The 63,333-nt window shown below is 47.9% G+C and overlaps 2 protein-coding genes and 1 non-coding gene across 11 annotated transcripts; 2 read left to right on the top strand and 1 right to left on the bottom strand.

Annotated features, from left to right (window-relative positions):
* Positions 1–13,801: 13,801 nt before the first annotated feature.
* LOC111558802 lies at positions 13,802–13,908 on the top strand. The gene has a single exon (XR_002739941.1). It is a non-coding gene; the product is annotated as a U6 spliceosomal RNA (small nuclear RNA).
* A 9,493-nt stretch (positions 13,909–23,401) lies between these two features.
* Positions 23,402–37,122, bottom strand: ZNF75D (zinc finger protein 75D). 2 transcript variants are annotated; one of them, XM_023249004.2, is made up of 6 exons: positions 36,989–37,122; positions 34,743–35,263; positions 33,316–33,508; positions 32,491–32,582; positions 32,029–32,155; positions 23,402–25,423 (listed from the first exon to the last, which is right to left on the bottom strand). In XM_023249004.2, the coding sequence occupies exons 2-6, from the start codon at positions 35,187–35,189 to the stop codon at positions 24,714–24,716; spliced, it is 1,569 nt and encodes a 522-aa protein (XP_023104772.2). In that variant the 5' UTR covers positions 35,190–35,263; positions 36,989–37,122; the 3' UTR covers positions 23,402–24,713. The 2 variants fall into 2 exon arrangements, with proteins under 2 accessions (XP_023104772.2, XP_023104774.2); XM_023249006.2 differs by lacking the exon at positions 36,989–37,122 and adding an exon at positions 36,752–36,876.
* Positions 37,123–49,070: 11,948 nt separating this feature from the next.
* ETDB (embryonic testis differentiation homolog B) lies at positions 49,071–60,099 on the top strand. Of its 8 annotated transcripts, none has more exons than XM_045050938.1 (6): positions 49,071–49,212; positions 51,070–51,157; positions 54,382–54,573; positions 59,196–59,227; positions 59,593–59,638; positions 59,717–60,099. In XM_045050938.1, exon 6 carries the CDS (start codon positions 59,760–59,762, stop codon positions 59,940–59,942), a length of 183 nt encoding a protein of 60 aa, XP_044906873.1. In that variant the 5' UTR covers positions 49,071–49,212; positions 51,070–51,157; positions 54,382–54,573; positions 59,196–59,227; positions 59,593–59,638; positions 59,717–59,759; the 3' UTR covers positions 59,943–60,099. The 8 variants fall into 8 exon arrangements, with proteins under 8 accessions (XP_044906873.1, XP_044906876.1, XP_044906877.1 ...); XM_045050939.1 differs by lacking the exon at positions 49,071–49,212 and adding an exon at positions 49,264–49,494; XM_045050936.1 differs by lacking the exon at positions 49,071–49,212 and adding an exon at positions 53,221–53,475 and having other exon boundaries at positions 49,264–51,157.
* Positions 60,100–63,333: the final 3,234 nt, after the last annotated feature.

The raw sequence follows: 63,333 nt of genomic DNA, 5'->3' as shown, positions 1-63,333 counted from the left end.
CCTGAGACACGTAAGCCGCTTACCACTCTTGGAGAAATGCTGTTCTGGGTTCTGATCGCATGAGATACATATTTGCTTTATACTGTGGTAAGTGATTAAGTCATCTTCAAGGACCTAAAGTGAGTATATTTATAGTGCACCAAGTTTGAATGAGGCTGTTGTGCCATAAAAGCCATTGAGGAACCCACAACAATGAGTTTTTATTTATTTATTTATTTATTTATTTATTTATTTATTTACGTTTATTTATTTTTGAGACAGAGAGAGACAGAGCATGAATGGGGGAGTAGCAGAGAGAGAGGGAGACACAGAATCGGAAGCAGGCTCCAGGCTCTGAGCCATCAGCCCAGAGCCCGACGCGGGGCTCGAGCTCCCGGACCGCGAGATCGTGACCTCAGCTGAAGTCGGACGCTCAACCCACTGAGCCACCCAGGCGCCCCAACAATGGGTTTTTAATCCCATCTGATGTACCGTGCGTTGTTCTCGGCTCCTCCCAGAGAGGCGTCCCTCCTCCCACGCTTCATCACAGTGGTCCCCCTCCATCCAGCAGTGGGTGTTTCTGACCCACCCCCAGACCTGGAGAGCGCTTCAGCTCTCAAAGTACAAACCTCAGAAAGGAAATAAAACCCCTGCCTTACCGGGGTCCAGGAACGGCTGGCACTCCTCAGCGGCACCATAGCTCAGCTCCTGCAGCCCTGCCTGCGGGATCCAAGGCTCTGCCACTGGGCCCTCCGGGGCAGGTCCCATTACTTGGAGTGGGGGTGACTCCAGGTGGATGTTTGGTGGTACGTGTGCCGTTCCCACCGGTGCCAGTTCTTCCAAGAGCATTTCCTGCCTATCGATCTGGGGCAAATGGCAGAACCCATCACTCTAAAGTCTAGACCAGCAATGCCCGGCAGCGACAGTGTGACCCGTGTACGTCATTTTGCTTTTGCAGTACCCGCATAAACAAAGAAGAAAGCGATGAAGTCAATCTTAATAACATGCCTCGGTTAACCCAGTACCGCTAAAATACCCTAAGTTCAGAATGTAATCAACGCCAACCATTACTAGGGAGATATCTCACCTACTTTATTTCTCACGCTCAGTCTTCTGAATGTGGCCAGCATTTGCCACTCAGAGCGCATCTCAGTTTGCACTGGCCACATCGCTAGCGCTCAAGGGCCACCCGCACTTGGCTGGTGGCGGCCGTACCGGGCAGCGCACGATTAGGCCACAGGCACGTAAAATCTGCTATCGTAAGCCAAACCCAGAGGACAGAGAGAGGAAGGGAAACCATAAATTCCTTACGCCCTGGGGCGGGCGCAGGAAATTTTGCAAGGCTCCGGCTCAGTGAGGCTCGCTGCACAGCCCCGTCAACACACAACACCGGGCACCTAAGGCCCAACTCGAAGCCCTTTCTCCCTCCTGCCACAGGTTCTGCCCTGTGCCCTTCTGAGCAGGGGACGGTAGCGCCACCACCACAGGGTGACGTGGCATGAAGGCAGGTGGCCGGCGGCGTTCAGTGGGCAGAGACGGGAGTATATACCGTTCACGGTGCGGCACTGCTCCGGGTCCCCGCCCACTCTGTAGTTCCCCCTCAGACTTCCATCCAGGTACAAAGAACCTGTCAAGGACTTCACACTGTGGCTCATGCACACACCAAATAGTCTTGCATATGGTAGCGTGGCCTGAATTTTCTAGGAAAGCCCTACCTGGGAAATCAGACAACCACTGTATTCCTTGTTCAGATTGACTGACACTCGTTGCCACTGGGGAAAATCACACGACCAGCGGTGCCACCCAGTGTTTGAGCTGTCCCAGTCTGAACTGGTGGCTGTCGCCTTCCCGGTGACTTTACGCACAGATGCGGGCACCTGACAACTTCAAGTCTTCTGTGCAGTCAAGCCCGAAAAGGGAGTGTGTTCAAATGCTGATTCGGTTATGGCAAACCATGTCCCCTTTCCTTGATATCCTTTCTAGACTCCACCTGACCCGGGCTGGCAACATTTTCTTGTAAAGAGCCACATAGGAAACATTTTAGGCTCTGTGGGCCACATTCAGTCTGTCCCTTACTGTCCTTTCTTCAAAAAACAATAACCCTTTCACAGCTTAAAACTCCTATCAGTTCACTGGGTATACAAACACAAGCTGTGACCAGATCTGGCCGGCACACCCTAAAGCACAACATTGATGCTATTGGAGGATCAATGTGGGTGGGTTGTGTTATCTATGAATTTGTGTGCCCATTTCTTTGTGTACACGCATCAGCGGGCACCAGCCACAGCTGAGGACAGGACAAAACAAGAGGAACAGCAGCGGTTACCAGAGGCTGTACTTACCTGCCTTAACTTACTTACTTTGCACCAAAGCCCTAATGTAGCAGACGGAGCTTTCCGGTGGTTTTGAGAGGCTGACAAAAGCCATGCACTCACTTCCTGGAAAAATACCCATGCAAATCCAGTTCTGCATCCAATTTCCCAAAGGTTCATAAAACGTCCAAGACCCTTCTAGGACTGTGCTGTGCAATAAGGTAGCCACTCGAGCCAGGTGGACATTTAAGCCTAAAGTCATTAAAATACAAAATTCTGGTCCTAGCCACATTTCAAACGCTCCGCAGCCGCCAGAAAGATCTCTTGAACAGCTTGGCTCTGGAATTCCGCCAAGGCTAAGAGCACCTGCCTTAAGGAGAACCCACCACATGTGTGCTGGCCTGTAACCCCACTCCCTGTCTGATACAGGCTGTCTTGTGTCTCTGAATATACACAGGCCACAAAAGAAATGGGGAACGATACTTACCACACTGGTGAACACCCTGAAAGTTCATGTAGCCCTGAGGAACCCCCGGTCACCTTCAACGGCAGGCATCTTAGCTAGAGCCACGCCTCCAAAGGCGGCAAATCTGCACCCCTCATCCTTCTCCACTCAACGTGTGTGTACTTCAGTCCACATCGGCGTGCCCCTCATCCTGCTGTGGCATGCCTCATGGCTTTCTCGTGAGAAAAATACACTGCCACAGGGCAGGCCATCAGCCATCTGTTCTGCATTAATAACCAGGGACACCGATCACGTTCGTGGCTCTCTGTCCGAGTGCTGTTCTCGGCCTCCTGCATATATGAGGTCATGTGGCCCTCACCCAAAGCTAGGAGGTGGGGACTAGCGTTATCCCCTAAATGTAGACGAGGGGACTGAAGTTGGAGGCTCAGGAGGACTGAATAACCTGTCCCATGTCACCCAGTGAATGCCAGAGGGAAATGGTGACGAGGCTAGAGTGGATAGACCCTTGCAACGCTCACGTCTAAAACCATCCAAATGTTCTTAGTGCGAAGTCTGAGGTCGCAGGGGTGGTCACATGCACATCTGCACAGGTCTCCAGACCTGTGGGTACCTGCCCCCATGCTCTCCCTGTATTCACCCACACAATTCATGTATCCTTCCTCCTCCCATCCCTGGGCAAGTCTCTTAAAGGACACCCAGTGTCTCTCCTTGTAACAGCAGCTTCACAAAATTTCCTGTGTCGGATGCAACTGCACGGAAGCGAACGACAGCATGCGGGGCACAGAGGAAGCACTCAGGAAAGGTTATTGTCCCGAGCACTGATTCCTAGAAAGCTTCCCCATCTCCCGCCTAGGCACCTAACCGTCGCTGGAGGGCATCCAGGAACTCGGCCGGCTGGGGCTGTGGACCCGCCCTTACCGTGCTCAGCCTCGCAGCCCGCAGCCCTCCCCAGACGCGCCGAACCCTCCACCACGTCCACCAGGGCCCTGACCGTCCCGCTGTCCCCCCATCCGCCCTTCCGCAAAGAAACGTCACTGCACCCCGGGACTCATGGCTTCTCCCCAAAGCCGCCTGAGCGAGCCTGCTCTCACCCGGCCCACGGATAGAGAGGTGTTTGCAGAGCGGGCACTCGGAGAAAGGCGAGGGGGCACACGTCGTGGGAACGTCTATTTTTATTTTTCTTTAATTTTTTTTATTTATTCAATTTCAAGTGATCTTTTTTTTTAATATATGAAATTTATTGTCAAATTGGTTTCCATACAACACCCAGTGCTCATCCCAAAAGATGCCCTCTTCAATACCCATCACCTACCCTCCCCTCCCTCCCATCTCCCATCAAACCTCAGTTTGTTCTCAGTTTTTAAGAGTCTCTTATGCTTTGGCTCTCTCCCCCTCTAACCTCTTTTTTTTTTCCTTCCCCTCCTCCATGGGTTTCTGTTAAGTTTCTCAGGATCCACATAAGAGTGAAAACATATGGTATCTGTCTTTCTCTGTATGGCTTATTTCACTTAGCATCACACTCTCCAGTTCCATCGTCGTGGGAACGTCTAAAGGCCAGTAACCAATCGGCTGCCGGGGTAGCGGGCATGGCCCCAGCGCGCTCCTGCCCACGATGTCCCGCCTCCCAGAGGAGCTATCCCAGCCCCAAACAACCCTGAAGGCCTGGCCAGGGCATAGCGATTGGTGGGCGGCAGGGACCCCCACGAATTGGGGTTGGCAGCCCGTCTCTAGTCCCTGGGCCTCTGGAAGAATGAGGCACCTCACTAGTCGCTCCTATTCGTGCTGAAGCCCAGGTCAGGGCTGGAGGTGATTCAGGTCCCCTGGCCTCAGGGTCAAGGGATCTCAGCTTTCTGGAAAGTGTCTCTGGGAGGCACAGGGACCCGCTTTATGTCCCACCTTTCTTTCCAGCTCCAGAGACTCAGGAGAATCTGCCTCCACTTATGTTCCTGTGTCCAGGGACACACAAGGACCCACTACTCGATGGTCTTTACGTTCCCGCACCCTGGGACTCACAGGGACCTGCCACCCCTTCCATTTCTGTGTCCAGGGACACACAGGACCATGCCACGTGATGGTGTTTCCATTCCCGGGTCCAGGGATGCACAGAGATCAGCCTCCAATTCCATCCCTGGGTCCATGGGTGCACTGGGACCCGCCACGCAATGGTCTTTCCATTCACACGACCAGGTACCCACAGGGACCTTCCATTCCTGTGTCCAGAAATGCACAGCGACCAGCCACGCGACTGTCGTTCCATTCCTGCACACAAGGACACACAAGGACCAGCCTCCCCTTCCATTCCTTTGTTTAGGGACCCACAGGGACCCGCCGTGCAAGTTCTTTTATTGTCTCACCCAGGGACACACAGGACTCTGCCTCCCCATCTGTGCCTGTGTCCAGGGAAGGGTATTGCCTTCACCCCCCAAGAGAACCACGGAGACGCGAATCCGTTCCATTCCTGTGTCGAGCAACGCAGAAGGACGCGTCACCAAAGGCTGATCGGTCACACGCACTGGGCCCCACAGCAACCTGCCTCCACTTCCATTCTCGTGGCCAGGAGGACACAGGTACCCGTTTGCCACATCCTTTCCATTTCCTCACTTCTTGGAAGCCAGGGACCTGCTGAAATTTCCAGTCCTGCTTCCCTGGATGGGACGTCCCTGGAGGGCCCACAGATGCCTTTCTCTTCCCGCCCTCAGGGACTCCCAGGGACCTGCATCTCCTACTCTTCCTGTGCCCAGCGATGCACAGGCGACACCTGCCATAAGATGGTGTATTCATTTCCCTGTCAAGGAACCAGCGGGACCTGCCGCCCCGTCCATCCCTGTTTCCATGGCGCACAGGAACACACGAAGCCCAAGTTTTGTCACTTGGTGAGCGCGAGCATGGTTGGGGACCAGCCTTCCCTTCCGTTTCTTTGTCTAGAGGTGCACAGGGACCTGCCACGACATGGCCATTCCATTCCTGCACCCAGGGAAGCACAGGGACCTGCCACCCTTCCCTTTCTATTTTCGAGGTGCACAGGGATGGGGTACACAAAAATCCATCCAAGTGCGGCACGCAGGGATGCACACCCACGGACTGTCCTCCGCTTCCTTTCTGGTATCCAGGGGGACACAGGGGCCAGGCACTTGATGATCATTCCATTCCCGCGCCCGGGTCCCCACTGGGGATCTGCCTCCCCTTCCATTCCTGTGTCCAGGGACACACAGGAACTCACCACAGGGCAGTCTTTTCATTTCGCACCCAGGGGCGCAAGGATCCTGCCTCCTGTCGCATTCCTGGGTCGAGGGACACAAGGGGCTTCGCCACGCATTGGCCCTTCCATCCCTGCGCCCAAGGACGCACAGGGACCCTGTGCTGCCTCTCCCATTCTTATGTCCCTGGATGCAAAAGACCGGCCACGCGACGCTCTTTCTATTCCTCTGCTTTCGGACTCACACTGACTTGCCTCCCCGTCCACTCCCGCGTCCAGGAGGCCGATGGACACGCCCCCGTGGCGCTCTTTTCCTTCCCAAGCGGGACGCACAAGGCCGCGCCCACCAGAAACAGCCTCCCTTTGAACGTCTTAGGGCAGGCACCGGAAAGGACCACCCCTGGCCCGGTTTCTCCGTTTCCGCGCCCAGGGACGCGCAGGAATCTACCGCCACTTGCATTTCTGTTTCCGAGGCCCAAGCGATCCAAGCCTCAAAAGTTTTTATTGTTGTTGTTGTCTACCCCAGCCCAGCGATGGAACAGGATCAGGCTCTCCTTCCATTCCTGTGTCCAGGGATGAATCCAGGGAGGCCAGGCGAAGGTCATCCCATTCCCGTGCCCAGAGACGTACAAGGACCTGTCTCCACGTGGATTCCTGTGTGCCAAGAACGCACAGGGACCCGCCCCGCGGCGGTCTCTCCCTTCCCGCACCACGGGATCCACAGGAACCTGCCTCAACTTCCATCCACGTGGCCAGGGAGGCACAAGGCCCTGCTGCCACTTCCCTTACTGGTTCCCTGGATGCAGCGGGAGCCGCCAAGCATCGCCTTTCTCTTCCCGCGCTCAGGGTCTGGGGACCTGCATCACCTACTCTTCCGGTTTCCAGTGACGAACAGGTGTGTTCCTTCCCGAACACTCCGGGAACAGCCTTCCTTTGAATGCCTTTGTTCAGGGTCTTGCAGGGACCCGCTCTGGCCTGGTCTCTCCATTCCCTCGCCCAGAGACGTGCAGGAATCTACGTGCACTTGTATTCGTGTTTCAGAGGCACAGGGGGACACAAGCTGCAAAGGTTTTTTTCGTGTTTTTTTTTTTTTCTTCCCCAGCCTGGCGATGGAAGGGAAGCAGGCTTTCCTTCCATTCCTGTGTACGGATGAATCAGGGCCGCTAGGCGATGGGCATCCCATTCCCGTGCCCAGGGATGTATCGGCACCTGCCTCCACGTGGACTGCTCCTATGCTAGGCCTGCCAGTCTGTTTTTTTCCTTTCTTGCATCAGACGTGCATGTAGAGACGGTGACCTTCTCCCATAGGGACTCTTGATGTCTGACTCCCAGGTAGCTATCCCTGCCTCTAATTTGGATGCGGGGAAGGAGAGTGGGGCAAAAATATAACCAGCCTCCTACTCGCTACTTGGAGAACACAAATAGAGTTGGAAAGCAAGAGGAAAAATGTGGAAACTGGGCTCTGAGGTGATGAGAAGAGGGAGACCGAGCTATGTGAGAAAAAAAGAAAAATATTCACAGCTTCATTGCAAATTGTTGAGAGCTCACTTGAAAAACATGGAGGTGGGTGTTTATTCACCGAGCAAACATCTAACGAGCACCTTTTGTGAGCCAGGCATTGGCTGTCGAGCAATGAATAAAACGTGATCCTTGCCATCAATAGTCTGAGAGGTCCCACCAACTGAATAATTGATGGAATTCGGTCTCTTAAGTACATCAGTAGTACTACCAAGTATTAACCATCCATCTTGAATTACGTAGAAACAAGTAGAAAGTTTCATAAAATTAAATCAAAGTAGTAACAGCCTCTACAAAGAATTCTGGAAGCAAAGAAGGTAAGATTTTTTTGTGTGGGTTTAATGTGGAGGGGCTGACAAGAGCTGGGTGTTCAGCTCTTTAAAGCATTTTCAGCTTTCTACCTGAGCCAGGTTCTGGGCTAAGTATTGAGGATGAAAACGCTGGATAGAACACATTTACTCATAATAAAAGAGCACACAAGAGAATGGAAGCAGACATGTCAACTAGCAAACATATCTTATAAAATGTGTTCAAAATCTGACCACAGAATGTTACTGGAGCACAAAGGACATACTTAAAGCAAACTTGGAAGAAGGAAAGGGTTTCCCAAAAGACATGATGGCCCTTCAAGTGAGCTTCAGACGGTGCTGAAAAGGAGTTTATTAGGTTTTATAAAAGGGAGTGAACAATGAGGGGAGACATTTAGAAAGAAAGAATAGTTCTTGGACAAGGCAGAGATTTTCAACAATTGTCTTAGGGAGTGTCATGTGTCCAGAAGATATAAATACTTGTGGGTATGTGGAAAAAGATGAAGTCAGAGAAGAAGGCAGAGGCCAGGTCAGGAAATATCTTGTGCCCTAAACTAAGGCCATTGAACTTCATGCTGAAAGCACTGGAGATCTCTTGAAGAATTTTCAACAAACCATGTTCTGACTATGGAGAGCTGCTGCTGGAGGCAAAGGGTGGGAAATAGAGTCCTGGCAACACTATATGAACCTTTGCATCCAGGAAAGCCTGAAAACATTTCTACTCTTCTGACTTCTCCGTTACATAAGCCAATACATAATAATAATAATAATAATAATTCTTTTCATTTTTTGCTTAAGTTAGTTGGAGTCCAACTTCTTGGACTGAAAACCCAGAGTCCTGATTAATACCAGGTCTATCACAGTAATCCAGACCAGAAATAGAATTAAAATAATGCCACAGTGGATGAAGAGGGAAAAGAGACATAAGAAAAAAAGTAAGGAAGCACCATCTATAGGATCTGGTGGTTGATTACACAGTGGGTGTGGAGAGGTAAGAGTCTTTGATCATGTCATACTTCCTGGCTTGGAACACTGTGTGGCTAGTGGTGATGTCCAATGAGAAAGTGAACGTAGGTGGGAAAACAGGTTTCAGAGGAAAAATAGTAAGTTCACTCTTGGATATGTTTATGGAGATGAGGGTCGGACTTGGGCTCCAGATTTAGGAGTGGTAGATAGTGGTAGATAGAGCTATCATTGTGAATATGTTAAGCCAGAGAGAATAAAGAGAGCAAAAAAGATCACTTTTCAGTGAAAAGAGAATGTCAAGGACACAGCCTAAGTGGATGACTGTTATATGATGGCACGCAGAGGAAAAGGAACCACAAAGGAGACTGAGGATAAGACACTGGAGAGGTTGTGTGACAACCAGGTCATGTGCCTCAAGAACTTTGACAGCGATTGAAGGAGTAAGAGTTTCAAGAGTGAAATTCTGTTCAACAGACTCTGTACTAAAAAAGACAAACAAGTGACTTATTTTCACTTCTGACTTCTAAAGTGCTTATAGAAAAAAAAAATTTTTTTTTAAATAAAATAAAGGGGCGCCTGGGTGGCGCAGTCGGTTAAGCGTCCGACTTCAGCCAGGTCACGATCTCGCGGTCCGTGAGTTCGAGCCCCGCGTCGGGCTCTGGGCTGATGGCTCGGAGCCTGGAGCCTGTTTCCGATTCTGTGTCTCCCTCTCTCTCTGCCCCTCCCCCGTTCATGCTCTGTCTCTCTCTGTCCCAAAAATAAATAAACGTTGAAAAAAAAAAATTTAAAGTGCTTATAAATGATGTCCTTAACAATTAGCAAAATTTGAATGAACTGTATGTAAATGATAACCTTTTCTTATACTCCACTGAAAATTAAGGTTGCCGGGCAAACTGCCACCCTAACATCTAGGGACAGGCCAGGACAGACAATCACAGCCAGGGACAGTTTGCCTGGAGCCCAAGCCACTGGAGCCATAAACTGGTACGAACACTCAGCAGGTAACTTTGACACATTGCTGAGTCTGAGTAGGACTAGCAGGACAGTGAGGGATACTTGGGGGCTGCAGTCTTAGGAGGGTCATCACACTTTCAGGAGTTTTACCTCCAGAACCCGCCCCCCCCCCCACAAGTTTACACAGGAAGACATAAGGAAAACTCAGGTTTCTGATAGACTAGGCTGGCGGTAGCACTGACCATTTTGAAAGACAGGCAGTACTTTCTCCATGACAGAGTTCCCCTATTCAGCAGGGGAAAATTACCAGAGTTTTGCCATACCTGAGACCAGGGAAATTACTCAATTCTACCCCGTCTAGACTTTCAGTCTTAACTAGAAGGAGGGAAAAAAATTCTGAGACACACCAGTGAAGGTCACAGTCCAGGGACAGGGCCTACTAAAAGATAGATATTTAACATAATATTATAGAACAATTGGATTCCCCCTGCATCATACCACCACAGTAACAGGGTCTAGAATGATAGCAGGGGACTATTATACTGTTATACTGCAGTGCAAAGAGCTGTAAGGCCCAGATTCTTATTTAAGAAGGAATTTTTAGGGGCACCTGGGTGGCTCCGTCGGTTAAGCGTCCGACTTCAGCTCAGGTCATGATCTCACGGCTCGTGGGTTCGAGCCCTGTGTTGGGCTCTGTGCCGACAGCTCGGAGCCCGGATCCTGCTTCGGATTCTGTGTCTCCCTCTCTCTCTGGCCCTCCCCCACTCACGCTCTGTCTCTCAAAGATGAATATACATTAAAAACTAAAAAAAAAAAAAAGAAGGAATTTTTAGGGACGACCAAAGACCACAGGAGAGTTACAAATAAGGATGCTGGAGGAAATTGAAACCTTGGCACTTACGGCTAGACAACTAGAACAAGCACTAAACAAAGCCCAACTCCAAGGCAGATTGATAACACCTTACACCAAAGGCCTACTTCCTTAGCTCCTATTATCCAGTATATCATTCCAGCTTTCAATAAAAATGACAATGTATGAGACAAGGCAACAATATGCAGTCCGAGGAGACAAAGCAAACATCAGAACAACATTCAGACATGGTAGAGATTTTAGAATCATCAAACAGGGAATTTAAAATAACTGTGATTAATATGTTAAGGGCTGGGGCGCCTGGGTGGCTCAGTTGGTTGAGCGTCCGACATCGGCTCAGGTCATGATCTCATGGCTCGTGGGTTCGAGCCCCGCGTCCGGCTCTGTGCTGACAGCTCAGAGCCCGGAGGCTGCTTCGGATTCTGTGTCTTCCTCTCTCTCTGCCCCTCCCCCTCTCTGTCTCTCTCTCTTCCTCCAAAAAAATATGTTAAGGGCTATAACGTGAAAAACATAGGCGATGGGCAAGAACAGACAGGTAGAATACGGAAGAGTGACATCAGCAAAAATAGTAGAGTAGGGAATTTGAAGGGTCTGTCCCTTCACAGAAACACCAGAAAATGGGCAACTACTATCCGAATTAACTTTGTCAGACTCTAGGAAATAAAGTTTTCTAGCAACCAAGTGAATGCGGAAAAAAAAAAAACAACAACACAGAAAACTGAGGATAGGAGAACTCTGTGGCCTTTTGACTGAGCCTCAGCCCACTCCCCTCCCCTCTGTGACAATAGTCCTGAAGACAATAAGCTGGCTTTCCTGGTGTGGGTACCCTGTTCTGAGGGAGCAGAGGAGATCTTGTTCCCAAGGAATTGTATTTGTCTACTTTAACCTGTCGGGGGTTTCCCTGAGGACCGATGCAAGGTGCTTGCTTTTTTTTTTTTTTTTTTTTTTAACCTAACTCCAAACTCTCTCGTGGTGACAGAGTAGCTGAATAAGGACAAAGAGAATAAGAACCTTGAAAGCAGCAAAAAAGCGAGGGCGCCTGGGTGGCTCAGTCAGTCAAGCATCCAACTCTTTTTTTTTTATTTTTTTTTACATTTACTTATTTTTGAGATACAGAGAGACAGAGTGCCAGCGGGGGAGGGGCAGGGAGAGAGGGAGACACAGAATCCGAAGCAGGCTCCAGGCTCTGAGCTGTCAGCACAGAGCCCTATGCGGGCTCGAACCCACGAGCCGTGAGATCATGTCCTGAGCTGAAGTTGGTCACCCAACCAACTGAGCCACCCAGGCACCCCTAAGCATCCGACTCTTGATCTTGGCTCAGGTCATGACCACACGGTTCATGGCATCGAGACCTGTGTCGGGCTCTGTGCTGGGATTCTCTCTCTCCTTCTCTTTTTGCCCCTCCCCCACTCATTTTAGGCCCAAAGACAAAAACAGGTTTAAAGTGAAAGGATGGAAAAGATATCCCATGCAAATTGTAATCAAGAGACCTGAGGTGGCTATGCTAGTATTAGGCAAAATAGATTTTAATCAAAACATGTTACGTATTGATAAAAGAGTCACATTATCAAGAATTAATACAACAATTATAGACATATTCACACCTTACAAGAGAGTCCCAAAATATATGAAGCAATGTTTGATAAACTAAAAGGAAGAAATGGGCTTACAATTGTCAAAAACTTCACTTCTCACTTTCAGTACTGGATAGAACACCTAGACAGATCAATAAGGAAACAGAAAACTTGAACAACACTATAAATCAACTTGACCTAGCAGACATATATTCCACCCCCAAACAGTAGAACATACATTTTCATGTGCACATGGACTATTCTCTGGATAGATTATATGTTAGGCCGCAAGTCTGTAGCCCACTTTTTGAGTTATTAGCTTTTTGCTGTGGAGTTGTAGGAGTTCCTCATATATTTTGAACATCAACCCCTTATCAGATATATGCTTCACAAACATTTTCTCTCATTCCATAGGTTGCCTTTTAACTCTGTTGATTCCTTTGCTGTGCGGAAGCTTTTTAGTTTGATACCGTCCCACTTCTCTATTTTGGCTTTTGTGGTCTGTGCTTTTAGTGTAATAGTACGAACGCATGGCCAAGACCAATGTCATGAAGCTTTCCCTCCTATGTTTTCTTCTAGGAGTTTTATTTTAAGTCTTCCATCTGTCTTGAGTCCATTTTGAGTTGACTGTTGTTGTACAAGATGTGGGGTCGGATTTAATTCTTTTGCATGTGGATACCCAGTTTTGCCAGTTCCATTTGTTGAAGAGATTATTACTGCCCCACAGCAAATTCGTGGCACCCTTGTCAAAAATCAATTGACCATATATACATGGACTTATTTCCAGACTCTCTATTCTGTTCCACTGGTCTATATGTCTGCTTTTATGCCAGTACCATACTGCTCTGACCAGCTTTGTAATATATTTTGAAATAAGGAAGAATTATGCCTCCAGGTCTGTCCTTCTTTCCTCAAGATTGACTTGGCTATTCATTGTCTTTTGTGGGCCTATATGAATTTTAGAATTGGTTTTTTTCTATTTCTGTTTTTAAAAAGTCAGTGGGACTTTGATAGGATTGCGCTGAACCTATGGATTGCTTTGGGAAATATGGACATTTAAACAATGTTAAGTCTTCTGATCCATGAACATGGGGTGTCTTGCCATTCGTTTGGGTTTTTAATTTCTTTCATCAGCGTTTTGTAGAAAATGGGCTAAGAACTTGAACAGACATTTCTCCAAAGAAGACATACAAATAGAACAACAGATATATGGGGAAAAAAATGCTCAAAATTATTAATCATCAAGGAAACGTAAATCAAAACCACAATGAGGTATCACCTCACACCTGTCAGAATGGCTATTATTTTTTAAAAAAAGACAACAAGGGTTGGCAAAGATGTGGAGAAATTGGAACCCTTGTATACTGTTGGTGGGAATGCAAAATAGTACAGTCGTTATGGAAAATAGTATGGAGGTCTCTCAAAAAATTAAAAATAGAACTATCAGATGATCCAGTAATCCCACTTCTGAGTATTTATCCACAGTTGCTGAAATCAGGGTCTCAAGGAGCTATTTGCACTCCCATGTTCATTGAAGTACAATTCACAACAAACAGCCAAGATATGGAAACAACCTAAATGTTCCTTGATAGACGAATAAAGAAAATGTGGTATATATACATGCAATGGAATATTATCCAGCATTAAGAAAAGAAGGGCGCTCACTTCGGCAGCACATATACTAAAACTGGACCTATACAGAGAAGATGAGCATGGTCCCTGCACAAGGATGACACACAATTTGCGAACTCTTCCCAAGAGTTTCTCAAGAAATGCCACGAAAAAAAAAAAAATCTGCAAAATGGGACAACATGGATGAACCTTGAGGACATTATGCTAAATCAAGTAAGGTAGTCACAAAAAGTCAAATGCCACACTATTCCACTTACATGAGGTACCTAAAATAGTCAAATTCATAGAATCAGAGTGGAAGGGTGGCTGCCTGGGGCTGGGGGGAGGGGGAAACAGGGAGTTGCTAAGCGATGGGCATCAAGTTTCAGTTAAGCAAGATGAGTAAGTTCTAGAGATCCACTGTACAACGCTGTACTTATAGTCAACAATAATGTAACATCCACTTCACAATTTTTAAGAGGGTAGGTCTCATATTCAGCATTTTGCTAAAATAAAATTTAATTTAATTTTTTTAATGTTTTTATTTATTTTTGAGACAGAGAAAGACAGAGCATGAGCAGGGGAGGGGCAGAGAGAGAGGGAGACACAGAATCTGAAGCAGGCTCCAGGCTCCGAGCTGTCAGCACAGAGCCCGACGCGGGGCTCGAACTCACACACCGCGAGGTCATGACCTGAGCCGAAGTCGGACGCTCAACCGACTGAGCCACCCAGGCGCCCCAATAAAATTTAACTTAATTTTTAAATTAAGCCCCAGTAAATTTTAAATGATTGATATGACAAAATATTTTCTCTGACCACAACAAAATGAAGCTGTAAGTCAGTAACAGAAGGAAAACTGGAAAATTAACAAATACATGGAAATTAAATAACACCCTCTTAAAAACACTGATTCAGAGAAAAATATTACAGTGAATCAACAAAACAAAAAGGTAACTCTTTGAAAAGACCAACAAAGTTGACAAACACTTACCTAGAGTAACAAAGAAAAAAAAGGAGGAAAGATTCCAATCAGAAATGAAAGTGGCAACCTTACATAAATATAAAGGATTATAAGAAAATACTATGAATAACTGCACACCAACAAATTAGGCAACTGAGATGAAATGGACAACACTGTACCGGAAGTTCTGGCCAGAGCGATGAGACAAATGAACAAACCAAAAAGTCCTCATATTGGAATGGGAAAAGTAAAACTATATTCACAGGTTCCATGATCTTAATGTAGAAAACCCTAAAGAATTCACACACAAACTACTAGAGCTAATAAACAAATTCATCAAAGTTGCAGGATAAAATATCAACATGCAACAATCAGTTGTATTCTTATATAGGAGTAATGAACAACGTGAAAAGGAAGTTAATAAAATATATTTACAGTAATAGCAAAAGGAATGAAATACATTGGACCAAATTAAGCCAAGGAGGCACAAAAGTTGAAACAAATACTACAAAACATTACTGAAAGAAATGTTAAAACACCTAGCGGGAGAACCTGGGTGGCTCAGTTGGTTAAGCGTCCAACTCTTTTTTTTTTTTTTTAAGTTTTATTTATTTTTGAGAGAGAGAGAGAGCGTGAGCAGGGGAGGGGCAGAGAGAGAGGGGGACAGAGGATCCAAAGTGGGTTCCACACTGACAGCAGCAAGCTCGATGTGGGGCTCAATGAACTCATGAACCGCGAGATCATGACCTGAGCTGAAGTCAGACGCTCTACTGACTGAGCCACCCAGGTGCCCCATTGTCTAACTCTTGATTTCAGCTCAGGTCACGATCAAGCCCTATGTTGGGTTCTGTGAAGACATCCTACGTTTATGGACTGAAAGACTTATTGCTAAAGTGGCAATACTACACAAAACAATCTATAAAATTCAGTACAATCTCTATCAAATGTCCAACAGCCTTTTATACAGAAACAGAAAAACCAACCCTAAAATTGATATAAAATTGCAAGACATCCCGAATAGCCAGAACAACCTTGAAAGAGAGGGAAAATGTTGGTAGATTTCTACTTTCTGATTTCAAAATTTATTAGAATCAAAACAGTGTGGTACTGGCATAAGGCTATATACAGACAAATGGAATAGAATTGTGAGTCTAGAAATAAGCCCATACGTCTACAGTCAACTGATTTTTGACAAAGGTGCAAGAGCATTCAGTGAGGAAAAATTGGCTCTTCAAAAAAATAATGCTGAGACAATTGGATATCCACATGAAAAAGTATGAAGTTGAACCCCTACCTTACATTATACACAAAAATTAATTCAAAATGGACTAAAGACCTAAGTGCTCAAAGAGCTAAATGATCAAGGAGTTAAACTTTAAAATTCTGAGGAAAACACAGGTCAAATCTTCATGACCTTGAGTATGGCAGTAGTTTTTAAAAGATGACACCAAAAGTATAAGCAACAAAAGGAAAAATAAATAACTTGGACTTCAGTAAAAGTAAAAACTTTTGTGCATCCAGAAAGAGACGCATTTCTCCAGAATGGGAGAAAATATTTGCAAACCATATAAATGATAAGGGCCAATTATCCAGAATATACAAAGAACTATTACTATTCAACTATAAAAAGACAAACCACCCAATTAACAAATGGGCAAAGGGCTCAAACAGACATTTCTTCAAAGAATATATACATATGGCCAACAAGCACATGAAAAGATACTCAACATTATTAGTCATTGGGGAAATGCAAGTAAAAGCCACAAAACCTCACACCCACTAGGATAGCTATAATTAAAAACAAATGGAAATTAACAAGTCTTGGTGAGGCTGTGGAGAAATTGGAACGCTCGTACATTCCGGTAGGAACGTAAAATGGGGCAATTGTGGAAAACCATTTGGAGGTTCCTCAAAAAGTCAAAAAATACAATTACCAAATGACCCAGGTGTATACTCTACCCCAAGGTGTATACCTGAAAAAAAATTGGTATTTTCAATTATTTTGAAAACAGCCATCCAAACAAATACTCGTTCGTGAATTTTCATAGAGCACTATTCACAAAGCCAAAAGATGAAAATAACCTAAATGTCCTTCAATGGAAGAATGAATAAACAAAATATGGTATATCTATTCAATGGAACATAATTCAGCCTAAAAAGGAATCAACCGATACATGCTACAACGTGGGTGGACCTCACAAACAAGTGTACAATTAAGTAGCATTTAGTACCTTCACTATGTTGTGCATTCATCACATCTGCTTTGAAAACATTCTCATTACCCCAAAGGAGACGCCCATCCTCCCCAGCCTCTGGCAACCACTAATCTGTTTTCTGTCTCTATGGATTTACCTATACTGAATATTTCACATAAATGGAACCATATAGTATATGAGCTTCAGTGCCTGGTCAGCATATTGTTTCTTGAGGTTTGTCCACGTCATAGCATATATCAATATTTCATTCCCTTTTCTGGCCAAAGAATTATCCACTGAATGGATATACCACCTCTTGGGTATGAAGTCAATTCCAGATGAATTTTATATCTAAATATATAAGGTAAAATAATATGACTTGTAAATGAAAACATAGGAAAATATCTGCATGACCTTGGCGTAGGTGATTTTTTCCTAACCAAGACTCCAACAGCACTAATGATAAAGGAAAATACTGATGAACTGGAAGACATTACAACTGGCAACTCTTCTTCAACGGACATCATTAAGTGAGTGAAACAGCAAGCCACAGAGTGGGAGAAGACATCTGCAGCACATGTATCCAACAAAGGATTCAAATTCAGAATCAAACACATCAGTAGCAAAAAAAGAACCCAATAGAAATACGGGCAAGAGACCTAACAGGCACTTTGCAAAAAAAAAAAAAAGTATATTCAAATATTCACTGACCATGTATTCTACACAGGAAAAGGTGCTCATCTTAATTGATCATCAAGGAAATGCATATTAAAACCATAATCCTACTACTCACCAGGATGGCTGAGATGAAGGAGCCAGCCAATTTCAAAAAAAGTTGAGAAGGGGCAAGTGGACCCCTCATACACTGCCAGTGGGAATGCAGATTGTACATTTTGAAAAACATTTTGGCAGTATCTAAAAAAGGTGAACGTATGTAAACCCTATGACCCAACCATCCCACTCCTAATGTGCTGGTAATGATCTTTTTCTTGATCTGGGTGGTGGTTACAAAGCCATGCACTTAGTGAGAATTCACTGAGCTATACACTTAATAGTTGAGCATTTTTCTGTTTGTGCATCATGCTTCAATAAATTTCTTTTAGAATACATACAAAAAGGTGGGAAATGTCCTATAACCATGAGGCTCTAAGTGTTAATGTGTTTCTTTTGATTATTATTAAACACTATTGATTAAACATAAATATATTATAAATTTGGGCGCTTATAAACAGAACATGCTTATTGAATATCCCACTCCTAATGGTACAAATGAATTTCTTGAAATTACTTCATATCATGAATGAATATTAGTTATCTCCCGAATGAGGTCTGGCTCATCACCAATTATATCTCTATTTCCCATTTTCCAGAGATGATATATCAATGAGCACAGGCAGAATTTTGTTACAGCAGGGTCGCTCAAAACTTTTAAATTTCCTTTAGAGTTATATGGCTTAAATCAAATACTGAACTATCACCAATTTTTTCCCAATGATCTATCAGCTGATCAATTAATTAATAAATCCTTCTTCTGGGACGCCTGGGTGGATCAGTCAGTTAAGCATCCAACTTCAGCTCAGGTCATGATCTTGCGGTTTGTGAGTTTGAGCCCCGTGTCGGGCTCTGTGCTGACAGCTCAGAGCTTGGACCTGCTTTGGATTGTGTGTCTGTCTCTCTTGCTCTGCCCCTCCCCTACTTGCATTCTCTCTCCCTTGCTCAAAAATAAATAAACATTACAAAAAATTTTAATTAAAAAAAATAAATCCTTCAATTCTAAAAGAAAAAAACCCAGGAAACTATTTGATATGCAGGATTCCCTACCTAGTCATTCGTCATTCAGTTCCCCAGGCAGGATGGTTTAAAGCCTCTTTGGCTCCTCGGATGCCTTAAACCCTGGGGCAACACACCATGGCAAGATCAGAGCAGGTAGGAGTGGAGGCTGGGTGGTGATGAAGGCGAGGTGGGGAGGGAGAACCTCCCTCAGAGTTTTTCTCAGGATCAGTTTTAGGAAGAACGTATGGAACCAAGGACTTGGAAATAGTTGCCTTTAAAGCTATTCATGTCCGATCTCCCTTGGACAGTCTTTACGCAGCCCTGCCAGGCATGAGCGAACCTTGGTCCCAAAGGACCCCTCAGAAGCGGCTCCTCAAGACTGCATGTCTAGGAGGCCTCTCTGGGTCTCGGGCACTCAGCCTGCCACTGATCTGCAGGCCTCAGTGAGGGTGCAGGGTCTCCCTTACTACGCTAACTGTCCAGTTCACCTCTGAAGTGCTGGGTGGTTTTTGCTCCCACCCATGTCCTGCATGAGGAAGGAGTTAGAGCACTCAGGGAAAGGCGAATCTCCCTAGGGAGAACCAGGCCGCCGTGCTTCCCTGGTAATCCTTTCGGGTTGCTCCATGACTTCTGCCAAGGAAGTCATGCGTGGACCCGCATGACAGATGGGCTGAGACAGCACCAGGGAGAAGGAAAACCAGTTAGCAGAGATGCCTCTGAGGTGTTTCCGTCAAATGCACTCCCAGAGGTCACCAGATCCCAGAGGTCCTTGCAGTGCAGCCAGCTTCATGGCGACCAATGTGGGCCCGTGTCCAGAGAGCCGGCAAGGAGGCCAGGCACGCTGGCCGTCCCAGAGGCTGAAATACACAGGGAAATCAGGGAGACGGGATGGAACCCTCAAAACTCAGGGAACACGGAGGGTCTTTTCGGCCACACTTAAGTTTTGGTAGTGATTTGCCAATTACATGAGAGTAAAGTGCATATTAAGTTCACATTTAACCCTAAACTGGTCAGCCCCATATGTTCAGGGAGTTTATATGGATATCCAGTCCTGGGCGAGCCTTTGCTAGTTACTGAGGTTCTAAGACCATCTCTGGCCCCGGGAGAAAGTACTCGAGAGGTATCCTAAGACAGCAGTTCTCAAAGGGGGAATGGTGGAAAATCAGCATCATGCGGTAACTTGTTAGAAATGCCCATTTTCTGGCCCACTCCAGGCCAACTGAGGTAGAAACTCTGGGGGTGGAGCCCAGCAATTGCTGTTCTAACAAAATCTGGGCTTTAAAGGCTGTTCTAAGAGGAAAGTCAGTATGGAGTGAGTTTGGAGAGCCAAAGAAGGAAGATGTGATTATGCCATCGAAGGAAGGATTAGGACAGGCCGGGAGGCAATACTGGGAGCTAAAAGCAAGGAATAATTGAAGGCGCATTGGCAGCTTGACCCAGCACCGGATCTGTGAGCTGGGGGACAGGGAAGAAAGTTGGCTGTCACAGAGCCAGATGAACGGCCTGGAAAACCAAGGAGGGAACAGGACACAAAGGATGTGGGAACTGGGGGCTACCGAAACCTTGATGGAAGAGTGACTTGGTGACCACGGTCGTGGAGGAAAATTAATGAATGCATAGCACAGAAATAAGGAGGTGGGTTGTTTTGAGGAGAGGCGGCCTCTCCAGGAACATGCCCCCCATGTCCAGCTTTTCCTGTGACTCTCCTACGAGTCCCAGACCCCTTTGGGCTTGAGACTGGGTAGAAGGGGGATGGTTCCCCGGTCCTAGTCCGTGTACAGGGACAAGACATACTTTTGGAGGCCTGGCACCCTCTGTTAACAGGGCAGCTCTTTCTTAAAGAGCTCAGAAGTGGAACTTCCCGGCTGAGGGGTTATCTTGAGAGAAAAGGGTTTGGAGCCCCCCAAGAACAAAACAGATCGTGGCTGAGAAGGGATTCCTCGCTCCACAGGAAACAGCTAAGAGGTTTAAGAATGACACTTCCCGAGGGGCGCCGGCGTGGCTCAGTTGGTTAAGCGTCCAACCTCGCCTCAGGTCATGATCTCACAGTTTGTGAGTTCAAGCCCCACATCAGGCTCTGTGCTGACAGCTCGGAGCCTGGAGCCTGCTTCAGACTCTGTGCCTCCCTCTTTCTCTACCCCTCCCCTGCTCACGCTCTGTGTCTGTCTCTCAATAATAAATAAACTTTAAAAAAAATTAAAGAGTGACACTTCCAGAGAAGCCATTGCCAGGAGTTGAATATATCATGTCTGGAGAGAGACCAAGAGTTCCAAGGCCTGGGTGTTGGGAGACTATTTCAATTCCTCCCTCTGCCACAAGGGCCCTGGGAAGGAAAACCCCCTAAGCTCCTATTGAATCTTCTGCAAAATAAGAAGCATGGTCTCCTCGGCTTCCAAGGGCCTCTTCAGCCCTGGTAACTGGAGAAAGTAGGGGATACGGCTTTAAGCGATTACAGCAGTAATTGCGGAGGGACCCCAACAGGCCCTTGGGTAGAGGCCATGTCACTGTTTGCTGCGGGGGGAGAAGGTAAAGGCCTGAGTCCTACATGAACTGGCCTGAACCCAGCCTCAGTCACAGCAAGTGGCAGTGCTGTGCCCTCTGAGCCCTTGACTTCCACCCTCACACCTTACCGATGCAGACCTGAGTGGAAAAGGCCTGCTGTCCTCTACGCTCCCAGCTCCTTGGTCACCCTCTCTGTCCAACCCATCTTCTCTCTGAGGTCACCTCACTTCCTGAGGACGGGAGCACAGACATTGGGGTAGGAGCCCACAACCCTCACACCCAGCTCGGGTCAGCCTTTGTCTCCTCAGTTCCATCTCTGCCTGTGGGATCTGAACTTGGAGCCTTCTGCCTCTTCGTTCTGTCCCTTGGATGAATTACCAGCCCGTTTCTCCAGTCTCCAAGCTTCCGTGTGCCGTCTTCTTGTTGTGTCCTCAGAAAGGCAGTGGAGTGTTCCCATCTCTCAGCTACATGCTGGGGATGTGGTGGGCAAGTATAAAGCAGAGGACATCTCCCCCCTTTATTCCACTCTGCCATTTCTCTCCCTAGTGCCCATGTCTCTCTCCTCCTTTTGCTGAGACAGTCAGGGCTAAAATGAGTAGTCAGGATGCATGGGGAATGGAACCCTAGGAAGCTATGTCAGAAGGTTGAAAGGGAAAAATAGGTACCGACGAGTCAGCCAGGAAGCCCAACTTCTAAACCCTGTCCCACAACCGCAGGGACAAGAACGTCCTTTCTTCCTGGAGACCTTGTATTCAAGGGGCAGCAGAGTCCGAATTCAGAACCAGGAATCAATTCTCTTCCTGTTTCTGCCCATTTGCACCTAAGGGCCTGCCTGCCACTTGCCTTCAATAACTGATCTCTAAAACAGAACCCATGTTCCCTGGTTTTGACCTCTCCTGGGGATGCCAGCATAGACGAGGACCTCCAAGATGAGCTTTCAAGCTAACAGGTTTTATAACAGATTTTGGCAACTTGATGAACATGGAGGCCTTATGCTGACTCATTTTCAGGAATTTTGAGGAATCTCTCAAATGGGCAGTAACTGCTTGCTCCATTGATACAGCACTTCCTTCAATTTTTGAGTCAATCTCTTTCTAAATGCTACATTAATAAAGGTCCTTTGAACAGTGATACAACAGTAGGTGTCCAGGATGGTACCAAACACATTCACACAGTGACTGCCCTCTGCAAAAAGTTGAATTTCCCCTTAATTCCAAGGGCACAATCTCAGATGGTTCTGGAAGGAATGGTGGGGGGCAGTCAATCTCCAAGCCTTCAGGAATATAATGGGATCCTTTCCTTCCAAGTCACCTTCTCCTCTGGCCTTAGTGCTTGCATTCTTTTCAGTGGCCATTCCAGTCACTTCCTTCCTTTCCCATCAGTTTGAGGATACACCTAATAGTGTAAATACTGTCCACAAATAGTCCACCCCTAGCCATCACCTCCCCTCCCCGCTCTGCAGGTATCTCAAATTGGGGGCATCTAGTCTATTTTGGTTCTGTTACTCATTAGCAATATATCTAGCTGAATGGGGACATTAGTTTATTGTTTCCCAATGACTAGAGAGAAGTATCTCTAGAAAGGAATGTCATACCGGGCTACCCTTCTGACCACCACTAGCAGGCTTATAAAACAGCTGGGAATGAAGGAAACACCATTAATTAAGAATGCTTAAAAGCTGGATAAGTAGACAAAATTGATTTTCTTTTTAAAATAACTACTTGGAAAGGGCACCTGGGTGGCTCAATCGGTTAAGCGTCCGACTTTGGCTCAGGTCACGATCTCATAGTTCGTGGGTTTGAGCCCCGCGTCGGGCTCTGTGCTGACAGCTCAGAGCCAGGAGCCTGGAACCTGGGGCCTGATTTGGATTCTGTGTCTCCCTCTCTCTCCGCCCCTCCCCCACTCCCGCTCGCGCTATCTCTCTCTCTCTCTCTCAAATAAACATTAAAAAATGTTTAAAAACATTTTAAAAAATGTTCAAAATTACCAGCTGAAAGACAAAGGAAGAATGTTCCAAATGTTTGTGGAACACCCGCTGTGGCCCATCAGTGTGAGGCATGTTCACATCTCATTTAATCCTCGCAGCAGCCCTGAGAGTACATAATTATTATCTCCACTTCGCAAACCCGATAGCAGGCTCAGAGGGGTCTCTTGATGGAAAAAATCTCTGGAGATACCTATTTCAAAAAAGTGACTGTTTGCCATCTCTGGGTGATTCGGTAACAATGGAGTTTTGTTTAATGTTTAATACGAAACAACATTCCATTTTATTAAAAGGTAAAATGTTATGAAATAATAAATATGTAGGAGCCTCGGCCAACATCTTAAACTAGGATCTGACAGAGCCATAATGCCCTGTCTTCCAACTTCCCTGCCCTTCCCTTGACATCACATGGTCTTCTCAGGAGATAAGCCCTGAGGCTGATGGGGAAGGAAGAGAAACCACCAACCTCAAGAACCAGGTTCCATCTGACCTGGCTCTCACTGGGGCCATCACTCTAAGCCACAGGCCTTCTTTTGCTCTGACACGTCTCCCTCCAGGTATCCAAGGTGCACGAAGGCTATGAAGGCCACAGGGCTCACCTTGCCATTCTCAGTAAATCACTTTATAAAATGTCCAGACTTTCCTGCAGAGCATCCAAAGTGTATGGGGTTGTGGCTGAGCTTCCATAAAAACGGGCTTCCCTCTAGGCCCTGGAGCAGTGTGGCACCAATCTGAAAGCTTCTAGTTCACACAGTGAAAAGTCCAAAAAAAAAAAAGCCATTTACCACGGCCCTGGGCTTTCCACCAAGAGACAAATTCAGGGATGAGGGCCCAGACTGCCTCCATCATCGTTTCATTCTATGTACCTCAATGCTGAGAGGAGTGGCGGGAGAGATATCAAGTGCTTGCAAGGTCCCTAGGTCTGTGCTGGCATTAAGGCCTTCCCCTGCGGCTTGGGATTCCTTGACGGAAAACACTGTGGCAGCGAGGGCTCAGTGGGGAGGCCGCTGGAATGGGGGCACTTTCCTGTTGCAGAATAAAGCTCCCTCAGCCCTGGGCTTGGTTGTTCCTGTCGACAGAATGCTAGCCACAGAAACCCTGTCCAGCTTAGTAATTTTCTCTGCGCTCCCTTCGGAGGACCCGAATACCCCTTTTCCACCTCTACCGAGAGAGGATGCGAGTAGGACCCAAGACTCTCACGTATTTGCTGAGCACCCGATACTTGCCGAATTTAGATCACAGAGGGTGGGGAAGCTGGGTAACCAGACAGATACACGGAGAGAGAGAGAGGAGTAGGTAACTATAGGTATTTGATAGCTATATTTCCACGCGTTTATTTAGCAAGTACTCATTGTGTATCAGTCTCGTGCCAGGCGCTGAAGATACGATGCTGAACGCGAGAGACAGCTTAGACTCCTTTCTGTGACGTATGGCGTGTACCCCTCCAAAATGTCCCGTTGGTGACAAATTCTTTATCGTGGGTGCCTCATAGTTTTACACTCTTTCATCGCCTCTGGGGTCAAGAGCCGTACGGTGATTTTCTTCAGACCGGAGACCCTGGACAGGATTCCCTTGTCCTGTGGAGCTTCTGGTGTCTCAGGAGGCTTGACCGCCTGCTGAAGCTTCTCCTGCATACGCTGCAGGTATACGGCTGCTCACCCGTGTGGGTTCTCTGGTGCTTAATAAGGTGAGAGTTCTGAATGAATCTCTTCCCACATTCGTAACATTTAAAGGGCTTCTCCCCTGTGTGAATTCTTAGGTGTGTGTGCAGGTTTGTATTGTGACTGAAGCTCTTGCCACACCACGAGCATCTGTAGGGTTTTATTCCTTGGTGTGCCATTAAGTGCTTATTAAGATCTGAACTCCACCTAAACCTCTTGTCACACTGTTGACATTTGTAGGGTTTCTCTTCAGTGTGAATTCTCTGGTGCTTAATAAGGTCAGAGCTAACCCTGAAGCTTTTCTCACATTCCTGGCACTTAAAGGGTTTCTCTCCTGCATGGCCTTTCCCGGGAAGATCCATTTGTTTTGGAAGCTCTTGTTTACAAGTTGAAAGTTTCTTTCTTTTCCTCCCTAGGAAAGCTCGGTGCCGTTGCCGCAGCCTACGTGTAGCCCCGTGATTTTCTTTGCCTGTTGTTTTCTGGGCCCCTTTCATTCTGGCCTTTCCTAACACTTTGCGTCCTGACGCTTGTATTTCTGATGCAGAAACAGATACAGGTCGGTCATGTCCAGTGTCATTCTTGAGCTTTAACCCTGTTGGAATAAACAGAAGAGTCAGCCGTCTGTGCCCCAGAACAAGAAAACTATAGGAATGGAGAGAAAAATCTATGATGACTGCTTTTTCAAAAACACGGGAACAAGTGACTCCTGGTCCGATACGGACACATGGCATAGACGCATTTCCTCCGGATCCTCCCGGCTAGGCACAATAACGAACCAGTTAAAGAACGCAAGCCACAACCAACAGAGAGTTCTAAAAGATGCTAAAAAGAAAGCAAAATGGTTTGGGCTCCCAGGACTAGCAGAGTAACACAGTAGAGCATCTTACGTCCCCACACCCACCAGAAGATGGCAACCCTGATCTAGTGTTTTCCCACCATCAACCTAGCAACAGAAGGCTGCCCGGATAGGCTTATCCCTGCACCGGTCTCAATGGGAAGCCTGCCAACATCAGAACCCCAGCTAGGAGACTCCAAAGTGGGCAGGCAGAACTAGCAAGAGGCACCTAGCCACAGTGGCCTGGCCCAGAAAGCCTCTTCATCCCTGAGGGTCTGAGATTCCCCTTTTCCCACAGAGAGGCACTCTATCCTCCGAAATACCTTCCTCCCCGTCAAGCAACACCAGCAGGCACACATGGGAGCCCTGGCAGGAACACGAAAACCAAGGAAACCACAATAACACCGTGAAGCCTCTGAAAATTAAACTGTCACTGGAAGCATAACCCACAAAAGCAGCAAAGAACCTATGTGCTAAACTAAAATAGGGGGACTGCTCATTAAATTAAAATATTGAAATGTGACCCAGACTCTCCTAACGTAATAGATAAAATGATCAGGATACAATCAAAAATCACCCGTTGGAGCAAGAACAAAAACAAAAAAAATCACAACTTCTCACAACAGTGACAAGAGGCAATCTGCCAAAAATGGAATCAGACCAGAAATCAAAAACAGAAAGAGGAAAATCGAAAAATATGTGGAAATGAAATAATACACGTCTGAAAGTTCTGTGGTTCAAAGAGAAAGTCTCCAAGAAAATGTAAAAAGACAGAGTCGAATGAAAATGAAATTATAATATATTAAAATACGTGGCACTCAGAGGAAAAGGCACAGCCCCAAGCACTTCCAACACTAAAGGAGAAAGGTCTCCAATCAATACTCTGGGTTTCCACCTCAACAGACTAGAGAAAAAAACTAAAGTAAACCCAAAGCAAGTTGAAAAGGAAATAATAAAGATCGGAGCAAAAGTCACCACCAAAGGGCTTGTTCTTCAAAGCAATTGGTAAAATTGAGAAACCTCTATCACAACTGACAAAAATAAAAGGAGAGAAAACCCAAATCACCAATGTCAGGAAGGAAATCGGGTCCATCACTACACATTCTGCAGCAACTAAAACGATGGTAAGCGAATACCATAAACAGCCTTATGTTCGTGTCTTTTAAAAGTTGGGGAAAAAAATGAAGCAGTTCCTCAAAACCACAAACTAGACCAACCAACACGAAATAGATCATCCGAACAGCACCATCACCATTACACAAAGTGAATTCATAGTTGAACTAGGTCTCCTCCAAATCCAGGCCCATATGGTGTTACTGGAGGGTTCTACTAAATATTTATAGAATTAACACCAATGTCATACAATTTCTTCCAGAAAAGAGGAGGAAATACTACCCAACTCTTTTTATAAGGCCAGTATTACCCTGACAGCAAAATCATATCAAGTCAGTACTAAAAAAGAAACTACAGACTAACATCCCCCGTGAACTTAAATGCAAAAATCCTGAACAAAATATTGGCAAACTGAATACAAAAATATGTAAGCATTATATACCATGATCAAGAAGGATTTATTGCAAGTAGGCAAAACTGGCTCAACATGTGAAATCAATCAACATAACATACCATTATCAACAAGCTTTTAAAGATCATACTCCTATCAACGGACACAGAAAAGTATCTGACAAATCCCCCCATCCATTCATGATAAAAACACTAAGTTAGGAATTGTATTGACTTGATAAAAGAGTATGAACAACAAAAAAAACCATACTAACATTAACAGGTGATGGTGAGACTTAATGTTTCCAAAAGACTGGGAACAAGGCAAGGGTGTCTACTCTTCCCACTTTTATTCAACACAGCAGGAAGTTGGAGCTACTCCAACTAAGGCAAGAAAAAGTTAAGGCAAGAAAATGAAATCAAAAGGCACTGCGGATAATGTGATGACCTAGATATAAGAATCTCAAGGGTATGGGGCGCCTGGGTGGCGCAGTCGGTTAAGCGTCCGACTTCAGCCAGGTCACGATCTCGCGGTCCGGGAGTTCGAGCCCCGCGTCGGGCTCTGGGCTGATGGCTCAGAGCCTGGAGCCTGTTTCCGATTCTGTGTCTCCCTCTCTCTCTGCCCCTCCCCCGTTCATGCTCTGCCTCTCTCTGTCCCAAAAATAAATAAACGTTGAAAAAGTTACTGCTCATTTTAAAAAAAAAAAAAGAAAAAAAAGAAAAAAAAAAAAAAAAAGAATCTCAAGGGATCTACAAAATAACTCCTAGAAATAATAACTGAGTGAGTAGGGTCACAGAAGACAAGATCAAAATACACAATCAGTGGCATCCCTGTATGAAGAGAGTGCAAGAAACCAAAATTAAAAACAATACCATTTCCAAATACTCCTATGAAAATGAAATGCTTTGCCACGTACTTCACACAACATTCAGAGGATCTGTGCACTGAAAATTACAGAAGTTGATGAAAGAAATCAAAGACCTAAATAAACAGAGACTATGTTCACTAATCAAAAAAAATATCAACAGGGGCGCCTGGGTGGTGCAGTCGGTTAAGTGTCCGACTTCAGCCAGGTCACGATCTCGCGGTCCGTGAGTTCGAGCCCCGCGTCAGGCTCTGGGCTGATGGCTCGGAGCCTGGAGCCTGTTTCTGATTCTGTGTCTCCCTCTCTCTCTGCCCCTCCCCCGTTCATGCTCTGTCTCTCTCTGTCCCAAAAATAAATAAAAAACGTTGAAAAAAAAAATATCAACATAGTAAAGATACCAATTCTCCTCAAACTAATACGTAGGTTTAATGTAATTTCTAGCAAAATCCCAACAAACTTTCTTGTAGACATTGATAAGCTTACTCTGAAATTTACGTGGAAAGGCATAGGCCCTAAAAGGGCTAAAATAAAATTTTATTTTACAAACAAGAATAAAGGGGGAAGAATCCGTCTACTTGACAGATATTAAGTCTTTTGTATTATATAGCTACAGTTACCAAGACAGTACACTATTGGCAGAGGAACAGACAAAGAGCTCAACGGAACAGAATAGATGCATACAAATATACCCAACTGATCTTTGAGAAAAGTGCAAAGACAATTCAGTGGAGGATCTAGGGTTAGTCAGAGTTCTAGCTTTGACACCAAAAATACAACGTATAAAAGGAAAAAATGAGAAATTGGTCCTCATGGGGCAGCTGGCTGGCTCAGTTGGTGGAGCATGTGACTGTTGATCTCAAGGCCATGAGGATGAGCCCCATGTTGAGTGTAGAGATTACTTAAATAAATAAAAAGTCTTTAAAAAGTTGGTCCTCATTGGGGCACCTGGGTGGCTCAGTCGGTTAAGCGTCCGACTTCGGTTCAGGTCATGATCTCATGGTCCGTGGGTTTGAGCCCCAGGTCCGGCTCTGTGCGGACAGCTCTGAGCCTGGAGCCTGCTTCGGATTCTGTGTCTCCCTCTCTCTCTGCCCCTCCCCCACTCGCATCATGTCTGTCTGTCTCTCTCTCTCTCTCAAAAATAAATAAACATTAAGTAACATTTTTTAAAATAAAAAATTGGTCCTCATCAAAATGAAACACTTTTGGGGCGCCTGGGTGGCGCAGTCGGTTAAGCGTCCGACTTCAGCCAGGTCACGATCTCGCGGTCCGTGAGTTCGAGCCCCGCGTCGGGCTCTGGGCTGATGGCTCAGAGCCTGGAGCCTGTTTCCGATTCTGTGTCTCCCTCTCTCTCTGCCCCTCCCCCGTTCATGCTCTGTGTCTCTCTGTCCCAAAAATAAATAAACGTTGAAAAAAAAATTAAAAGAAAAAAATGAAAAACTTTTACTCTATAGAAGCCCCTAGGAAGAAGATTGAAAAGACATTATACAGACTGGGAGAAACTATTTACAATCTGCATATTCAACAAAGCGCTAGAATCTATAATATATAAGACACTCTCGGGGCGCCTAGGTAGCTCAGTCAGTTGGGCATGACTCTTCATTTCAGCTCAGGTCTTGGTCCCAGGGTTTGTGGGGTCAAGTCCCTAGTCAGTGGTGTTGGGCTCTGTACTGACAGCGCAGAGCCTGCTTGGGATTCTCTCTCTGCCCCTCCCCACTCACGCAGACCTGCACACACTCTCTCTCAAAATAAATAAACATTAAAAAAAAACACTGTGTTTACAGGGGCGCATGGGGGGCTCAGTTGGTTAAGTGTCCAACTTGGGTTCAGGTCATGATCTCACAGTTCACGAGCTTGAGCCCCACATCGGGCTCTCTGCTATCAGCACAGAGCCCACTTCTCTCTCTGCCCCTCCCCTGCTCACATGCATATTCTCTCTCTCTCTCTCTCTCTCTCTCTCTCTCAAAAATAAACAAACATTAAAAAAAGACTTTGTTCATAAAAATATATATGTATATATATATATAAAACTCTCAAAACTCAACAATTAAAAAAGAATCCAATTAAAATACGGGTAAAAGACATTTCACTGAAGAGAATACACAGATGGCAAAAAAGCACATGAAAAGCTATAAAACATCGCTGGCCACTAGGGAAATGCAAACCCCAAACCACAATGAGAGAACACTACATACCTATCAGAATGGCAAAAATAAAATGGAGACAAACCAAACACTGGCAAGGATAAGGAGAAACTAGATCACTCATTCATTGCTGGTGGGGAATGCGAAATGCTACAGCCACCACAGGGAAACAGTCAGGCACATTCTTGTGAAATTAAATATGTAATTGCCATATGAACCAGCAATTGCACTGTTAAGACATTTACTCCAGAGACATGGAAACTTATCTCTGTAAAACATCCTGTACATAAATGCTCATGACAGCTTCATTCACAATAGGCAAAAACTGAAGACTGCAAAGATATCTTTTCAATGATGAATGGTTAAACAAACCGCGCTCTCTCAGTATCATGGTGTGCTACTCAGTAGTGTTAAAAACAAAACAAAACAAAACAACTATGATACACACAACAATTTATATCAATTTCCGGGGAATTATTCTGAATGAAAAAAGCTAATGCCGAAGAGTCACACACTTTATGATTCTATTCATATGACATTTTGAAATGGCAAAATTTTGGAAATGTGGAACGGATCAGCAGTTGGCATGGGTCAGTGATGGGGTGAGATGTAGGAGGCAAGTGTGTGTGGTTCTAAAAGGGCAACAAGAAGGTCCTTGTGGTGGGGCGCCTGGGTGGCTCAGTCAGTTAAGCATCCAACTCTTGATCTAGGCTCAGGTCACGGGCTCAAGGTTCTTGGGGTATGAGCCCCAGCCTCTGTCAGTGCAGAGCCTGCTTGGGATTCTCTCTCTCCCTCTCTCTCTGCCCCTCCCCCTGGCTTGTGCATACGTGCTTGCGTGCTCTCTCTCTCTCTCAAAATAAACTTTTTTTTTAAAAAAAGAAAGGCCTTTGTGGTAATGTAACTGTCCAGTATCTTGACTGCAGCGGTGAATATGCAAACTTACACTTGTAATAAAACTTTCAGAACTAAATACACACACAAATCAACACAAACTGAAAATATGAAGGTCAGAAGACCGTATCAATATCAATATCCTAGTTGTAATATATGATACTGTTGCAAGAGTTATCATTGAGGGAAACTGGGTAAAGTGTCTGTACACAGGTTCTCTTTGTATTACACTTTAAATCTGCATGTGAATCTACAATTATCTTAGTAAGAAGTTCCGTTAAAAATACACAGGAGTAGAATCTTGGGATATTAATCTCCTGTAAAGGTTCTTATCAAAGAACATTTCTCCCCTTCCCATGTATATACTTACCTGCAGGAGACCCTCCAAGATTGTCCTTGAACTCTTGGGGACCCTGGGTCTGCGATTTTCCCCACTGTTCTAAACAGATTACTTCAAGTTTAGGGGGTTAACAATAATGTTCTGAGAAGAAAAGCTGGAGGTCATGGACTGCTATCATAATGCCAGATTACTTTCAGGGAGAGTGAATGACTCTTTCATACTTTCATTTACTCCGGGTGTTTAAATGGGCAGAATCTTAGACTCAGTACCTTCTTTCTAGTCTCCTATGGCTGTGAGTAGACACACAAGGAGGAAGCTGAGAAGGAAGCGCCAGGCGTGCACGTGTAGCAGTATGGGGAAGGGAAGTCCCATGCTGCTGAAGCAGACACGGTCAGGGATGACGGCAGCTTAGACCAGGATGGTGAGAGCAGAAGACGGGGAGACATGACTGTAGTCAGGATCTATTTGGGATGATCCGGATATGTCTTTCCTTTCCCCCACACCATCCAGTTGAGACCCAAGCAGCTACTGGAACACTGGGACTCTCCCATAGGAGATGATTTGCCACAAACTGCGGCCAGATCACTCAACTTCCACACAAAGGAAAGGAAGAATCTTTACCTAGAGAGATGACACTCTCGTAGTTTTCCTGCATGACATCATTGTAAAGGATCTTCTGAGCAGGGTCCAGTAATTTCCACTCTTCCTCAGAAAAAGACACGACCACATCTTCAAATGTCAACAAGCTCTAAAGAAAAGAATGGGTTTGGGTTCAGTACTTGCCACTATAAAAGCCGCCCTTTCACTCATTTCTGAATTACACAGCAGGCCAGTCACCAAAGAAGAGTATTAAGATTTAGAGGGGAAAAAGGTGAGAGGGCAGGAAAGGAAAAAGCCAGAGATCGGGAAGCAGCGTGGGAAGGGCCCGGTCGCCACCGTGCCCAGCCTAGTTACCTAGAGGTGAACATCCGGGGCTAACACGCCTCAGAGCACCCGCCGAGCCCTGTGGGTCATGGGCAGCAGAGAAAAGCACAGACAAGGCCATGTTCAGGCTGCCTGAGAAAGCTGGAAAGTACAGCTCACCTGGAACTCAGGCAAGATGAGCTCAGACGCCATCTTCCAGTTTGGGGGGCTTTTCTGCTCAGAAAAGGCTAGAATCTGTTGAGCAGGCAGCGCTGTGGATGGAAAAGAGCCAGAGAAAATTTCTCTCTTTTAGGTTCACAAATACCCTGAGTTGATTTCTACACCACAGAACATCGGGAGTCCTTCGGTAAAGATGGCTCACCTTCACAAGTGTGTGTGTGGTGCCAGAGTGGCCCTCTCCTTGTCAGTAAGAACCAAATATCCACCGCTCCAAAGAACCGGTTCCCCGGTTGACTGTTCCCCCAGATTTCATGAGAGAACTTGACCAAAGGAAAGCCATTATGTCTTTTTTCCCTCTCACCAAATACACCGTTTACTGGGGTGGGCAAGAATTCGAGGTGGTTGAAAACGAAAGGCTTGGGTCCTCTAGTGCAGGTGGTGTGTCTCATACTGTGTTTCTTCCCGGTGCGCCATTCTCCACCCCCCCCCCCACCCCGTTCTGTCATGACAGTCCATTTCTGACCCCAGTTTCTTCCCTGACATAAGAAGTGTGAGATGATCCCTCCGTCCCTGTTCCGTCTTCTCTCCTCTCAAATTTCTAAGGAGCAAGGTCCACGCCATCAATACCGGGGTTCTATGGTTTGGACATTTCTGTACGCCAGGCTGACCCTCACCGCCGCCCACCGTTAGCCTACTGTACTCCCAACTTGAGAGACGTCCGAACAGCCGGCCCGGCTGGGCGCCTGGCAAATTCCCATGACTTTCCAGCTGAACCGGTTACCGTCACAGCTCCCAGGGGAAGAGAATTATTATGAAGCTCCTCACCTCTTTCACATACAGGCTGGGTTTCTTTGTGAGTATTCCAGCCCAGCTGTTCCTGCAGTACCCGGTATGTATTCCAACATTCTTTCTGGAACACACCCATTGGTTGGGGCTCTGCGGGCTTCCACTTAAAGCCTGGGGCCACTGCTGTTCCTCCCAAGGGCACTGCCTCCTTTTCCCGATCATGGGCTGTGACCTAGAAATAATCCCCATCCTCATTAGCACAGAACTTACTTTTGGCTTCGGGGTGGCCGCGGAGGGATGAACAAGAGAGCCCAGATTCAGGAAAGGGCGTGGCACTCAAGGAAGTAACAAAAAAACCTAAAGCGATATTGCGTCACCATTTCCTCACAGAGAACCATATACATCGTTGGGGGAAATTAGTGAAAGATGAAAATAGCTGTGACTGCTGCCAGCCTCCAGCCACCCAGGCCACAGCTCAGGCCACGAGCAGGGTGGAGGCAGGCGGCCTTCACGAGCTTGCTTCCTGGACGTGGATCCTCATCCAAGGGCATTGCTATCTTCTGAGTTTTTCTCTAAATAATAATGAGTTGGATTAAAGAAAAAAAAAAAAAGATTCTCAGATTTTTTCCAACCCTCTCATGGCCAGGGAAGGATGTCATGGAGAAAGGGGATGCGGGAGAGGAAAAACCGGGGGAAAATTTGGACTCTAACCTCCCTCCGTAGGATCCAGTTGTAGAGAGACACCAAAAATAGACCCTGCCCTGTGTTCCTCAAGGCGGGCTCCCCATGGAAAGGAAGGGTGCTGCCTTCTCCCGAGGGCATATCCTGGTTCCCCACTCCCCAGCAAGGCCAAGGGCAGACCACTAAGGGAGAGTGACGGAAGGTTTTCTTCTGGCCCAGAGATACGTGTGCCCACCAGACAGGGCGCTACCCTTCAGCATCCTGATTCTGTCCACTCCCCTGTTGGCATTTTCCCTTTTTTTTTTTTTTTTTAGTCATTTTTCTTCTTTCTGGATCCTTGTTTCACTTTTTCCTTTCCATTTCTCCTCTTCCTTCAGTCCTCCCAAAGCTGATTAATACTTGTATTAACCACCCTCTCTCTCCTTTGCTCTCTAAGTGCTGTGCATTTTCCCCCCGGATTTTTCCTCCTTTGCCTACTCGGTCTTGCCTTTTATTTCTCTGCCTCCACGAACTCAAGTCCTCTCTCCTTGGCCATGCCAGACTAGGCCCACCAACTCTAGTTCACCCCGGCCCGAAAAAGGGCAAAAGGCATTTCTTTTTTCTAAGGCCCAGAAAGATGGCCAGAACTCTGAAACCTGCCGTCTGCAACTGCTGCCTGCCTGTGACTCCAGACCCTGCCTAGCTGTCCTAAAGGAACAGAAGAGTGGCTTAATCCACCCCATTCCCCCGCCCCAGATATATCCACCTTTACTCTATTTTATTGTACATGTAAGGAATCCTCTCACCTCATCACTTATTCCACCACGTTCCCTCTGAAAGCGCTCTACCAGGGCCACAGCCTCCTTGATGCTCTGTGGATGATACTTCTGCACCCAGCTCTGGGTGCTCCTGGGCAGAATGGTCAGGAACTGCTCTAACACCAGCAGTTCCAAGATCTGCTCCTTCGAGTGGATCTCTGGCCTCAGCCACTGGTGGCATAATTCCTGAAGCTGGCTGACAGCTTCGTGCGGCCCAGGTGCTTCATGGTAATAGAAGCTCCGGAAGTGCTGGTGAGCGCTCTCAGGACCAAGACTGTCCATTCGTGGGCTGGATTTCTTCCTCTCACCGGAGCGCTCTTTCACGGACTCCTTAGTCTCCCATAAAGCCTCCCTGTGGGGGTACAAGCATGCCTTCACCTCTAGATGTCTCATCATCATCTGCTCTAGGAACAGTTTTACTCCTATGTGTGACATCCTCCTGGGGCCTTGGACAACTGAGGCCTTGTCAGGTTTGGTATAAAACCAATGAGCAGATCTTCTCAAGGGCACTGAAGGAGGGGAGAAAAGAAGTACATGTCAAGAAGAAAGCCACATGGCACACATTTACTTGCCATTTACGGTTATAAGAGGAGAATGAACAGAAAAGAACCTGTCCAATCTCCCTTCTAAAATCAACCGCCACGTATTAGGACACTCGTGATCACAGATTACTTCAGGACGCACATTTCTCTCTTTTTTTCTCTTACTCAGCTTTGACACAAAGCAAGGCTCAGAAAAAGCAAATGTCAATTGATAACTTTCCTTTTTTAAAAAAATTTTTTAATGTTTACTTTTGAGAGAGAGAGACAGAGCGCGAGAGGGGAGGGGCAGAGACAGGGAGACACAGAATGGGAAGCAGGCTCCAGGCTCAGCTGTCAGCACAGAGCGGGACACGGGGCTCGAACCCACAAACCGCGAGATCACGACCTGAGCTGAAGTCAGACGCTCAACCGACTGAGCCACCCGAGCGCCCCAATAACTTTCCTTTTTTTGTTAAAGGTCGAGGAAAGGCTGGTGGGTGAAAATATTGGCACCCACTCGCTAAAAGGAGCTTTGAGAGTAGCCAACAGTTAATCTGTGTGCTTCCTGTCCTATCTTCACAAACAGGGCATGTCCGAGTTTCTCTAAACGTTAACAAATCATCCCAGTCTTTTGTCTTTAGTTAGGTGGAAACAACTTCTTTGCCCCTTCATCCTCTTAGAAGACTGAAACCTTTACTTCGTGGAACATTTGATATTCTCCTTCCCGTTGCATTAATACTGGCAGGAGAACTGAGACAACCCGATCAGAAAGAAGTAAAGCATTTAGGCAAAAAAAATAACCTTACTCCCCTCAGCAAATACCCCCAACTGAGCAACCAGATGTCAACATTTTGGGGGGTACTTTTTGGGAAGACTTAAGGGCACGGTGCAATTCTGGACCTGTGTATTCGTTTTTTGCTTACTTTACTGGAAAGCCAAGTCGGCCCTGTTTACTAAATACAATGTCGGCTTGTAAACATAGAAAAAGAAAGGGTGATGATTAAGGCTCTTCTGAGACAGGAAGGGTCCTAGTAAAGGTAGCCCTTCTCTTGACTTTACATTTCCTCAGGGTCAGGGTCGTACAGATCTTTAAGTAGGGCTAAGGGTGGCCTTGAGAGACCGATTTTCCCCGAGGTTTGCCAGCAGAAACAACAACAAAGTTCTTTTGAGGATGCCACGGGCATTCAAGCAAAAGCTTGGTTTCCTGCTGCCTATCCAGGCTCAGAGGGTACGGGGGGGGCGCCTCCTCTATTTCTAGGTTACTAGAAGCTAACGTCTTTGAGGCTGGGATGCCCCTTCCTCCGGCGACCCAACCACCAGCCGGCGGAAACGCGGAAGTCTCGCGGAGCGCAGCGGCGACACCCCCACCACGAGTCCGAGACGCCCTCGGGCCCGACCGCAAACGCGCCCCGGAGCGCTCCGCGGGTGGCCGGCCCCCAAAGGTGCCCGGGGAGCAAACCTGGGTTGCACGCGCACCTGGGGGACAAAGAGGTTGCTTGCGGAGGCGGGACGCCGCGGCCGGAGCCCGAGGACCGGCCGGGCCGAGCCGCCGCGGGGCTGGGACCAAGCGGCGCGCGCCGCGGGAGGCTGCCGGCCCCGCCCCTGCTCGTCGCCGGGGGGCGGGGGGGAGGGGGCTGCCACTGGCACGTGCCGCCCCGCAGCGCCGGGAGCGCGCCGGACCGAATCCCAGGGGCGACGCGGCTTCTCCGTTACCTCCGCCCAGCTCTGGCTTCCGCGGACGCCACTTCCCTCTTCCTCGGCTCGGCTGCAAGGTCGACAGGCCTCCCCGCCGCCCTAGGGGAGGAGGCGCCCGCTTCCCGCTCCTCTCCGGGCCTGGAGAGTGGAGCTCCGAGCTCCGGAGCGCGGGGTCCTGGGAGGGCCGGTCCCCCACTTGATCCCTCTAGCTCCCTGACCCCGTACCCCGACTCGCCATTTTGGGCTCTGTGGACCGGGCCCAACCGGAAAAGAAAGATGCGCTTCCGGTGGCTTTGTGACAGCCACGCCCAGCCATCCCCCTCTCTCTACCTGGCGCCGCCGGGCGGGAACCGAGCCGCTGGTCCTTCCCACCCGAGGGGGGAGCCGGCCTTCTGCTCCGGCTCATCCCCGGGCGCGAACACGCCTTCTCCCAGCCGGCTGGAGGCCTAGGGGAGCCCCGTAAGCTGTTCGTCGCCTGGGAGCCGTGTAGCTTACTGACTCCAGGTGCCGCGATCTTGTGGCCCTGATCGCCAAGTGCAGATCGTGCCTGGTCTCGTTCTGGCGGCCGGCAGCCCTTTCTACTAGAAACTCCCCAGTGAGGGCCACCGCCCCGAAAGTCGTCCCTAGATCTGTCCTGAGCCTCCTGAGATGTAGGACGTGACGTCCTCAGGGTCACATAGATTGCCAGCGGCAGATTTTAGACAAGAATTTAGGTCTTGCTGCTTCATCGCATGCTTTTTCTTTTTCTTTTTTTTTTTTTAATTTTTTAATGTTTTTATTTATTTTTGAGAGACCGAGACAGAATGTGAGCAAGGGAGGGGCAGGGAGAGAGAGAGAGAAAGACACAGAATCTGAAGAGGCTCCAGGCTCTGAGCTGTCAGCACAGAGCCCGACGCGGGGCTTTAACTCATAAGCTCATAAGCCGTGAGATCATGACCTGAGCCGAAGTCTGACGCTTAACCCACTGAGCCACCCAGGCGCCCCACCGCATGCTTTTTCTACCGCATTATGCTTCTCTGTAGGACAGGACCCTCGTTTCATTTGTATATCTCCTGTAATGTTCAGCATAGTCCTCTGGATAAGTCATCTTTCTAAGAATCTGTGTATCTTGGGTTGTCAGTATCCACATTATCAGTGTTTACCTAGCGTTGAGCCGTTTGGACGAAAACTGTCACTGTGAATCAATAGAGGGGAAACTAGCTCAGTAGGGCAGTGAGGATGAAACTGACATCTTTTGAAAGTCACTGCCAGTAACTACTCCGGCAGGCAAAAAAGAGAGTGCCTAGGAGAAAAATAACACCTATGCAAAAGCAGATGAGACTCAAGCCAAGGTCAATCCCCATTTGAAAAACAAAGCTGCCCCAAAAGCGTGCTAGAGGAGACAGTGCATTATCTGTGATATATAACCCTAGTAAATATGTTTGCCTCAGCAGAGAAACCATTTTAGAATGGTTCTTTCAAAGCTATGTTCCTGAAGTCAGGCATTTTCACCTAATGTTTTTTGACAATGAAGAAGTCAAGGCATTGTTACTTGTGAACAATTCCTGGGCTTACCCTTCAAATTGAATCACTCACTAACCTATGGGGGCAGTTAGATGAAAGACATTTTCTTTTTCTTTCTTTGTTTTTTTAAATCGTAAGTTTTTAAACCATATGGGGTTTATATATTAATCTGCACAAAATTATTCCTTGTAATTGTCTTCAATAGAAATTATCTGTAGATTAACAGCCATTTAGAATGACTATAGAAATAAGTATAACGCCCTCTTCAACCTACTATGGTTTGTATGCTTCAAAGAGAAGAATCTTATTTAAAAGGACTAAGGGGCGCCTGGGTGGCTCAGTAAGGTAAGTGTCCGACCTCAGCTCAGGTCGTGATCTCACGGTTCAGTCGTGGGTGTGAGCCCCGTGTCGGGCTCTGTGCTGACGGCTCGGAGCCTGGAGCCTGGAGGCTGGAGCCTGGAGCCTGGAGCCGGGAGCCTGCTTCAGATGCTGTGTCTCCTTCTCTCTCTCCGCTCCTCCCCTGCTCGCACTCTGTCTCTGTCTCTCAAAATAAATAAATGTTAAAAAAATAAAAATAAAAATAAATAAAAGGACTATAGACTCCAGGAAGACAAGTTGTAATTTACTTAAAATACATTTCATTATATATTGTTAATATTATTAATAGGAAAACCATACATTGAGCCATGTTCTCTTTTATAAAACTGCAAAATTAAAGGTTTCTAATTAAACCCATGACACCTAGATGCCATTTATAGTTAAATTTTGGCCGATATGTTTGAAACACTGAAAGAGAAACTACGTAAAATCTGTAAGTCATTTTCCTTCCCTTAAACACTTCAACCTTGATTCACCCAAGGAATCAAGGTATGATCCTTAACTGGAAACAACTTGAAGAAAGTCATAATTTTGAATAAGATTGCAATGAGCAAGACAAGGAAAAGGAGTTTCCAGAATTAAAATCCACAACACAAAAATGTGATTTTTAACTGGGCCAAGAGTTGAGATGAAGTAAAACAAATAACTATAGCAGCTTCCTAGGAAATCTTTATAGAAAGGAAACTGAGTAGGGTCTGAAAGGCTTTGAAGAGGACAGTTGTAGATAAATTCTTGAGAAATGTGGAGAATTAGAAGCCAACTTGGAAAAAGATAGGATGTGGCTAAATGGGAATGAAGACTACAAAGGCAGTTGTCCAGTAAAGAGAGACTAATGAAAAACAGACTCCAGTATTTCGAGTATCTACTGTAAGACAGTGGACTATCTCCTTGATTTTGCTGATACGACAAATGAATTCCAAAGATTTCATTTTGAGCTGAAAGAGATGCAACAAGTAGTAATAAAAACAAAACAGTTGTGGGGCATCTGGGTGGCTCAGTCCGTTGAGCGTCCAATTCTTGATTTTGGCTCAGGTCATGAACCCAGGGTTGTGGGATCGAGCCCTGAGTCAGGCTCTGTGCTGAGTGTGGAGCCTGCTTGAGATTCTCTCTTTCTCCCTCTCTCAAAATAAAATACATCTTTTAAAAAATGGTTGCAGAGGGGTGCTTGGGTGGTTCAGTCGGTTAAGCATCCAACTTCAACTCCGGTCATGATCTCGCGGTTTGTGAGTTCCAGCCCCGCGTCGGGCTCTGTGCTGACGGCTCAGAGCCTGGAGCCTGCTTCGGATTCTGTGTCTCCCTCTCTCTGCCCCTCCCCCACTCATGCTCCTCTCTCTCTCTCTCTCTCTCTAAAATAAACATTAAAAAAAATTTTTAATGGTTGCAGAGTAGATTCCGTTCTAAAATTGGTAACTTTTGAAACTGAGGCCTGACAATATTAATGAACTATTAAACATGACTTAGACTTCTGGTTCTAGTAATTAGATTTTGTAACGGCTTTATTGTGCTATATCTCACAAATCATACAATGCACCCATTTAAAATATGCTAAAAGTCAGTAGTCTTTGGTATATTCACAAAGTCGTACCACCAACGTGGAAAGTGATTACAGAATATTTACATCACCCCAAAGAGAAACACCAAACCCTCAACCTGTAACTCCTCATTTCCTGTAATTCTCTTCCACCGACCAGAGCAACCAATGATCTATTTTCTGTCCATATACATTTACCTATTCTGGATGTTTCATATCAATGGAATCATGCAACATGTGGCCTTTTCTGTCTAGCTTCTTTCACTACACCTGACATTTTCAGGCTTCATCCATTTTGTAGATATATATCAGTACTCCATTGTATTTTACTGTTGAATGATTTTGTATAGCTATGCTATACCATTGTATGGATATAGCACAGGGCATGAATATATACACTGAAGTTTCCAGGAAAAGTTTTTCATACTTTCTCCTTTTACTTCGTGTTTCAAAATGTGGTATATCCATACAAAGGTATGGATAAAGCACAGGGCATGAATATATACACTGAAGTTTCCAGGAAAAGTTTTTCATACTTTCTCCTTTTACTTTGTGTTTCAAAATGTGGTATATCCATACAATGGTATGGATAAACAAAATGGACCAGTTAAAGGTTATTGGGGTCTTTCCCTACCTTTTAGCTACTATACCGAATGTTGTTAGGAACATTCATGTACAAATTTTTGTTTGGACATATGTTTTCATATCTTCTGCATATATATGTAAAGTTATGATCGCTGGATCATATGGTAACTCTATGTTTAACCCTTTGAGGAATTGCCAGACTGTTTAGCAAAGGCGATACACCATTTTACATTCCCACCAGTAGTGCCTGAGGGTTCTAAATTCTCCACATCCTCACTAACACTTGTTATAATCTGTCTCTTCTATTATACTCATCACAGTACTGTGACATAGTACCTCCCTGTGGGTTTGATGTGCGTTTTGCTGATAGGTAATGACATCGAGCATATCTGCATGTGCTTACTGGCCATTTGTATAAGGATAGTAATGTTAACTACAAGATTTATCAACTATTTTATGGGTGTGATATGAGCAAATTTTCAACAGCCATTACCTAACATTAACTTCCCTAGGTCATTCCTACCTGCCTCCTTTCTGTGTACCTGTGTCAGGCAAGAGGCGATCTTAAACCTTTCTTCTTGTAGAAGAAATGCATATAATCCCTTCTTTGTAAAGACTTACATGATCGCAAGGAAATGAGTCTTCTTTTCCAGAATGGAAGTCAATTTTTATTCAAAAGTGCTTGTAAGCTAGATTGAAGGATAAAGGAATAAATGCTTCAAAACAAACGTTTTTCCATTCACTGATCTTGATCTTGATATGCTTGAGCTCCTGGGGAGACAGAAAAGTTAGAAATTCTGTTAGTGCTAACAAATTTGCTAGTTGGTTTTCTTATAACACATATTTAAGACTTAACCATTTCAGGCACTTGCCAAACATATAGATAAACTGTGGCTCCTAAGCAGTGGTGGTGATTTCGCACATTCCAAAAGCATATAAATTGATATAGCGATTCCACTGTCAGCTCTGAAATCTTTCTCAAAAGGACGCTAACTCTGGGCACTGGCGCGGCTCAGTGGGTTGAGTGACTCTTGATTTCAGCTCAGATCATGATCTCACAGTCATGAGATTGAGCCTCACGTTGGGCTCTGCACTGAGCATAGAGCCTGCTTAAGATTCTCTGCCTCCCTCTCTCCGTGCCCCTCCCCTGAGGACCCTGACTTTAAATCCTCAAATTTCTTCTTATGATGTTTAGAACCATATGGTCCTTCATTACAGCAGTAAACATTTTAAAGTTATTTCCTGGAAGAAAAAAAAAAAACAATTCGGTTATTGTTGTTATACAACAATATAACCTCCCTGCCCCAGGTCTGGTACTAGGACTTTGTTTCCATCAGTGTAGAAATGTGGCACTGATTCTCTACCCAGCAGCCTTCCGCCCCTCTCTCACACTACCTCTGCCGCAAAGAGGCATGGCTCCTGCTCAGGGTCGGCTCACATCTCACAGACACTCTTTTGTGGCCCCTGTGGTCCTTACTGTCCCCAGCATCAACCTCACTTTTGTATAAAACCAGTTGAAATCTGTTCTGGTCTCCTTTACAGACATGTCAGAGCATAACAGCGTGTGGTACGTGATGTAAAAGTAGGAACATAAAAGGTATGAACTCAGCTGCCTCTTTGCTGTGCAGTGGTTTGGTATTATCTCAAATCCACTTGCTTCTGACAAGACAAAAGAGTTGCTTTGAGAGAAGAATGGGCCGATTGTGTCGGGATGTCATCATCTGTCTGTTCTCACTGATAAGCACGCAGCAGCTCAGCCGCTGAAAGCCCTCGCTGGGGGCTTATCTATAAAAAACATATGAAGAAGCAACATGTCCAGATAAGGGGACATTTTGGCTATCAATACGCAGAGTTTGGCAGGGCAGTCCGAAAGTGTTTGGCCTGGGCCGGGCCACACTTTGCTGATCTAGACAGTTCTCCAGAGACCTTGGGGGCAATTAGCTACTGCCACAGTAAAGGCGCCTCTTTTTCCCACAGTGATGAAAGCCACCCACTAGCCCTGGGAAGGCCATCCTCTTGCCCAGAAGCACCGGTAGCCGCATTGGTTCTCTAGCAACCTGCTCTAGCCACGGGGGCTTTTGCTTTTGCGGTGGTAGCTGCATGCCAGCTGTCAGCTGGCTAAGTCATCTCTGCCTAGTACCAACTCATACAAAGGTACAGCTCGACTAAATCTGCGCTTGCTTCCTCTCATCTCCCTTACCTGGAACAACAGTGTGATCGATTTGGATCATGATGCTTCTGTATTCATTTCTTAAGAGACATTACCCTGGGGGCACCTGGGGGCCTCCGGTGGTTCAGCGTCTGCCTTTGGCTCGGGTCGTGATTTCGCGGTCAGTGAGTTCGAGCCCTGCGTCCGGCTCTGTGCTGACAGCCCGGAGCCTGGGGCCTGCTTCAGAGTCTGTGGCTCCTCTCTCTCTGCCTCTCCCTCACTTGTGTTCTCTCTCTCTCTCAAAAATACATTTAAAAAATTTTTAAAAGACATTACCCTGTGTGCGAGTGGCTTATGAAATTCCCAAGCGAACCTGTGTTAAATACGTTGCTCAGTCTCTGAGCACAATTTGCTTCCCAAAACAAAACACCCTCGCAGGGACCTCATGGGATCCTCCAGGAAGGGGCTTGGGCCTGCTGTATGAAATACCACTACGAGAGCATGGGGCCCATCGATCCTGCCTTCCCATAGCTGGTTATCACCACAAAGTCCGGCCAGTGTTATCTGACATTGACCCCAGGGCCAGGGACTAATCAGAAAGGAAATCGGCCAGCTTACTTGTCCCCGGCCAGCACAGACACACGTGTGCACCTGGCCCATGTTTTACGTGTGATGTTTCGTAGTGACATCATCTCATGAAAACAGCAGAGAATAGCTATGCCGGTGACGTTTGCCAGTGACGGCACAAGATTGGGGCTGGGTGAGGCCTCTCATCCGGGTGACTTTCTAGTGCCTCTCAAGTATCTGGGGCTCCTCACTGTTGTAGGTTCAAGACACAAGGCCTCAAGGAAGAGCCACATCAGTTTGATGACAGGGGAAGGTCTGCCTGGGGGAGGCGACAGTGGGGAGAGACGGTACGTTCCTTGAAGCGTGGGTTTAATATGATAAAAGAGCCTTAACTCTCATGTGTCAATATCAACCAAAACTGTATGTGACTGGGAAACTCCAGAAGGAGAAAAAAAAAAGATGGGTAACCAGCAAAGGACCTGGGGTTCAGAGGAAAATGAGGTCAAGAATCAAAACTCCAACTGGTGTGTGCTATGCTACAAAGAGAAACAGCAAACCTCCCTCCACCGCCTGCAGACAGAGACTTCGGACAAGCCCGATGGCAAGAAGTGGGGATCTGGACGCCCCTCCGTATCTGGTGCTCCCTGAAGGGGCTGGGCTCCACCTTGGGCACCGCAGCGGTTGAAGAGTGACACGGTGACAGTGGAGATGGTCCCAGTAAAAGGAAACAGAAACTGTGACCCCTTTGCAGAATTGGTGTCGACGTTTTCACAGTTGTGACCACTTGGTGTACTTGATGCATGAAAGCAGGTTGAAGGGTGATTCTTCCTTCCCCTGTACTTCAATGTGCTTGTGATCATAAGGTACACGGGTCTTGTTTTATGAGGTTTCCCCTTTTTTGTGTGTGTCCCTGGGTGGGCATGAACCATGGTATTTTTAAAAGACTTTCCCCAACTCTTTCTCATGAGGATTGTCTACACACAGAAAAGTTGGAAAACTTGGACAGTGCACAGTGTATGCCCTCCACCAAAATCCAGGGATGAGCTTTGTGTCATAGTTGATCATGGTGTCCCTTGAAGAGAAGCAAATGGACAGTCTACTGAATTCTTACTTGAGCTATTTAAGTGGAAGTGTTCCCGGTTGAGTGTGCAGAAGTTGAAATTGATTGACCAAAACAGTCACAGCCCCTCAACCGACTGCCAGATTTGAGCCGGTTTTTTTTTAATTCTTTTAAATGTTTATTTATTTTTGACACAGAGAGAGACAGAGACAGAGCATGAACGGGGGAGGGTCAGAGAGAGAGGGAGACACAGAATCCGAGGCAGGCTCCAGTCTCTGAGCTGTCAGCACAGAGCCCGACGCGGGGCTCGAACTCACAGACCGTGGGATCAAGACCTGAGCCGAAGTCGGGCACTCAACCGACTGAGCCACCCAGGTGCCCTGAGCCAGTTTTTATACCCAGCTCCCTTTGAATGAAGGGGACACAAGGCCCCTAAGGAAAGACCTCACTGCACTGCCAAAAATATAGAATGTTAATCTTTCTGCCAGCCTTCCCCCGAAGGGACCTATGGCCTATTACCAGGGTGACTGTGCATTAGGGAAAAGGAGATGAGCAGACCTTTGGGGGTGTAATGAACACTGCTTCTGAGCTGACACTAATTCCAGCAGACCCGAAGCATTGCTGTGGCCCACCAGTCAGAGTGGGGGATCATGGAGGTCAGGTGATTAATGCAGTTTTAGCTTAGTACTGTCTCACAGAGGGCCCATTAAGTCCCCAAATGCACCCTATGATTATTTCCCCCGTTTCAGACTACAACTGGAACAGGTATACCCACATTTCTTCCCTGACCTATGGAGTGACAGCTATTATGGTGAGAAAGGCCAAGTGGAAACCACTAGACCTTCCTGTATTTACGAAAAGTAGTAATCCAGAAGCAATGCCACATTCTTAGAGGGATTTCAGGGGTGAGTGCCACCACCAAGGACCTGAAACACGTAGGAATGGCGATTCCCACTGTGCCCCAATTCACTTTGCTGATTTAGCCTGTGTAGACACCAGATGCATCCTGGGGGATGACAGTGCCTTACCGTAAACTCGCCCAGGTGGGGGCCACAGTTACAGATACTATTTCAGATGTGGTTTCATTGCTGATACCTGGTATGCAGCTCCTGGCAAATGTATTTCCTCGATAACTGTTAGTAAATACCACCAGAAGCCATTTGATTTCAGCCAGCAAGGCCAGCAATACATTTGCATTGTCCCACCTCGGGCATTTGTCAACTTCTAAATCTGTGTCCTCATTTAGTCCCTGGAACTTTTTTTTAAATTTACTTTTTTTTAAGCTTTTAAAAAAAGTGTATATATTAGAGAGAGAGAGTGCATGAGTGAGCAGGGGAGGGGCAGAGACACAGGGAGAGAGAGAATCTCAAGCAGGCTCCAAACCCTCAATGCAGAGCCCGACACGGGACTCGAACCCATGAACCGCGAGACCGTGACCTGAGCCAAAATCAAGAGCTGGACGTTCAATCGACTAAGTCACCGAGGCACCTCTAGTTCCGGGAATCTTGATCAACTTTCCCTTCCACAAGACATCACCAAGAACTACTATACTGATGACGATAAGCTGATTAGACCCAACGAACCAGAAGTAGCAACTACTCTAGGCTTCAGGGCTTCCCTGAGTGTCCACTGGCCACAGCTTGAAGCTCAGTGATGTTCACGCTGTTCCCTGAGGCAAAGTTTCCCTGGAAAGCATGTCTGTTCCCAGCCCATTGTTTGTGACCTAAAAGCCAACCTGCCATCACTTATCATAAAAGGGCCAAACAGCGAGGGAAATTATTACAGGGATCTGAGGACAAACTTTCATAACAGACGACCGGTTTGTCACTTTGGACCCCACGAGAGCTTCAAATGGCTTCAAGAGTGGAAATGTGTGCATGTGATTGTATGTGGAGCGTGTGGGGAGACGTTCCCAGTGCACACCTTCCCCCCATACATCTTCCGATGTACTCCACTCCCTCTTTCCTTCCCCCACCAGTTCTCCCATTCCTCACTGCTGGATAACCTGACTTGGGGGGGGTGTGGGGGTAAAGACTTCAGCGCCTCAAGCCAAACTGCTTTTCTGGGCTCACCGTCAACTGAGACCCAGCTCTGCGGACGGGACCGGACTGCTGACCCTAACGTAACAACGGCTAACCAACCGTTGTGTTTGTTTAGAGACGGGTCTCCCTATGTTGCCCAGGATGGAGGGCGGAGGTCATTCACAGGCACAAGTCCACTGCTGGTCCACCTGTGAATTTTCACGTGCTCAGTTTCCGGCCTGGGTGGGTTCGCCTCTCCTCGGGTAACCTGGTGGTCTCTCGCTTCTGAGAGATTAACCAAAGAGATGGCGACCTTGGCCCACGCACCCCGCCAGCATAGCTCTCTCCAGCCCAGAAATCCTGCGCTCCAGTGATCCTCCTTGGCTCAGCCTCCGGGGCAGCTGGACCTACAGGTTTGGCCACCAGGCCAGGCCAGCCAACAGTTTTAAGCACCAACATGCCAGCAGTGCCGTCAAATGGACACGGTGCTCCCCCTTTAGTCCTCAAAACCACCACATAAGCCTTTGAGCCACGCGGGAAGCGAGGCCCAAGGGGCAACGGTCACCTGCCCAAAGTCACATCGTCAGTGGGCAGTGAGCAGAGCCAGGACCTGAACCCCTAGGATCTACCTCGAGTGGACGCTGACCATTGTAGCAGCAACACTGCCTCCCTGTGCAACAGGCCCTCTTCCCCGTTCACTCTGCGCCTGGGGAAAATCTGGAGGACCACGGTTCCAGACGAAATGAGAAAAAGTCACTCGCCCAAGTCAGCTCTACGCCGGGGAATCAAGAAAATCCGAATGCGGAAGTAAGTGTCCGTGGTGTCCCAGTCTTCGGGGCCAACCAAACCAGATAAAAGCACTCTCTCTGTCCCTCTCTCTCACCTATTCCCTCATCTCTCAAGCTCTCTGCATAGACGCTGCAAGAGGCAGAAACAGCTTCTGCACCTGGCTGTGGATGTCCTGGGACAGGAGGGCCAGGGACCGCTCGGACACCAACAGATCTAGGGCCTGCTCCAGGGTTCGCGTCAGGCCAAAGCCACCCACGAGTGACACAGCTCCAGGAGCCGCCTGACGGTTTCCAGGGACCTAGCGCCAGGAGCCACAGAAGCGCAAGTGGGAGGCCACCAGTCTGGGCCATCAGGTGCGGGGGGCAAGGGGGTGGGTGGGCAGGGCAGGTCCTCACTGTAGGCACAGTAACTCCTGGGGTGTCACAACAGGGGCCCTTTTTGCTCCTGGGAGCCTGGGCCAGATGCCATGGTCAGGTTCCTAGACATCCTGACCCCGAAACCAGCCGCGACCTCCGACCTCCGGCAAAGGTGTCCGGAGCCCCGTGCGACAATAAACAGCATGTGCAGGATCCGCATGCCCCTGGCCCCCAGTCCCAGCCCACCAGCCCAACTCCGACCCGGGGGGAGCTGTCTCCAGTGCCCCGGCCTCTGCGTGTTCGAGGCGGTGGGACGCCTGGTCCCTCATCTCACTTCCGCCCAGGTCTGGGAGGCACAATCACAGGTGGCTCTCCGTCCTGGTCCCACGAGGGAAGTACCAGCTCTAAAGTCTGGCGTCAGAACACCATCAGCACTAGCTGGGGACCAATGTGAGGACTAGGTCTCCCAGAAACAGCATCGCCTCTGGCCTCGCGCCAACTCACCCAGGACGGAAAACGTGACCCCAGCACGGGGCCCGCGAGGGACCAATCAGAAAACAAGAGGCAGGGCCACTGGACGAACCCAAAGTCCCACGAGCCCTCTAGTGGCGGCGGAAAGTAGAGACGAGCACTCGGGGTAGCGAGGTCGAAGCTCGGGGTGTTCAAAAGAAGAAACTAGAAAGGTAGCCCAAGGCCACTGTCACCCGCGAGACCAAGACCAGAGTCATAAGCCCAGGAAAGTTTATTAAAATGAGAATTCTTGAGCTCATGGGAGATGTAGTGCATCAGGGTGTCGGGAAGGGGCCCAGAAATCTGAATTTTTACCAAGATCTCCCAAGAAATTCTTGCCTCACAGAGAGGTTTGGGAATCCGTGACCCAGTCCTAAGAGTTAAAAGGGGTCCCCACCGTTCCGATTTCTCTAGGGCTGCTAGGATCAGAAACCGGGAACGTCCCACCCAAGTTCCCGGGCTCCAGAAGCGCTTAAGACCGGAAACCGGAACGCTTCCAAAGTGGCTGGGGGCCCGGAGGAAGCCAAGGAAGTGGCGTCCTCTCCCATGTCGGCTTGCTAAGGGAACCAGATGGCAGGTTGGACGTCTCGGGGCCTGCCGGGAAATGTAGTCCGCAGGGAGTGCGGGCGCGCGCCTGCGCCCTGCGCAGCTGCCGCGGGGAGCCTGAGAGAGCCTTGTGCAAAGATGGGGAGTCCCTAAGTGGCCACAGGGCGTGGTCGTCCCGCGGGCGGTGTGAAGGGGCTGGCCGGTCCCGCTGGGGCTTCACCTACTGGCCGCCGCCAGACCTGACCCGGTCAGTCGCCGCTGCAGCTCCCTACGACCCGGCCGGGCCTTCCCTTGATTGTCCGCGACCGGGATCGGTCCCTGGGGATTATCCCTCCGGGCGGCGGGACATCGTGGGCGGGAGCGCGCTGGGGCCATGCTCGCGCCCCAGGCAGCCGATTTGTGACTGGCTTTTAGACGTTCCCACGACGTGTCCCCCCTCGCCTTTCTCCGAGTGCCCGCTCTGCACACACCTCTCTATCCGTGGGCCAGGCGAGAGCAGGCTCGCTCTGGCGGCTTTTGGGGAGAAGCCGTGAGTCCCGGGGTGCAGTGACGTTTCTTTGCGGAAGGGCGGATGGAGGGACAGCGGGACGGTCAGGGCCCTGGTGGACGTGGTGGAGGGTTCGGCGCGTCTGGGGAGGGCTGCGGGCTGCGAGGCTGAGCACGGTAAGGGCGGGTCCACAGCCCCAGCCGGCCGAGTTCCTGGATGCCCTCCAGCGACGGTTAGGTGCCTAGGCGGGAGATGGGGAAGCTTTCTAGGAATCAGTGCTCGGGACAATAACCTTTCGTGAGTGCTTCCTCTGTGCCCCGCATGCTGTCGTTCGCTTCCGTGCAGTTGCATCCGACACAGGAAATTTTGTGAAATCGACGCTATCATCATTTTCATGTTACAGACAGAAGCGCTGGGTGTCAGGCTCACAAAGCGAGCAGGTTATCCCACCTGGATGGTCTGCCGCTAAAGTCCAGGTTACCATCACGATAAGGGGTGATAGGGTCACAGTGTACATTTGGGATGACTAGAAGGGATGATTTGGGATGATTAGGAAGATCATGAGTATTTTTTTCTTTGTCCCACTCCAGGGAAGAGGACAGGTACAGAAGACATCTTGGCAAATGCAGAGAGAGTACCTATAGCTTAGGGTGGGTGCTGGTATTGAGACTCGTGTGTGACCACGTGGGTGGCCTCAGGGATTGACCTAAGAACATTTGGATGTTTTTAGACATGAGCATTGCAAGGGTCTATCCCTTCTAGCTTTGTCACCATTTTCCTCTGGCATTTCCTGGATGACATGAGACAGATTATTCAGTCCTCCTAAACCTCTGTCCTCAGTCCCCTCATCTGTATTTAGGGCATAATACTAGTCCCCACCCCCTAGCTCTGGGTGAGGGCCATATGACCTAATATATGCAGGAGGCTTAGAACAGCACCTCGACAGAGAGCCATGAACGTGATCGGTGTCCTTTGTTATTAATGTAGAACAGATGGCTGGTGGCCTGTCCTGATGCAGTGCATTTTTCTCACGAGAAAGCCACTTGGCATGCCATAGCAGGATGAGGGTCATGCTGATATTGGCTGAAGTACACACGCCTTGAGTGGAGAAGAAGGAAGGATTTTGGATTTGCAGTCTTTGGAGGCGTGGCTGTAGCCAAGATGCCTGTGATTGACGGTGACCAAGGGTTACTCAGAGCCGTATGGACTTTCAGGGTGTTCCCCAGTGTTTTAAGTATTGATCCCTATTTCTTTTGTGGCCTGTATATATTCAGAAACACAGGACAGCCCATGTTAGACTGGGAGTGGGGTGACAGGCCACCAGATGTATAGGGGTTCATTTAAGGGATGGGGTTCTTAGCCTTGTGCCCATGGAATTTCAAAGCCCAGTTGTGGCTTTGAACTATAATAGAACTGCAGTTATGTCTATGGAACACTTGAAATGTGGCCAGTATGAATGAGAAACTGAATTTTTTTAATAATAATTCATTTAAACTGAATCTGCCACATGGGCCTTATGACCACCATATTGGGCAACACAATTCTAGAGGGTCCGCGGATGTTCTAGAACATTTTGTAAAATTTTTAAATTGGATGTGTATGTGTGTGTTTTTCTAGGAAGTGAGTCCATCAGCTTCTCAAAACTACCAAAAGATTAAGATGTGCTGCTTTATGGTTTCGGCAGAACGTAAGCAAGTTAAGGGAGGTAACTATGGCCTCTGGTAACCACTGCTGTCCCTTCTTTCTCATTTTGTCGTGTCCTTAGCTGTGGGTGACTCCTCATGATGAACCCCTATGTTGTTTACTTCGTCATAGCAGGCTAGGACCAAAGGGGCCCAAAGCCCACTGGTGTCAAACCCAAATTCTCATACGTCCAGTTGTTTTAAATAGTCCAAAAAACATATTTCCAAAGCCATTTGGAGCCTACCTACTTTACATACTCCACAAAACTTCACCCATCATCTGCCAACCGCAGATAAGTCAAACACTGGAGCTACAAAAGACCCCAGACTGCTGCCACCCTTTGGAACTGCCTGACCCAGAGATTCCCCACTAAGCCGCTAAGAGACATGAAACCGTTTCCTCTCTCATTGTCCCTTCTTCTCTGGAAATTTCCTTGCCCCATTCCCCATGTGGGTGGTGGCCCCCATACCTCTGTCTCCGGAAGGTCTCTTGCTTGGAGGGATTTCCCCTCCCATAGAACCCTGTCCTTGTGCTGCCCAAATAAGGTTTGTGTGCTACTCCCTCTCATTGTCCTGTGTCTTCCTTGATCACCAACCGCCCCCCCCCCCCGCCAAAATCCCTCTGCTCACCAAGCATCCTTATATAAGGAAGAGGCAGGAGGGGTGGAGTTAGTAATAGGAGATATTACCATGGAAGCAGTGGCTGGAGTGATGCCAGGAAGGGGTCATGAACCAAAGAATGCAGGTGGCCTCTGGAAACTGAAAAAGGCAAGGAAATGGATTCTTGCCTGAAGCCTCTGGAAGGAATGCAGCCCATTAACAACTTGAGTTTAGATTTCTGAACTCCAGAAGGCTAGGAGAAAAAAAAATTCTTTTGTTTCAAGCCACTGGGTTTGTGCTAATTTGTTACAGCAGCAATAGGAAACTAACGTCACTTGTATATGCACAAATCTATAAATATTCCTATATCTATCCATTTGTGTCTATTAGAATAAATATGACTTTAGTCCATTGCCACATGGGTCATCCTAGCCTTTCCTTCTTGCTGAACTGTAAATTTCCTCACCGGCAGTGGCTCCCACCATCCAGCCTCCGTAAACTATACCCGTGCGGCCATTTCTGAAATGTTCATCTATACCCCCATGAGAATGTACCACGCTGAGGACAGTGCTTTGTCTTTAGCCAATCTGCCGACTTTTATTTTTTATTCATCCCCCACCTTTTACATTTTGAGACATTTTTTTTTTATTTTTTTTTCAACGTTTATTTATTTTTGGGACAGAGAGAGACAGAGCATGAACAGGGGAGGGGCAGAGAGAGAGGGAGACACAGAATCGGAAACAGGCTCCAGGCTCTGAGCCATCAGCCCAGAGCCCGACGCGGGGCTCGAACTCACGGACCGCAAGATCGTGACCTGGCTGAAGTCGGTCGCTTAACCGGCTGCGCCACCCAGGCGCCCCAAGACATTTTAAACATAGGGAGAATTTGCTTTCTGCTTGGCAACCTTAGTGCTGTGAATGCCGCCTCTCTCTCTGCTCCACTCGTTCCCTCTGGATTTCAGTCCCCTTCCCCTGAGGAGCTCCCCAGCAGGGGCACTGCAGGGGTGTAGACCTGCTTGACCCACATCCCTACCCCGTTGCCTCGCTCCGCCACCCAAGCCCGCGGCTTTCCCAGTTCTGCCTGACTCCTCTCCTGGTGGCTTTGTGGCTCCCGTCACATCCCTCCTCAACCTCCAGGCTCTCCCAGGAGGTTGTCCCCAGGTACACACACCTATATAACTGTATGCAATGGTACTGGAGAGAAAAGGCTACGTGTTGAGAGACTTGGAAAGGAAGGGGAGAGTATCAGGATAGGAAACATGAACAGGACAGACATTCAAGACAGGTTGGAAACCCTAGAGCAGAATGGCACCTGGCCCCAAATTCTACCTGGAGCTCTGGGAGGGAGACACCCTCTCAGTGCCCCCACACCAACAGAAGGAGGCAAGAGGAGGCCAGAAATGCCAGCCTGGCACTTAGGAGAGGCCTGAGATTATTTCCCTGGGTTCCGCATGGCTCATTTGTAGCATGAACGATTCCCGCTGCAGGCCTCAGAAAGATTCCATAGAGACGCCCAGGGGAGCCTGGGTCAACAAGAAGAGGCGTGGGGTAGGGAAGCGGATGGCCCAAGATGGACAGCTCTCCTTATTGGGAGCCACAACAGCAACCACAGACACCAGAATCAGATGCTGGTATGTGCTCACAGCCAGCCAGGACCAGTAATCCAATGGCCAACATTCAAACACCAAGGAAGACAAGAAAGCAAAGGGAATGAGTCTGTCCTTTGGCCACAATCATCTTGTGTAAGCATCTGTATCCAGAGATCTTCTTGGGGAGAGAGAAGAGGGTGGGTAAGAGGGAGAAGATGGGAGGAAAGAGGAGGGGAAAAAGAAGAGGAAGGGGAAGAGTAGGAGAGGCAGAGGAGTAAAGAAGTCTTCTTGAAGATTTCAGTGCTGGTGGATACTGTGCATCACCTGTATAAGTATATAACATGGTGTAGACTTTCCCAGACATACTGGTCAAGGGAGTACTTTGTTTACAGCACACTCATATCTCCTAGATCCAGTACTCCCTGAAAGAGTTTGGGAAATGTGGCTCTATAAAGAGGCGAACAGAATATCTGGGCCTAGGGCACAGATGGGGGCGGATGGGGGTCCCTAACGGAGAGGCAGTGATACGTTGAAGACACTTGCCCCTCTCAAATTTGTTTTGAGTGCCCCTGGGCTGGTCATGGTCCCTTAGCCTGTCTTACTGTAAACAGGGATTGCACTAGATCTCTTTTAAAGGGAGCAGCTCTTTTAGAGTTCATTCAGAGGCAAGCATCTGGGGCCCTCTGAGCCACTAGGACTCCCCAGTCATTTACAACTGCAGCCTGAAGTTGTGATAGCTCTTAGGCATTTTGCCGACAGTCGATGACTGGTGGTACTGGAGACAGAAAAACAACAAACAAGGGAGCTGGACACTGAAAGCCTAATCTGAACCATGACAGAGATTCATAGCTGGACTCCCATCAAAGCTGAAGAGGGCCGCGGTGGCCACATGGGACTGTGCTGGGGACCTAATGGAGTCACCACGGAGAACAGCCTTTCTGAGACCCCTGGGCCAGGAAGCACACACTAGGAGGATGCTAGGCCAGGGGTGGTCATGGATGCGCCGGGGTGGGGGAAGGAGCAGCCTAAGAGAGGTTAATAACAAGGATATAAATACAGTTCCAGCTGCCATGGGAGACCAGGAGAGGAGGTTCCTGGCACACTCTGCACTCTCAGGAGCCCCTCACACAGGACGTCAGACGTTGCAGCTTGGGCCCCTCTTGACCGGACGGCAAGAACAGAGCTGCTGACATCCACAGCCCAAGATCCTTCTGAGATCCCGGGGAGAGATAGGTGCCCACGTGCCCAACGGTGCGTATCTGTAGGTAGAACAGAATGCAAAAGTCTTGCTCTCTTTTCCCCTGAGAGAAGATTGTAATGTCTGCAATGCAAACGTTCTTTAGACAGCTGAAACCTTACAACATTTTCCGGGACTGGGGCTCCTGAAACCCGATTCCAATTATAAATGCTAATCGGTTTAATGCATGATCAGCTTTAGAGAAGAAATGTGATTGCAGTTCATTGAGAACTTTGCACAAACAGTGGATAGAATGTTGACATATCTAAGGAGCAGACTATGTCAAAAAGATTAGGACACTGACATGTATTTTGATTCTCGCCTTTCAAAACCAGGTCTCACGTCTATACCCACAAGGCCGCTTACTACAATCACCCATGATTCTCTGCCTGAGTGTTTTTTCTTACCCTTGGAGCATGCTGGACATGACCCAAGGCCACTGGAAGTGTCAGATATTTATTGCCTCTGCAAGTAGCGAGCCCTTTATTAATAATGGTGGGGGGGGTGTGGCACCTGGGTGGCTCAGTCAGTTAAGCGTCCAACTCTTGATTTCGGCTCAGGCCACAATCTCAGTTTGTGAGATCAAGCCCCTCAACAGACAGTATGGAGCCTGCTTGGGATTCTCTCTCTCTCTCCCTCTCTCTCTCTGCCCCTCCTGTTCTCTCTCTCTCTCTCTCTCTCTCTCTCTCTCTCTCTCTCTCAAAAATAAATAAAATAAACTTAAAAAAATAATGTTTGGGTATTTGGCAACTACATACTCTAGGTTCCACGTCCCATACTTGGGATGGATGTGAAATGTATTCTACCCAGTCTCCCATAGTCCCCCCCACTGAATAAGCTCCACTTGCCAAAGTGGTAACTTTCTAGATCATCCCCCCCTTAATTGGCTGCCTTCCTTGCAAGTCTCACTTCATCACACACCCTTACTGGTGTTACCTGGTACTTCCTTTCAAGTAAGCTATTTGTACTGATGGTTGGCCTCAGGGTCTGCTTCCTAGAAACCAGGACTTGGACACTTTGTATATTAAAAATGCATGCAATTCAATAACACTGATTCAAAAACATATATGTTCCCCTATGGTTATTGCAGCATTATCTACAATAGCCAAGATATGGAAGAAACCCAAGTGTCCATCAATAGATGAATGGATAAAGATATGACATTACACATGCTCACACAACTCACACACACACACACACACACACACACAGAGTGGAATATTACTCAGCCATAAAAAAGAAGGAAATCTTGCATTTACAACAACATGGATGGACTTAGATGATATCATGCTAAATGAAATAAGTCAGGGAAAGATAGAAGCCATATGAGTGTACTTATATGTGGAACCTAAAAAAACACTGAACAAACAAACAGAAACACATTCATAGATACAAAGAACAGACTGGTGGTTGCCAGGGAGGACGTGGGGGAGGGATGGGCAAAATAGGTGGAGGGAATTAAGAGGTACAACCTGCCAGTTATAAAATAAATAAGTCATGGGGATGAAAAGTGCCCCATATGGAATATCATCAGTAATATTGTAATAACTCCATGGTGACAGATGATAGCTATACTTCTGCTGAGCATTGAGTAATGTATGGAATTGTTTGATCACTTACGCTGTATACCTGAACTAACCTAATATTATATGTCAACTATACTTAATTTAAAAAAAATTTTTTTAATGTTTTTATTTATTTTTGAGACAGAGAGAAACAGAGCATGAGTAGGGGAGGGGCAGAGAGAGAGGGAGACACAGATTCCGAAGCAGGCTCCAGGCTCTGAGCTGTCCGCACAGAGCCCGACGTGGGGCTCGAACTCACGAACCGGGAGATCATGACCTGAGCTGAAGTCAGATGCTCAACCAACTGAGCCACCCAGTCGCCCCAACTATACGTAAATTTATTTTTAGATGTGTTTATTTTACTCTGAAACTCATAAATTCGGTTGGAAATAGAGTTCTACACTCAAAGTTATTTTTTACCAATATTAGAAAGATAGGCTCTACACCATTCTTTTTCTCTCGGTCATTGTTGCTTGCTTCATTATCTCCCCTTTTCTTTTTCCCAACTGATGAAGTGTATCAGGAACACAGAAATGTATAGAACATATAGGGAATAGCATAATGAATGACTGTGTGAACACCTCCCAGCTAGGGAAATAGAACTTGCAACACAGGGAATCTATCTGCCCTGGGGTGAGCACCAGCCTGAATCTGGGATTTCCCATGTCTGTGTGACTGTTATGTAGAGCAAACAGGGGCCAAACCACGAACATGGTGTTTCCTGACCCCTCTGGATGCCCCAGCAAACCTCTGCCGGCCTCCTTCTTCTCTATTTCCCATCATCAACTGCAGGATCAGGCCTCATGATTTTTGTGATCACTATGCGGTGATAGAATGTGTTTGGTGAGCTTAGTATTCCACACGGTCAGGGGGTCAGGGTCCTGTCCAAGGTAATAACCACAGCTCTGATGGATTTTCCAAGTCTATGCCTCCGCTCCCTCCCAGCTCAGGCCTGGCCCAGGCTAAAGGCCTAAGTAGGAAAGGGGGACCAGGTGTGGCACGTTCGTCCCACTGCGACTCAGCCAGAATATGCCTCCCTCCCCGTTTCCAACCATTAGACCCCCACATGGAGAACTGTCCTCATTCCCTCCAGTCACCCCCTTTCGAAACTTATTTGGATTCTGACTTCTTCCCACTGTCCCCCGCAAACTCTGAGACCTCCGAGCGGCCTCCCGCAAGACCCGTCTCCTCAGTAAGTTGGAGGTGTGAGGCCTTTTCGCTCGTAAACTCGGCAGCCTTTCCAGCTTCTCCAAAGGGGGCCCCTCTCGATTCCAAACCCCCCAGACGCTGCCGTGTTAGTTAGGAAACACCGTCGTCTAAGGGTGACTAGCAGGACTTGACACGTTGGTGGCCTTTGGCTGGCACAGAGTCGGAAGCACGGAGAGCACGAGAACACGCAACACACGAACCCAGGAGAAGTGAAATCAATGTTTCAACTTGAATGGTTTCCTCAGGGGAAGGATTCGTGGACCCACACCATTTCCTGGGATTTTTCATGATCCCCAAGGATCTTGGGTGGGTCAGTCCCATGGCTTTTTGGCAAAGGCCACGTCCACCCTGGTGACCGTTGTGTGAGTGTCCACAGCCACCGGGTCAGAACCTCATCCTGTTTGCGCCTCCCCAGCTGCCGCCCCAGGAAAAAGCTCAGCACATTTTAACAGGCCCAGGCGGGTTTCAGGTATTCACCTGCCTTCTTGATGCTCTGCGAGGGCGCGCTGGGACCGACTTCTCCGTGTCCTTTCTCCATGACTGCTTGACACCAGAGCCGGCTTCGGGAAGAAGCACGACTGAAAAAGCCTGTAAAATTGACGGGATCTAGAATTACCTCTAGGAGAGATAACAAGTGGCCCCAGAAGCTCCTCCGCACTTTAAGAATACACGCAACATGTGTACGCAAGGGCGCGGGCGCGCGCACACACACACACACACACACACACCAACTTAGTCATAAGATACTGCTTAAAGGTGACACCTGATGTGAAACGCCAGCTTTATCACTTACTTGATCCCCACATATATATGAAAATATTTCTAGACTCTCTAGTTTGTTCCACTGACGTGTTTGTCAATTCCTGTTTCATTGCTAATCCTGTAGAGTAAGTTTTAATGTCCAGTAGGGAAAACTCCCCCGTTTGGATAATCCCTCGCATTTTCTCTTCAAGGTCATTTTATACCCCAGGTACTGGTTCCAAGTGTACACTCAAATTCCTGTTGTGGTTTATGATTGCGATCACACTGAAATCACACATTTAGAGGGGAATTCAGAGCAGAATCGACAACATTTCAAAGATTAGCCTTCCTTCCCCCCCCCCCCAATAAATAAAAATGTTATTTCAGTGTCCAAACAGGAAGCTCATGAAAAGGTTCATGGACATTTTCCCTAGGTTTTTTTTTTTTTTAAGTTAATTATATTTGGAGGTATTTTACAATGCTCATGACGTGTTTGAATAAGACATTTTCTTTGTATTGTATTTCCTAATAGAAGTGTCTACAAAACTTATTTTCTTATGTGTTTAACTGATGTCAGCCAACCTTTCCTGATCTACTTCCTGGGTGTTTACTTTGGTTCTCCTAAGAAGGAAATCCATTAAGACAAAGGCAGGTTTGCCACTGTCTTGTGTTAGTCGGACACTAATAATAGTTCTCATCCCTTTCTGAGGTCTTTTAGAGACTGAACTCCGTATCTTAATGTCTTGACGTGGTTCTACTCGGTTTGGGACGATAGCTTGGAGGCTGGGCCCTCCCTGCCTCTCAGGCAAAGGAGGTCTGACCTGGTTCTCATAGTCCTCAACTAATCCAGGTGTCACTGAATGTGGGTAACAACTGACACCCCCCCCCCCCACTGGCCCCGGAACCACTGGCCCACTTGCAGTTTTCAGCCGTGAACCAGTAGTAACCAAGGTGATCGTGTCAAGCGCTCGGAACTTGCGTGTGGTCAAAAGGTTCTGAGAGCCATTGTGAGTCACTGTGACACCTCTGGGCTTAGCCAGTCAGGCCCTGGGGCTCAGGGCAGGAAGGATAAGACAAGGAGGAGAAGAATCCTCTTTCTCACTCCTTGACCTCTCTTCCAGACGTTCCTGAAGCGAGCTCGGTGGTCTGAGAGGTAAGACATCCATATCCACCAATAACATGTAATATTTCTTTGTGATGTTACCACGCCCACCCACCTGATGACCCCCAACCCTACCGGATAAAACAGGCACTGCGTCGGGTTCAGAAATACAGCACAAAGCTTTTGGGGGGGGCAGTCTGGGGGTCGTGGTAGGGATCAGGGGTGTGTGGGGGTCAAGGTCAGGTATTAGGGGTGAGTGCGGTCTCCAAAGGCAGTTTGTCATCACACTCACAGCCCTTGTCCTTTGCTCCTCCGGGCCTTGCACAGATCTGTCAGCACCTAGTTCCCAGCCTTAGATCCTTTCCTTCTTGAAATGCCTGGAGTGGATTCTCTTTAACTGTTCTTGCCTGTTGCAGGGAACAAGGCAGATAAAGCGATCTCTGAGGACTACCCTGGAAACAGGTGCATGTGGTGGGGGGGTGGGGGGGGGAAGAGCCCCCCGGGTCCCCTGGGTCGATTGACTTGCATCATCTTTTCCAGGAGTGGTGCTCCTTCGTGAAGCCGTCTGTGGCGTCAGCGAGTCATGGAGAAAGAAAAGCCTGAAGTGAAACCCAGCACACCCGCACCCAGCGACGAGGAGAAGACAACTAGACCCTCAAGACGCCCCAGGCCTTCCCAAAATATCCTGTGCTTTTTACTGAATAGGCAGCTGGGGAGGCACAGAAGTGACGTGGACCTGTCCATGTGGGTGTGGATGCTGGACTGAGCCACGCCCCGCTGCAGGTGGCCCCTTCCAAACAACCATGGGTCTTGCCTGCTCACCCCCACCCCCACCACCTCTTGAAAATGGGAAAGAAAAATTGATTTAAAATAACAAACACCTCTCTCGTGTCAGCTCTTGAAATAAAAGCTGCGTTTTCCTCCTTGTGGTTCGATGTGTTCTTATTGCCCGAACAGCATTCTTAGGTCAGTTACGCTGGCCAGGGGACCGTACTCATGGTCACACGGAGTGCAGGAGGTCTCCCACACCGGGGGATGGCGAGGTCACACTGCAGGGCAGGTCTCTTCCACCTTTAACCCGGGACAAAAGGGAACCGCGATGTGGCAGCAGGTCCCTCCAGGAAGGGAGACTCCTCTCCCTAGGCGGTTTTGAGACACCCTCTGGGTTCCCCTGGAAAACCCAGGTACTAGCCTAGGGACACACATTGTTTCAGAACAGGCCACCAGCAGGGCGGGAAGTTGAGGACACTCCTTTGGGGTTTCTTATTCTGATGCTCAGATTGTCATTTAGACACGACAGCCTTGCGTCATTGTGGGTTCTATTTCGTATTTCAAAAGTCAGAGCACAGGGCATTTTAATATGGGAATGTCACACCCTCCGGGCCCCCTGAAGGGAATGACTCTTCTCACTGTCCCCAAAGTCTGGACCGGCCAGGCCCTTATCCGGTCGGGTGGGGAAAACCTGGCAGTCGGTGGTGGTGGTGGCTGGAAGCCGAGAATGTACTGGACCGAAGGCCCCAGCCCATCTTGGCAGTACGGGGCCCTGGATCCCCTGCAAGAGCCTACAGGGCTCGACAGTCCCTCAGGGAGAGCGCCCTGGGTACATGGCCAGCTCAGGGGACCAGCCAGGGACCAGCGAGAGAAGGTGCAGGAGCAGCGCAGGTGCGGGAGCAGTGAGGCCCGGGCAAGACTGTCCCGGGCAGTGAGGACAGCTGCCTGACCCCAGCCCCACGGCTGGTAGGGGAAGGCCCCCACCTCCCCCCACCTGCCCGCAGGTCGGGGCGCCTGCTCCTCCCCTCCCCTCCCCTCCGACCTCGGGTTACGCAAGACAACTCAAGCCCTCTGCATCCCACCACCTCCGCCCGAGCCTGTGCCCTCCCCGAGTGCAATGTGACTCGGCCTCTAGTGTTCCTGGAGGGCGGCTTCTGGCATCCTACCTCTCACGACTCACAGCAAATGGAGTTGCTATGGGCCGCGAACCTTGGGACGCAGGGGGCCACGTTCCAACAGGGAGGAAACTCACGGATAGCACCTTGAGTGACAGCACGAGCGGGCAGAGGGACGTCGCAATGTCCCCTCTGGTGCCGGGCACCGCGGGTGCACGTGTGTGCACGCAGGTCTCCACCCGGTGCAGCAGGTGGCACTGTCGCTCCTGGGACTCGGGACCCCGTGCAGCGGCTGGCGCCGCCTACCCTGCATCTCCCAGGGGTGCCTGAGCCAAGCAGCAGCCCAGCTGAGGCTCCACAGAGGCCCAGCCCTGGGCAGTGACACTGCGGTAGCAAATGTGACAGGTCTGCCACTGAGAGGCCTGCTGTGAGGGGGGAGGGGGGAAGAATGGGGGGCTTGGAGGTCACAGAGGCCTCCCCATGAGCCCCCATGGTGTGCAGATCGGACTGGAGGGACATCCCTCCACCACAATGTTACTGGAGGGATGCATCTCCGCGTCATTTGTGTCTCCAGAAGTCAGAAGCACAAGTAAGACATCCAAAGGGGCGGCGGCGGGCAGAGAGAGACCGAGACGGAGGAGAGGGAGCCAGAAAGGGGGAAGGAAAGAGAGATTGGCCCCAGAAGTCGATCCTGGGCACAGGATCAGCCAAGTCCACACCCATCCTCCTTAGGAGCCTCCCGCCTTCTGGTTTGTCCAGGGGCTCAGACCCTCTTCTAGAAGAGTCCTTCCTGGGGACCTTGACAGCATCCCCTGTCCAGTGCCTGGAGAAGCAGCGCCAAATGGCCAGGGAAGACCCTCCATCGTTCCCAAAGGCTCTGGAAGAGGGGACACAATGCCCACCCCTCCTCTGTCTTCCTGGGGTGGGGACAGGAACAGGAAGTGAAAATGTAACCAGCAAGGGGTGGGCCACCTCTCTTTCCCTCTACTCAATTGGCTGCCCTCCTCCCCTCCCCCCCCCCCATTAGAGCGGCCGGAAGGAGAGAGGAGGCAGGGCTCCCTGATGTGTGCAAAGGGGCCTGTGCTCTCAAGGACACCAGAGACCCTTCAACAGAATGGTGCATGGACACGATGCTTGTGCATTACGAATACGCTTATAATCGGAAGGAATCTTGCGAAAGAAAACATACATCTGTCCAGGAACAAAAGTTCTATTAGCATCAAATACAGACTCTGACACTATGACTTCTCTCTGGAAGCAAAATTGCCATAAAAAGTACTTTGTTCCTTGGGACACGCAGTTCTCATTGACACAGGTCAATGTGAGGCCATCAGTCAAACAAACAAACGTTGGCAACATACTTTTGCCTGTTCAATCTCCTACACATAGCACACTTAGAGAAACCTTTCAAAAAGTGTCCCTCTTCCCTGAAATAATTCAATTGTGGTTCATGAAATCACATTTACTGTTGTAACATTTTAGAACTGTGGAAGGCTCAGAACGGACTTCCTCTAACCCCTTCATGTTACACGCAAGGAAGCTGAGACCTGAGCAGGGCGTAGTGACTTGGGGCTGTCCCTGGTCTGTGGCTCAAACGTCCTGATGGAAGCACTCAGTCATGCTGCCTAGAGCTCTATACTGTGTTCCTCCATGAGGTTTCAGCAGGTATTTTTAGTTTCCCCAACTTGCCTCCCAGTGGCTTTTTGTAGAATAGGGAGTAGAAACTCATTGTGATAGCTGTGAGCCAAAAGTTAAAATATTGGGAATGAAATTCCATTTGCAATAATAGTAGGAATACAATCAGACACAAACCACATATAGAGGAAGGATGCAGAGCTCTGACAAGATCTGCAGATATTATACAACGTGCAGATGTCATTAAATGCAAGAAGGGGGCGCCTGGCTGGCGCAGTTGGAGGAGCATGCAAGCCTTGATCTCGGGGCTGGGAGTTCAAGCCCCATGTCGGGTGTAGAGATTACTTAAATAAATAAACTTTGAAAAAAAAACAAGAGAAGGAGACATTAAGGCAGGCAGGCGGGCAGGCAGGGAGCCCTCTAGATTCTAGCACCAACAAAAGCGAGCAAAATCCGGGGCGCCTGGGTGTCTCAGTCCGTTAAGTGTCCGACTTTGGCTCAGGTCATGCTCTCAGGGTTTGTGAGTTTGAGCCCCCTTTGGATCCTGTCTCCCTCTCCCTGCCCCTCCCCCACTCGTGCATGCAAGTACTCTGTCTCTTAAAAATAAAAATAAAAACATAAAGGGGAGTAAAATCA

This window comes from Felis catus, chromosome X, assembly GCF_018350175.1.
Source record: "Felis catus isolate Fca126 chromosome X, F.catus_Fca126_mat1.0, whole genome shotgun sequence".
Taxonomy (NCBI): Eukaryota; Metazoa; Chordata; class Mammalia; order Carnivora; family Felidae; genus Felis; species Felis catus.
This window is presented reverse-complemented; position numbering and strand designations above follow the sequence as displayed.

Excerpts from the sequence above, each read along its gene's own strand:
- ZNF75D (XM_023249004.2), bottom strand. The coding sequence starts at position 35,189 with ATGTCACACATAGGAGTAAAACTGTTCCTAGAGCAGATGATGATGAGA. Across the intron at positions 32,583-33,315 it reads CCAGCCTGTATGTGAAAGAG|CGCTGCCTGCTCAACAGATT; the intron begins GTGAGGAGCTTC and ends TTCCATCCACAG. Across the intron at positions 25,424-32,028 it reads CGAGAGTGTCATCTCTCTAG|GGTTAAAGCTCAAGAATGAC; the intron begins GTAAAGATTCTT and ends TTATTCCAACAG.
- ETDB (XM_045050941.1), top strand. The coding sequence starts at position 59,760 with ATGGAGAAAGAAAAGCCTGAAGTGAAACCCAGCACACCCGCACCCAGC.